General features: G+C 40.3%; 2 protein-coding genes across 3 annotated transcripts; one reads left to right on the top strand and one right to left on the bottom strand.

The window, feature by feature from the left end:
• Nucleotides 1–2765: 2765 nt before the first annotated feature.
• Nucleotides 2766–3221, bottom strand: LOC148017455 (uncharacterized). The gene is made up of 2 exons (XM_087662752.1): nucleotides 3149–3221; nucleotides 2766–3070 (listed from the first exon to the last, which is right to left on the bottom strand). Exons 1-2 carry the CDS (start codon nucleotides 3219–3221, stop codon nucleotides 2766–2768), a joined length of 378 nt encoding a protein of 125 aa, XP_087518878.1.
• A 14426-nt stretch (nucleotides 3222–17647) lies between these two features.
• RUXF (small nuclear ribonucleoprotein F) lies at nucleotides 17648–67791 on the top strand. Of its 2 annotated transcripts, XM_087662810.1 has the most exons (6): nucleotides 17648–17887; nucleotides 17986–18073; nucleotides 64908–65039; nucleotides 67256–67293; nucleotides 67375–67439; nucleotides 67515–67791. In XM_087662810.1, exons 1-6 carry the CDS (start codon nucleotides 17882–17884, stop codon nucleotides 67579–67581), a joined length of 396 nt encoding a protein of 131 aa, XP_087518936.1. In that variant the 5' UTR covers nucleotides 17648–17881; the 3' UTR covers nucleotides 67582–67791. The 2 variants fall into 2 exon arrangements, with proteins under 2 accessions (XP_087518936.1, XP_087518937.1); XM_087662811.1 differs by lacking the exon at nucleotides 64908–65039 and having other exon boundaries at nucleotides 17652–17887.
• The last annotated feature ends 4298 nt before the right edge of the window (nucleotides 67792–72089 follow it).

Raw genomic sequence — 72089 nt, 5'->3', positions numbered from 1 at the left:
CAGTTTCCATTGGTAATCGCATGGGCGATGCAACGGTCCTACCTCTCTCTTCACCACCTGCATTAGAACAAAAATTACAATATAAGTATATGGAACAACTAACAAAGATCATTCCATCCCAACAATAATAATACCTGGTCAAACATTTGTGAACCACTCCGTAGGTACTGACAAACGTTGATGCAGTGTCACAAAACAACCCAAATCTTTGAACCCATACTTAAACCAATGCCTCGGTATCTTATCTGTATGGGAGCATTGAAATCTCTTCTTATGGTCAACCTCGTACATATGCACCCGAAAACATTGCGTGTATCCACAATGTACAACTTCAATAAAAACTGGGAGCTTGATGTCGATATTAACATCATCATATAAATGCTCGATGATCCTTGCAAGTGTCCTTCTTATGATATTATCAGGAGCTATAGTGAGTAATGTGCATTGCAGCTCCTTTTGATAATCAGAAGCTGGGTAATAGTGCCACTCTAGGGTAGGCATCTGCAAAAGTTAAATGAATAGTGAAATATGAAAAAATTATACTTCCAAGAGTATATGCCAACCAAACAGGGCATAGAGAGCAATTCACACATATGTAAAACCAATGTCCCTGCATGGTCATATATATGCAAAACCAATGTCCCTACATGGTCATCAATAACTACATCTCCGCAAAGAAAGTAATGCACATTACTGCACCTTTCGGAGAACATCCTTGTATACAATGTTTGTGATCATACCCCCATCCTCTTCACCCAATAGCACTTTCACACCATGCGAAGATTTTACCCTTGAAAATGCAACATACAGTTGACCATGTGTAAATACTGGTGCCTTTAGATAAAGCCCAACAATGAACAAAGTCTGCCCCTGTGACTTGTTGATTGTCATAGCGAATGCCAACCGGATGGGAAACTGTCTCCGCTTCATAGTAAATGGCAAATGTGTAGCATTCGAAACAAAAGTAATACGGGGAATAAAAACTCGTTCGCCCACATTTGCCCCTGTTATTATCTGAGCATCTATCACTTTCCTATTGAAAGCTCTACATATCAATCGCGTACCATTACACATACCCCTTCTTGGATTTAGGTTTCTAAGAAAAAGAATAGGTGCATTTATCTTCAGTAGCAATAAATGAGGAGGAAATCCACCTCCAAGGTCTAATGTATTTAAATACTCAAGAGAGTACAAAAATGAGTCGTCGGTCTCTCCAATTGAATCTGCACTATAATACTGCCTGACCTCCCCTGGCATTAGTTGCAATGCACGATCATTCAAAGTAGCCACCTCTGTATTCCGTGAGGCAAGTATAGCTCGCTCACTAAAATACGACGTGTAGTCACCCACATTGGACACGTCACTGTAGACACTATCAATCACTGTTTCGATAGAGTGCCCTTTTAATATCATGCCAGGTGGGACACACAACTTATCACAACTTTCGGTAACACCCACTTCATCCCCTATTCCTTGAATCCAATAGATGAACCCATTGTCCACCACACTACCAGCTGTCGACACTCGCATATTGCCAGATAGCCTTAGCATCCTTATGTAACGCCACAAATCAGAGTAACACAATGCAGCATTAACAATATCCTCACGAGTTCCCTTTACCACAACAGGCAAGACTTGTCTAAAATCTCCCCCAAACAAAATAACTTTTCCACCAAATGGCTTATCACAGCTCATAACATCTCTTAGAGTTCTATCAACCGCTTCGAAGGCATGTCGATGGGTCATAGGAGCCTCATCCCACAAAATAAGGCTTGTTTGTCTCAATAACCGAGCAAGGTCACTTTGAACAGGAATATTGCAAGTGGATCGATTATTTAATTCTACTGGGATTTTAAACCACGAGTGAGCTGTACGACCACCTGGCAAAAGCAAGGCAGCAATGCCACATGATGCTATTGCCAATGCTATGCGACCACCACTGCGTACCTTCGCAAGCAAACATTTGTATAGGAAAGTCTTCCCAGACCCACCAGGACCATCCAAAAAGAATACATCCCCAGTATCTATATCAACAGCTTCCATGACTGCACCGAAGGCAATTCTTTGTCCTTCATTCAACATTCCCTCCATGGATTCAGAAACCCTATGTTGTTCTGATATGTTGTATGCATATTCATCTTGCAAAAGAGGGTTAGCATGCAGTTGTGATTTTGGTTGATGAGATTCAGGCAACCCATCAAAATCACAAAGTCTTCGTCCTACATGACATAAAAGGTCTTGTAGATGCAATAAAGCCATGTTAGATGCCTCATGATGTAGAACACCAAGAGAGGCGTGCACGTGCTGTAACTGCAATCTATACATGATATCCTCTACCATTGGCACCATAAATCTTTCCCATAGATGGCCAGGCCGAGCTGGCTCACAAAAGACCAAAATTGCACAGAGGCAGCTTCCTCTAAGCACACAACATATTCATCATCGCTCTCCAACATGCCCCTTGCAATGCAAGCATCCCTAAAAGTATCACAGATCACGCTATCAACAGTACGCAAATCTTCAAAAGAAGTACATCCCCGACACTCTATTAAAAGCATCCGCAAATAGTAGAGCTCACCACAGGTAGGCGCCACAAAATACATCCGACCACATGTATTCCCACGCTTCCTTCTAGTCCACATCTTATGTCGTACATTCCACACCCAATACACTGGAAAGTCTTGATAACGAATAGTCCTAGCCTCTGGATGAATGCGGTTGCACACAAACCATTCAGTAAGAGTAGTTTTCTGGAGGTCTTCATTCTACACAACATCTGGTATACTATCTGTATCCCGAAATACCACATAGTTCTCACCAGGTAAGTGTACCTGCAGACGTTGTATATCAGGCTTTTCATCGTGCAATGCATAATCATAGATCCGCCAACATGCCTCAGAGGCAGAAACATATCGTGCATCCAAATAACTTTGTATCTCATCCACCTCGTGAGCATCGCCACCATTCCGGATTGAATCAACCCCAACAGAAAATTTGACGGTTGCACGATCATGCCCCTTGTACACATACTTATACAAATACTTCACAGCCGCAATTGTTGAGCAAACCTCTACATTTATGTGTGCATTGTATTTTTTACTCAAGAATGGATTATATGGAACAATCCATCGATTATCAATAACATTACCATTTATGATCACAGAGTTTTCATCATCTCGTCTTCGATAAACGGGATAGCCAAAACTATCAACTGTCGTCATGCCCACTAATTTTCGCGGGTAATCTTTAGTACATCTATCCTTGTCCATACAGGGACTCTTGGGGTTCAATCCTCCGCAAAGGCCATGAATGTTACACTTTGAAATTGTCTCAAATAAGGCTGGAAACTTAACTCTATTGGGTAACTCAGCACAAACCAATCTATCATAGTGACATGCTTCTGAAGGTTTGAAAGACGACTCTAAAATTAGCAAAGTATGAGAATGTGGTAGTCCCCCTCTTTTGGAATTCAATCACAGTAACATAGCCAGCAACCTTTCCAAAGAGATCTTTCCGCAACAACGTACACATCAAATCAGCATGCTTTTTATGAAACACGCAAGCAGTCAAATCCGGACGATCATAAGCACTTTGCCCAGGCAATAAAGCATTAGTAATCTCCAACCACTTTGGATTGCATGTCATTGTTATAAAAAGGTCAGGTTTTCCCTTACATCACACTATAGCCATGGCATCCTGATATAATTGATACATGTGCCTTGGTCCACCTGTGAATGACGACGGTAAAACTATCCTCTTGCCAACAGAGGCACCAACAATCGGCATTGTCCCATCATCGTTTGTCCCCACCATGTCTGCCAAGCCTTTATAGGCCTCCGATCGTAACACTGATTGATTCTGGTGACACCAAGTTAACCTGCATTGCTCTATATTACAATAAGCATCAATAATAAATTGCTACAATAGTCGACTAGCAAGCAATATGCACACCTCAGTATCTTCACGCACTTGAAGACAAAATGCATAAAACTGCATCTAGGTAACACAATTTTTATTGGACAATTCATATATGTTAACAGGAACACTAACATTACTGTAGGGAACCTTTACATGCCAACCATCATCCCCCATAGGAAAAAGGAGGACATATAGCATTGGCATATATGCCCTATGCAAGTTTGAAATAGCAACACATCGACCACCCCGAGTGTAAACATGAATATCCCGACGATCAAGAGTACCCTCGTCACCCTGCCGTGGCATGATAGCTGCAGCCTCAGTTATTGCAAGAGCAGAGTATTGTTTACTGGTTCTTTGAATACCAAAAATACTCATTCTTAGTTTTTGCATGGGATTATTTTGCAATTGCAAACCCACTGACCTAAAAGCACGTGCATATATGTTGTGTCGATGCATCATACATTGAAGCTCCCCTAGCAAGTTTGGTAATAAATCATGCATAACCCCCAGTCTATTAAGCAACTCATGCTCGGTATCATAAATATACAGTTGTGCAAATCTTGGCCTTTCTTGACGCTGCACATCAGGAAGCAAAGTACCTATACGGTGATAAATAGAGCCATGCACTCTAAAGGTGTAACCATTCCCGATAACAGGTAGCTCATCAACATTAGCTCCGAGTGATACAAATGCAAGAGCGTTGTTGTATGCTCGTATGCTGTTTTTAAATATCCTACTCTGAGGGTGCATACCATGCAACAAATCATGCAATGGCTGCGGTGGATGTTGCAATGGTGGCAACATTACTTTTCCATTTCGACAACAGTGTCTTCCAAACAAAATCGACCCTTGAACCCAAGTCTCGCATCTCCACAACTTAGCTGAACACCTTTCACACATCATACAAAGACTCCCCATGGAATGCACATCCGGCTCTTGAAATAGTAGTATTGACATTGCTGGGTGAACATCCGTTGTAGGCAAAGCATTTAAAATGGAGCACAATCCACCACTTTGGGGATCAAAAACAGCAATATTATGAACACGTGACTCATTAGCCACACAGAATTTTCCACATTGTGGTGATTTCCAAAATCTAAACCAACATGCTGTTCGACTGGCTCATTATCCCCATTTACAAATTCAACACGGTGAGACACACTCTCACAAACGACTCCACTAAGATTTCCCCCATGTTGGCACATAGACATTGAAGCATTATTAACATGTGACTCAAAAGTCACATGATTAAGACCATTGCAACTACCCATTAATGGCAAAGCATTCGTCAAATCCACACCATGCTGGGCTTGAAATCCCCTAATGGTTCTATTCGATGATGGCAAAACATTAGCCACGTCTATACCAAACTGTGGTTGGCCTAGTTCACAATGACCATTTAGAATCTCCTCATGGAATGAATGGTTTTCAATGTCTCTTTGAATGGATCTACCACGATCTAAAATCCCTTTCCGAGCCCTGAGTCTAGCAACCTGTCGTCGCTCATACCTCGTGGAAGTAAGCATGTCCCTACGAACACGCAACACATAGTCTCTCCCAGTTGCTCGATGCGAACACCCCATATTGATCACTTGGCCACAAAACCTATTATCAACGTATACACACATTTAATATATAAATATGCAAATTTAAGATTAAATATCAAGACACAAAACCACTACAACCCAGTCAATGTATCTGTCCAAAAAGACGCTACACCAGCCCATTAGAGAGAGAGAGAGAGAGAGAGAGAGAGCCTGGTTGCTAAGATAGAAGTAACCTTGGTAATTAACAAAAGAAAGTAAACATGCAACTGCAGAAACGACTATCAATACACTTTATCAAAGGCATGGTTTGATTTCTAAACTAAATGTATTGCGTACATTCGATGTACACAATATATCAAATCTAAATATACCAACCATCATTGGAGTATCAAATCTGCTCCATGTAAATATCAAGAAAGAGACATCACGTCATACACACTCAATACATTTTACTCAAATACGCTTTGTTATATCAAAAGTGTTACACATCTTAGCACTTTTCATGTAGGCTTTACAAAAAAGAAGCAAATATTATCATAAAAAGTGCTAGCCCATGCACTTTAAAATACGCAACACAATCTGAACCTATAAGTTCCACCCTAAGCAATTTTTGCATATACATAGTCTCCTTAGATGCGACCGTTCATCTGACGGCTCAATTGTTGCAACAAAGCATTAAACCTACTAACATTCATTTGAAACTGCAAGAACGGCAATCGACAACCCCTCTAGCAGATCACAGGTTCATGGTCATCTCCAAGCCCCCAAACGGAAGCCCACATATCGTTCACCAGCAGATTCATTAATCTGCTTGTCTCATAAATAATTGCTGAAAGTGCCCTTACTTCACCACCCAGATCAGTCTCGACACTTGCTGCAGAACACCCTGCGTGTGTTTGGTCTCACTGACAACACCATACAGACCTTTAGCATGTTCATGTAACTCCATTGAGTACATGGCAAGCGCACTATCAACATGCGTACATAAACTCGTCTACATTTCCATCAACTCATTCATCTTGGCCTCAAGTTTTTTAAAGTCCGAAGCACCCGAAGTAGCCCTTGTGTTTCTTCGAATCTTTGCAGCTCTTGTACATTTAGCAACATGTATCTCTTGTCCCCTTGCCACCTCTTTCATTTTTCGCACATTCATTCTATTAGAGCTCATACATTGGCTGCAATGAAACATATAAACAATCATCTCCAAAAATATAAATAGTAGCACTTTGACGCAATCACAATTAACAAAACTATCTTCCATACCCATGCGAATGAACCCAAGCTAGCAAGCGCCGAAGAGATGATGTTGTTGCCATTTTGTTTAATTCAACTGAATCCACTACATTCAATGGAGTCGAAAGCACTACGTCGGGAATATCTCCTATGGCTTCGCTTTGTTCCATGGCTACACCAAACGTCAAGACATAAGTGATAGACACATTCACAACCTTCTTGAGAGTAAAGAACATGTTCCTATACATAAAGGTATCCCCAGTCTCGAAATACTGATTGGTGCCAATCCCACACGACACACAATAACTTACCAACTCACATTCACAACCACAAACCCTAAATGCGCGAAAGAATATATGTACGCTACACATGAGTACTATCATGCACACATGGCACTCACCAAGTTCCAACCACGCATTGCCTAAAGGCCCTGCCAATGGATCTTCAATCATGTACATCTTCACTATCTTGAGAGAAAAGAACATGTCCTATACAGAAAGATATCCCCAGTCTCGAAATACTTATTTGGTGTAAATCCCATAGGACACACAATAACTTACCAACTCACATTCGCAACCACGAACCCTAAATGCATGAAAGAATATATGTACGTTACACATGAGTGCTATCATGCACACATGACGCTCACCAAGTACCAACCATACATTGTCTAAAGGCCATGCCATGTCGATCTTCATTCACGTACATCAGCACAATCTTGAGAGAAAAGAACATCTCCTATATAGAAAGGTGTCCCCAATCTTGAAATACTTATTGGTGTCAATCCCATAGGACACACAATACCTTACCAACTCACATTCGCAACCACAAACCCTAAATGCATGAAAGAACACATAAGCCATCTAAGTATGAGACACAGAGAGAGAGGAGCAAGGAAGGCAAACTATACAAAACGTCGCAACATATCAAAGTTACAATCATTCTATGTATCTAGTCCAATCTAAGTTACAAAAGTACATTAGCAAAATTGCTCAGTAATCAAGAGAGAAACATAGAGAAACAGAGAGAAAGAGGAACTATTAAAATGGATTAAAAGTAGTTTTATAATTTGCAAGACACATACGATGTGTTTCAAAATGAAGATTTTCATCAAATAATTCATTTAAGAAGTCTTGCAAGAATTACATATACCAAGCAAACCACGACAAAGAAGCACTGGTTAACATTGCCAAAAACCTATTGTGAACTACTATTCAAAGATGCAACGTTCTCTAGTGCATATCAAGGGCAATGATCTCCAGTGCCAGAAGATGAGCCTGCACGGCGATTCATCTGCATTAACATTGCTGAAAATCTATTCAAATAAACTTTCAAAGAAGTAAGTTGCACATCAAGAGCAATGTTCTCCGGTGCAACTAAGCTCTCGTTCTTGTGTGCAATCAGCTCACATACTCCATCCTCTATACGACCTGTACTATTAAGAATATCTTTCAGCTTCTCTTCTTGATCGTTCGAAGATCCAACACGCGGGCACCAATTTTTCTGAATATGCTCATAAATGTCACCTATATAACCTTTGATCTTTTCTAACTCGCCCTGTATAGTTACTGCATCAGCAAGGTGCCCTTCATATTTCTCATCCAACATTCTCTCAATCATCTGTAGTCGGTCACCAATGTTCTCAGAAATTGAAATCGAAGCTTTTTGACGTCGAAATAGTGTCTTCACTTGCTTTTCAATCCCATCCAGGCGACGAATAAACCTTAAGGAACCAACGGAACTATCATGCCCTGCAACATGCTTAAGTGCATGACGAACAACCTTTTTCCTTGTGGCCTCCTTTATTTTGCGTGCATTCATTTGCACGTTAGAAGTGCACTGTATAATATCTTCTACAGACATATTCTTGTTTGCTGTAGAAGCCTCCATACTGGACAAAAAGACGCGTTAGCCTTGAGGGATATATAAAATATTCTCGAAATTTTAAAACAGCAAAAACTACCATGTCTTATACTACCAAAGTTTAACTAACCCTCTCTCTCTGCTTGTCCCTCTCCCTCTCTATACACCTAACCAACCAACCAATGCACTAAGTAACCAACCTCTAAACTAAAGTAACCTACGAACTAAACAAACTAAACCAAGTAAGGTAAGCAACTAATCAACCAAACTAAAGTAACTAAAGTAAACCAACAAAACTAACAACCTATTTAACTAACTAAGTTTCTAGTTAAAGTAACTAACCCATAACACATATATAAACTAAAACAAAAAAACAAACTAACCCTAAACTAAGACACAATCTTCTAAAGTAACTAAGCAACTAATCTAAGGTAAAACCTACTAAGTAACTAACCCATAACACATATATAAACTAAAATAAAAAAACAAACTAACCCTAAACTATATGTAAAGTAACAAACTAATCCTAAACTAACTAATTAAAAAAACTAACTAAATAAATAAAGTAAGTTATAGTCTAATCAACTAACTAATTCAAATAACCACAAACAACCAAAACTAACTAAATAACTAAATAACTAACTAAAAAAACTAAATAAACTAAATAAACAACCAAAACAAACTAAACTAACTAATCACAAATCTAACCAAAGTAACTAACAACCTATTTAACTAACTAACTTACTCTCTCACTCACTCACTCACTCTCTCTCTCTCTCTCTCTCTCTCTCTCAAGTAACTAACACATACATAAACTAAAACAAAAAAGCAAATTAACTCTAAACTATATCTAAAGTAACTACTACCTTACTAACCCTAAACTATATCTAAAGTAACTAACACTCAATCTAAAGTAACTATTAACTAAATAAACTAACTAACTAAATAAAGTAACTAAGTTATAGTCTAAAACTAACTAATCTAAATAACTAACTAAACAAACTAACAAAACTAAATAAACAACCAAACTAACTAAACTAACTAACCACAAATCTAACCAAACTAACTAACAACCTATTTAACTAACAACCAATAAATATATCAAAACAAATTTACAACCTGAAAGAGAGAGAGAGAGAGAGAGAGAGAGAGATCACCGACCTCAAATAGCAATCCTGACAAACAAACTGCACAAAATAAACCAAAATACCAATAAATTAAACCATACCAAGCAAACCTCCCTCTCTCTCTCTCTCTCTCTCTCTCTCTCTCTCTCTCTCTCTCAAGTAACTAACACATATATAAACAAACAAAAAAGTAAATTAACTCTAAACTATATCTAAAGTAACTTCCTATTTAGTAAATCACCAAAACTAACTAAATAACTAAATACACTAACTAAACCAACTAAACAACCAAAAATAACTAAATAAAATAACTACATAAACCGACTAAACTAACTAACCACAAACAACCAAAACTAAACTCTCTCTCTCTCTCTCTCTCTCTCTCTCTCTCTCTCTCTCTCTCTCTCTCTCTCTCTCTCTCAAGTAACTAACACATATATTAACTAAAACAAAAAAACAAACTCACACAATCTAACGTAACTACTAACTAAAGAACCACAAACAACTAAACTAACTAATTAAATAAACTAACTAACTAAATAAATAAACTAAGTTCATGTAACGTAGGACTAAAAGGTGACATGGGTATGCATGTAACTATTCATCCATGCATTGTCTACCTAACTATTTACATACACATATATTATATCCAAATATATACACAAACACAATAACATGGATATTATCATAACCACACAATGGACTAAATAAACTAACTAACTAAATAAGCTAACTAAAGCAAATAACCACAAACAACCAAAACTAACTAAATAACTAACTAAACAAACCAACCCTAAACTATTAACTAAATAAACTAAATAACTAACTAAATAAAACAACTAAACTAAATAAACAACCAAAACTAACTAAACTAACTAACCACAAATCTAACCAAACTAACTAACAACCTATTTCACTAACTAACTTACTATATATTTAACTAAATAAACTAACCCTAAACTGACACAACTAACCAAGTAAACTAAATAAAACAAACTAACCCTAAACTAAATGTAAAGTAACTAACACACAAAAATAATTCAAACTAACTTATCTAATCAACTAACTAAATAAACCAACTAACCACAAATCTAATCAAACTAACTAACAACCTATTTAACTAACTAACTTACTATATATTTAACTAAATAAACTAACTAAATAAACTAACCCTAAACCAACACAACTAACTAAACTAACTAAATTCGACAACTAACTAAACAGGATTGTTGGTTCAATCAAAGATGACGAACAGAGATGAACTAAATAAACTAAATAACTAACTAAATAAAACAACTAAACTAAATAAACAACCAAAACTAACTAAACTAACTAACCACAAATCTAACCAAACTAACTAATAACCTATTTCACTAACTAACTTACTATATATTTAACTAAATAAACTAACCCTAAACTAACACAACTAACTAAACTAACCAAGTAAACTAAATAAAATAAACTAACCCTAAACTAAATGCAAAGTAACTAACACACAAAAATAATTCAAACTAACTTATCTAATCAACTAACTAAACTAAATAACTAACTAACCACAAATCTAACCGAACTAACTAACTTACTATATTTATTTAACTAACTAACTAAATAAACTAACTAAACCAAATAACCACAAACAACCAAAACTAACAAAACTAACTAACTAACTAAACAAACTAACAAAACTAAATAAACAACCAAAACTAACTAAACTAACTATTTAAACCAATAACCTGATTAACTAACCAACAACCTAATTAACTAACTAACTTACTATTTAAACCAATAAATACATCAAAACACATTTACAACCCGAGAGAGAGAGAGAGAGAGAGAGAGAGAGAGAGAGAGAGAGAGAGAGAGAGAGAGAGAGAGAGAGAGGTTGCTTTGCTTGGTATTGTCTAATTTATTGGTATTTTGGTTTATATTTTGTGCAGTTTGTTTGTGAGGATTGGTATTTCAGGTCTGTGATCTCTCTCTCTCTCTCTCTCTCTCTCTCTCTCTCTCTCTCTCTCTCTCTCTCTCTCTCTCTCTCTCTCTCTCTCTCTCTCTCTCTCTCTCTCTCTCTCTCTCTAAATTAAGACTAAAACAAACAAACTAAACCTAAACTATTAACTAAATAAACTAAATATAAACTAAAACAAAAGAACAAACCAACCCTAAACTATTAACTAAATAAACTAAATAACTAACTAAATAAAACAACTAAACTAAATAAACAATGAAAACTAACTAAACTAACTAACCACAAATCTAACCAAACTAACTAACAACCTATTTCACTAACTAACTTACTATATATTTAACTAAATAAACCAACCCTAAACTAACACAACTAACTAAACTAACTAAGTAAACTAAATAAAACTAACTAACCCTAAACTAAATATAAACTAAAACAAAAAAATAAACTAACCCTAAACTAAATAAATTACCAAATAAATTACCAAACTACTAACTAACTAAATAAATTACCAAAACTAACTAACTAACTAAATAAATTACCAAAACTAACTAAATAACTAAATAAACTAAATGACTAATTAAATAAACAAACTAACTAAATGAACTAAACAATCAAAACTAACTAAATAACTAAATAAATAAACTAACTAATCACATATATAAAGTAACTAACACGTATGTAAAGTAACTACTAAATCTAACGTAACTACTAAATAACTAAATAAATTACCAAAACTAACTAAATGATTAACTAACCCTAAACTAATTACATATCTAAAGTAACTAACACACAATCTAATCTAAAGTAACTACTAACTAACTAAATAAATTATCAAAACTAACTAAATAAACTAAATAAACAAACTAACTAAACGAACTAAACAATCAAAACTAACACACAATCTAATCTAAAGTAACTCAACACGCTTCTCTCTCTCTCTCTCTCTCTCTCTCTCTCTCTCTCTCTCTCTCTCTCTCTCTCTCTCTCTCTCTCTCTCTCTCTCTCTCTCTCTCTGACGGAGCAGCGAGCTTGGATCGAAAAGCAGTGAGCGTGTGATTGCAGGCGCAGCATCAAAAAGCCATGTGACTGCAGGCGCAGCATCTGTGACCGCAGGATGAGAGTCTCTCTCTCTACCACACGTTAGAGAGAGAGAGAAGTAAAGGCACTTCTCTCTCCGCAGGAGTATAAGGGATATGATTGGATGAGAAAGAGAGAGTAGTTCTCTCTCTACCACACGTGAGAGAGAGAGAAGTAAAGGCGCTTCTCTCTCTCTCTGATGTGTCAGACGACACGTCAGAGAGAGAGAGAAGCGCCTTTACTCTCTCTCTATCTAACGTGTTACGACACGTCAAAGAGTCTCTCTCTGACGGACGTCAGAGAGAGAGAGAGAAGCGCGTTTACTCTCTCTCTGTCTGACGTGTCTCTCTCTAATGAACGTCAAAGAGAGAGAGAGAAGCGTGTTTACTCTCTCTGTCTAACGTGTCGTCGTGACACGTCTGACAGAGAGAGAGAGTAAACGTGCTTCTCTCTCTCTCTTTGACGTCCGTCAGAGAGTCGCGCTTCTCTCTCTCTGGGCGACGATTGGCTGCGACCGACTGGCTGTACTACTGGGCGACTGGCTAGACTACTAGGCGACATGTCGACTACCGGGCAACTGGCGCACGTCTACTACCGGGCAACTGGCGACGCTGCGACTGGCAGATCGACGCTGTCTCGACACTGCGATTGGCACACACGTCAGAGAGAGAGAGACTAGGCTGCTATCGAGCTACTGGACTCCAAAGAAGCACGTCAACGTGTGTGTGTGTGTGAGAGAGAGAGAGAGAGAGAGAGAGAGAGAGAGAGAGAGAGAGAGAGAGGACTGACCTCTTGCCTGTTGCTGAGAGTGAGAGTGAGAGTGAAAGTGAGAATGAGAGTGAGAGTGAGAGAAGAAGAGAAGGTGGTGGAAGGAGACCACGTTCCATTCTGCTCCCAATCATGTGACATTAATGGTCACTTAACTTTCATTCTGCTCCCAATCATGTGACATTAATGGTCACTTTGGTTTGGTTTGGGAGCCAGGTTCGGGAGCACTGTGGTGGTTCGACACTTTCTCGAACCTGTAGCTCAAATAATAATGTAGTATAGATTTCTTATAATATTCCTCACAATTCAAAGCATTGTTTACGAAACAACAAAGAAGAAGCAACCTATGCAACAAACAAAAAAAGGGCGTGTATCTAAGTAAGACTTATATTATCCATGATAATTTCAAAAGTAACAATGATATGTAATAAAAAATTGTATCAAAACAAATATTAAACAATGATATCAAACATATGGATGCCAAAATTTATTTGGTTAAAAATTACACACAAATAAATAAATAAATAAATAAATAAATGTGTGTGTGTGTGTGTGTGGAGAGAGAGAGAGAGAGAGAGAGAGAGAGAATGTGTGTGTACATATGCAATCGAGCAAATGAAAATAGCAAGATGAGATTCTTAAAATCTGGAGGCATGATGTCGTGTCTTAGAAGCCCAAGCAAAAAAAAAAGCAATAAAATAGTTCAACAATCTAGCAAAAAGTCTCTAACATTCCCTCCCTTTGCAGTTGTGGCACATGCTCTATCAATTAAAGAAATGGGCCATAACGCTTGCTAGTGCATTGAAGAGGCAACCTCTCAATAGTCTCGATCCAAAGCACACTTTCCACCTCATTGCAAAAGCCATGAAATTTGTTCATTGCACCACCACCAGTGTCTAATATCGAATTGAGTTTTCCAATTGGAAGGAATTCCAATGGCCCATAAAGGTATCTATAAATCTTTTGAGCCAAACCTAGCTCTTTTCCAAAGTATGCCCACCTACTTTGAATCTATAAATGTTAAGCAAGGCTCTTGAGTATCTTTTTTTTACTTGGAAGACCCACTTACTCGTGCACATACTACTGTATATTTTACTATTTTGTGTACAATCGAGCTATGGGAACTTCACACAACTATGCTTACCACATGCATGCTCAAAACCATGCCTTGAAAGATATATCCATACTTCATTGCTATAGTGTCCATGAAATCCATCTCAATAAACTTTCTGAAAAAATGCACCAATACAAACAATAAAATATCCACGACCCAATATAAATAAGACGACACATCTTATGAAATTACCATCACAAACATAAGCAAAAAAGGCATGGATATCAATTGAGAATAGCCAAAAAACCAATATAAGATATCATTCTTGATATAAAAAGGGACAGATCTCAATAAAATATTGCCACAAATAGCAAGGGAGAAAAACACACATGTCAACTAAATAAAGTCTAAGAAGTCTCCATGTTACAAACTCTAAATAGCAATAAAGCTACTTTTAAGAAAATCTATGACTCATCAAAGACTGCAATCTCTTGAACTTTTGCATCTAAATGTTCAAGGATACAACCTCATCATATGAAGTGCTGACATTCTCTCTCAATTGGGAGAAAGGGAGGGTGCATCCACTCTTACACATGCCGAGCCCTTGAGGAGAGTCCTCTCCCTAGAGGACCTTCTATCTATTATCAAATATGATATGTGCAAACCAATTGGTTTATGCTATCATGGCCAACAACCCCTTCACCTCTCAAATGACTTCAGAGGACAAAACATTATATATGGTCTCCACATAGGCATTTAAGTTTCCACGGTGCTTAGCCAAGGACTTGCAAAAATTTTCAAGAGATTTCAAGTGCCTTAGACAATTGAGTTACTCATCATCACCATGCAAAATTTAATTCGACCATGTGCCTTTTTGATAGCTTCTCAATTGCAAACTTTTAGAATTCTACATGTGTTATTGCGTGTCTGCTCAAAGCATGCTAGCTCCATTGAAACCCCATTAACATTCTTAGCATTAGAACATCCAACATTTTTCATTCCTACATGTGCACACACATAAACAATAAGTATATGTGAACATGAGAGAACTTGAAAAGAGAAAAAACACACGTGTGCATATATACACATACACACACACAAAGAGAGATTAAAGCAATCATTTTGGAAAAAAAAGGCAAGGGAAGCAAACAATTCTACACATCCATATAAACATGCAAAATGTGTGTGTGTGAGAGAGAGAGAGAGAGAGAGAGAGAGAGAGAGAGAGAGAGAGAGAGAGAGAGAGAGAGAGAGAGAGAGAGAGAGAGAGAGAGAGAGAGAGAGAGAGAGAGAGAGAGAGAGAGAGAGAGAGAGAGAGAGAGAGTATTGAGAATCATCATACTCCTCCCTCTCTATTTGTGATTAATCACAGACTCCATAACTCTTGATTCATAAGGCTAAAGGTTACCATCTTTGTTGTGTATTGATTCGCAGCTTGCAAGCATATGTCATCAAGCCTTAACAATGTTGAAAAACTAGAAACTTCAGCCAATGTTCAAACGATGTATCATTAGACTTGTCATTATTTGAAGCATTGCAACCAAGCGCCTAGCGCATTGTTGATTCTTGAAGGGCTGAAGGTTGAAGCTAGCACGTATTGAGCTCATTTTTTAAAGAACACCATATTACAAAATTTAGGAATCTTCCAAGTCCCACTTTCAAATAAAGAGGAAAGATTTGGCCATGTGGCTAAATCTTAACCCATGCTTCAAAGTGAGACTTGGAAAGACAACCTATTTAGTAATTAGGGTAAACTCCACTTTCAAGTAAGGGGACAAGATTTGATTATGTGGCCAATATAAACTATATTGGGAATTCCCAAATTCTTTAATATAGTGTTAAAGGTATAGTGCCATTTTTTTCCTAAGAGAACTATTACCAATAAAATATTTTGTGTGTGCCTATGCACAAGCATTTATCACATCTTCACCAAAGTCCAAATGATAGAGTTTTGTTCTCATCTGCCAGCCTTATTGTTCATAGATGCATCTATCTGATCTCTCTCTCAGTCTCTGCTATCATGCTAAATCATGGTCACAAGTCATTATTTGGAAGTAGAACAAAAAGACCGTTCTTATTTGAACATAAGGTCGTCTAGTGTGCAAATGGACTTCATGTAGGTTGCACCTTGAATGAATAGAAGGTGGTTTGCCTTGCCCTTTTGGGCATTTTTGAGTCTTACAACATAGGGGCAGAATTGAAGTTTCAAGCGGCTGCAAGTATTTCTATTGTAGTGTAACGAGGGAGACCACACTAGCCAATTGCAAGGTATCATGTTTTAAAATAGTTTGATTTGAATGCTGCGATTTTTATATCTGTACCATGACATATGTATTGATGTTCATTTTGCTTTCTATACTATGAGAATGGCACCAACTTTGAATCAAAGCTAACAACATGGAAGCAAAATCGAATATGCATGACCTTCACATAGACTCATGTTTTATTTGCAAACACACAAATGATTACTAAAGCATGCATGAAAAGTAATAGATCACAAAAGGATAGACTACAAAGAAAGCATGCCAAACCTCTCTACTAGCTTGCAAAAATCGAGGATAAAGCCTAGAACATAGTTGAGCCTTTATAAGGCCTTGCAAGCTATCATACATGCTTGCAAATCACTGAGAGCTGCAAGTAGAACATTCTAGCCAATGTATCTATCTCTCCTCTCGTTACATGTGCTTGCAAATCAATGTTAGACTCTGCAAAAAAGAACCAAATAGAGTGGTCTCTAAAGTCTTGTAATCTTTTTTTCCAATAATGAAAATGGTCTTAAAAGTATTTATGTAAATGCTATTTTGAGAGAGGGATTTTTCTTAAAATAATTTGGGATTTTTCCAATAATGAAGATGCAATCTTAAGAGTGTTTATATAAAAGCTATTTTTAGAGAGGGATTTTATATAAATAAATTGGGGAGTGTACCACATAGACTTTTGTCAGGTGTGGTAGATCTGAAAATAAAAGGTAGTATAGATTATACATGTAATTATTAATATATTATATATAATTCATCCAATAAAATTTTTATAACTTTTTTAAATGATTTCTCTAGTTAAAATTGTTCCAAAACCCCCCCGCCCCCAAAAAACCACTCTCTCGTCGTCTTTCTTATGCAACTGTTACTTTCCTGATACCTAGGTCAAATGTAATATTAATATTCCTCACGTAGTTCTACGTTTCTGCAGCGGTCTTGTGAATCTGGAGCTTGCAAGCAAGCTCTTAAGGGACGGCGACCCGGCCCTGAAAGCGCACTGATACTTTCCACAGTTCCGCTGCGGTTGTTCTTCTGTCGGCACAGATCATCCTTACGCAGCCGGAGACATGTCGGTGAGTTGCTGATTTGTTTGTTCGGCCAGGGCAAGAATAAACCGAGGGTTTTATAATTTTCTTTCTGGTTTCGTCTGAGCGTTGCTGTGCGTCTGTAGGCCGTTCCAGTGAACCCCAAGCCCTTCTTGAACAACTTGACTGGCAAGCCCGTCATCGTCAAGCTGAAATGGGGAATGGAATACAAAGGTAGAGAGAGAGAGAGAGAGAGAGAGAGAGAGAGAGAGAGAGAGAGAGAGAGAGAGAGAGAGAGAGAGAGAGAGAGAGAGAGAGAGAGAGAGAGAATGGAATACAAAATAGGGACATTTAGCCTGTTTACTTCAACAAGCTAGGACACTGCACTTGTTTTCTTTTCTCCATGGCATAGGCTTTCACGTTTTCTTGTGAGTCACGAACTTGGGAGCAAAGGATTTGGCTGCCAATTATTGTCAATGAGATTGTGAAGGTAGATGACATAGTGTCATGCACAATACTCCCATGCCCATCTCTTGGGAAGTGCGTAGGCGTGGCCCAAGAAAATTTATTGGACTTGACGACGACAACACCAGAATAAAGCAAAGAGAGAAAATTAGTGTGTGCCTAGTTCTCTTGACGCATAAGTATTAAATCAAATAAGTTTGGCCAAGAGAGACGGTGGCAGTTGTAAATGAGTTATAAGAGTTTATTAACTTCTCGATCAAAATTATGCTCGTTGAATGTAGGAGCATGTAAGTCCTTGATTAGCTTCATAGTGTGATCTAGTGGACTGGTGATTGGCTGTGTGCGGTGTGGAAGAAAGTGGTCCATTTATTGAAGGGTGTACTTTGGTTGTGACATAAAAATACCCTCACAATGTTGCATAATTTCCCTATCTAAAAAGTTTGAGAGAAGACCAAGATTGGTCATCTCAAAAGTGAAGTGGAGCTGTGCTTTGATTTGTGTCATTGTTGATGTCTGTCTTTGAGCTCATGATCGGTAGATTATCGATGTATGGAAGCACATAGGTGACCCTCTCTAAAGTAGATTAAGAAAACAAGATTTAGGAGCTTGCTTCAGCTCCTAAAGAGCTTTTAGCAAGTAAAGATCTAGTTTGTGTGACCCGAACTTGAAAAACTCGATTGTTGAGCCATATGGACATTCTGATCCAAGTAGTCGTTGAAGAAGGTAGTCTTGACATTTGTTTGATATATTGGCCAATTCTAATGGTCGGTTGAAGCAAGTAATCAACAAAAGATGTCAAGCATGCGTTGTGAGCAAAGGTTTTATCATAATTGATTCCATGGTTAAGCCCTTGTATCATAAGACATGTCTTGTATTTATCTTGGTTTCCATCAGCTTTGAGCTTAGTATGAAAGAATCCACTTGGTACCAATGACCTTGTTATTACTTGAAAAATCCACTAACATCTAAGTCTTGTCTTGGTTAATGCTTCTAGGCCCCTTTTCCATAGCAATGCGTCATTCGAGATGGTTGAGGCTCTCTTGCCAATTGTACCACTTAGAAGGCACCAATGATGTGGTAGATGCAAGCCTAGCAAAGCATCTAGGATTGTTTGGATAGTTTTGGGTGGAAGGACCCTTCAAATCCAATCCCACAAAGTTTACTACAATAACATAAAAGATCCCTTGGAGATTGTTATGGATATAAAGAAAGACTCGAGTATCAAAGATAACACATGTGTATGACTATACAAAGCAATGATGGAAAAACATAGAGGTGATTTTGAAGGCTCTTTTCACCTTGTTTTGATGATAGGCTGTTATGCCAATTTCCTTGGATCTGTGTAAGCCTAATCACAAAAGAATTGAACTAAGCTATGTAATTGAGATGTGTGCATGCTGACAAGAAAGACCAGCAAGAAGCAATGTATGATGATACAATGAACATCAGACAAAGGGTGCATGTCGGCTCTTGAATGACCAACTAAGACTATAGATGTAATGTCACAGGGATGTGAAATTTTGAGATGATTTAATCTTGCCAATAACATTCAATTAAGTTATTAATTAAATGTGCAAGGTTTTTTAGTATATGTGATGCATATGGCAGTTATTTCATGATAATAAGTTAAGGACCTCGAGGATGCAGTGGATGTCTAAGGCAAAAGTTGTAATAAGTTATGTCTGATAGATACTAGGTGGTGCTCGTTGTCAGATTTAGGTATAGATCAATTTATTGGCCGCTAATGTTGTTAGTAATGACATTAGATACTAGGTATTAATTAATTAATTATTATTGGTCTAAGGATCAATGGTTGCTCAAGGATACTTGGAAGATAAATTGGTCTAGCCAATTTAATTATTGGTTGGTGAAATTGTTTTTTTTAAAATTAGAATAATTATTAAAATAATGTTTAAAGTATAGATTTTAAAAATTAATTTAATAAACTAGATATTGTTGGAAAATCGAACTAGAAGGCTATCACTTGGCAAGACTTGCACATGTAAGTGAAAAACGTTTTTAGGGGTTAGTCGAAGCCTATTCCAATCATTGTGAGAGAGAAGAAGGTTGTTAGAGAGTAAGGAGATACTGCTGATGGACCAATCCTATAGCAAGTGATAGAAATTTGGAGCTCTCCAAGAGTAAGTGATAGTAGCCTAAGGTCCTTCTGGTGTTGTTGACAGTATATAGGAGTAGGCAACAATCTTTCTGATGGTCCTAATGTGTAGGTAATAGCTTCCATGGCTCTTTGAGCAGGGTATCAGTAGTTTTTCAGCATTTCTCGTGATGAAACTCTGAAATTTCTCTCTATATTTACTCTCACCCCCTAGCCATCTCTCAAGTTATCTCAGCATTTTTCAACAATTTGAGCCATCAAAGAAAGTGTTTTCAGTCAATCTCTATCATAAACCCTAATTTATAGTAGAAGTTAGGGTTTTGATAAATGTCTTGAGATGCGTGCTCGGAATTGGGGGCCTAGGACTTGAATTCCAGAACCTGTAATTGAGGAATTTTGGGGAGATTCAAGAGGCTAGCTAGCCAATATTAGGTTTGGGGCTGAATTTGTCTTTTAAGGAGTGGGGTTGAAGGCCAATCCCCAAGCAAACCAAGGAGCAAATTGGTTTGCAGGCTTATTGGTCAGTTTTGACAGCAAGAGGTACTTGGATTAGCGGAGAAGGTTAGAGGATCTCAGTTGTACTTTATCCATTTGTAATAAAAGTTAAAGAAATATCGCAGGGGATGCCAGTTTTGGGGCCATTAGGATGTCCAATGTCCAAGATTAAAGTAATGAAGTGTCTATTCTCAGTTTATGTAAATTTTATGCTTGTTGTAATTAGTGGTTAAATCAGGTTTCACTATCCTTTTTAAGAAGGAAGGCTAGTTTTAGGCAATGGTTGTCTTACCTTTAGAGTCTAAAGGGTTATCTCAGTCAGGTGGAGGCATTGGAAAAAGGGTGCTCGTTGGTTGCTGAAGGGTCTAACAGGATTTGCGAAGGTAATGAAATTGCTTTGAACGTCTTTTTTTGCGGTTTTACAAAAGTATTCATATCCATAGAAAGCTATTTCAACCATCAATGAGTGTTGATGATGAAGAAGATATGGGAATATATGCCATATATTACTAGATGAAAAATTTTGCCATAGAGATTGATATGTAAGCTCTTGCGTAAATGGTGGATCCAAGTTGGCTTCTCTTTGATTAAGAACAAGGGATATATGCACAGATGCATGTTTACAAGAACATAACAAATGGTTGATGATATAAAGGTATGGATGACCAAGATCTTGTAAGCTTCAATAAAAGAATATTGTGCCCTCTTACCCTTGGATGGTGAAAGGAGGAGCATTCAAAGAATAAGAGTGAGATCTATGTCTAGCTGAAAATTTATAATGAATGGTCTCAAAGGTTGGGTTTAGAAGAATTCCTACTACCAAATAGTAGGCATGCTAAAGTTGTAGGAAAGCAAGAATAGGAATATGCAACCGAAGAGAGAATACAGACTAGAGCATGCCTTGGAAGAATCAAATGAGACACAAGCAGAAAGAATGGTAGGGTTGCGACCAGTATCATCGATATTTGTATTGGAGAAAGGCACCAAGATCCATTGGATTGAAGGGTCTCTTGGAAATGTATCAAAAGATTGTCTAAGAGACCAGAGAGAGAATAGGGTTTGCAAGGAGAAACACAGTGTGTACGACAAACATTGAGAGAGAAGGAAAGCTCAGAAACACAAGAAGAATGCGATGTTGATACACTGAATCATCCTATGAGAAGGAAGTTGATACACTGGAGCCGAAGCTTAGAAGATGATTGAACTATCGTGTTTGAATCATGTGGCAACACTTGTAGGGAATTTGTACAGTGAAGATTGAAACTCAGACCTTGGGGCAATGGGCTATTGAAGTAATCACTGGAAGGTAAAGGATAGTTGTCTCTGTTAGCCTGCTCTTCTTCAGTCTCAGTCTGTCATCTCCTGGTTGTGAGCTCCTGTCAGAGTCTGACAGGAGACAGAGGAGCTCTGTCAGTGTGTTTTTATGGCTGCTTTAGTCAGCATGCAGCCTTGGGCATTTTACAGCCCAAACTGGGCTGTTTCTGGGCTGACTGCCCATTATTTTGGGCAGTCGGCCAGATCTGGCCATAGTCGGACCAGATCTGGCTGGTCGGCCAAATCTGGCCAGGTCGGCCAGTTTGGCTGGTCGGCCAGTTTGCTGGCTGGGGGCTATTTATAGCAGCCCCCCCAGTCAGTCCAGTATTCACTCTCTGCAGGTACAGCACTGCTCCCTCCGTCTCCGTCTCCAGCATTGGTGCTGCCTCTGCTTCCAGTCTGTCCTGGTTCCCTCACTGACGCTCCGGGCTGCGTGCAGGGACTGTTCTGTCCATTCCAGTGTATTCAGCATTCATCTCAGTCAGTGCAGACTTTCTTCCTTCATTCTCTGCTTTCTCTCTCCTCTCCTCTGTGTTCCTGTTCTTCTTTCGCTGCGCACTCTCACATGGTATCATCGCCTGATTGAGAGCACGGAGGACGACCTTCAGGAGAGAAATACCTTACTGCTGCTGCCAACAGATCCACAACAGCCAGGCAATTGCTTCAGACGGCTGCCAACAGGTCCATCCCAGCCAGGCGACTGCATCAGGAGGCTGTACAGCCTGCGTTTGCTGTCCACAGGGGCTGCCACGTCATCCAGCGACGCAGCAACCCTGCGTTTGCTGCCAAGCGACCTCTCTTGCTGCAGGGCGACCTCCCTACAGGCTGCGTTTTGCTGCTCTGCAGGTTGCTTCCACCCCAGGCTGCTCTTTTCCTGCTGGCGACCTCTGTCCGAGCTGTTTCCTGGTGCTGGTGATCTCTTTTCTGGTGTTCGACATCAGATCTCTGCGTTTTGCAGATCCAGGTGTTTGTAGGCACTCTCTGCCTGCGTCTTGGTGGTTGGTGACCACATTGCTGGTCCTATTTCGACAGCGGCACAACTTTCTTTGGTATTTTGCAGATTGGAAGATGTCTTACCAGTTTTCAGGCTTTGAAGACTCAGAGGACGAGCTTCTTTCTCATCATTCCTCTGAGCGGAGGCGGGACTATCGTGAAGTACGACATCGGGAAGACCCTCCTCGCACTCGTCCTTCTTCAGTCCATGCATCTCAGAGGGTTCCATCTACTGCGAAGGTTTCTTCAGTGAAGACTGCATCAGATGTGCGGATGCCTTCCTTGATTCCCTCTATCCAGGTGCCGATTCTCCCTTCCTTTCCGAAGGAAGACAAGTTGGATGGTTCCAACTACTCCCTATGGTCATGCAAGGTGGCTTGCATCCTTGATACCTTTGATCTTTGGGAGCTTGTTTCTTCGCCCATCGACCGACCCCCCGTGGATTCGTCCGATGGCACCTCTATGGACCGTGCAGCCTTATGGGATAGGCTCAACTCTCGAGCCCGTTCCTTTGTTTTTATGAGTCTCCATGATTCTGTTCTTGTACATGTTCATAGGTTAAAGACCGCGGCGGAAGTATGGACAAAGCTTGCGTCTTTGTATCAGCACAAGACATTTGCCCACAAGATTTCCCTGGAGAAGAAGTTGCGGATGCTCAGTCTTGATGGTTCTTTTTCCATGAAGGAGCACATCACAAAGATGGAGGATATGCGAGGCGAGCTAGCCTCTCTTGGTCGTCTGATATCGTCTGAGGATATGGCGATGATTCTGTTGACTCAGCTCCCATCACCCCGGTATGATGTCTTCTACACCAGCCTCATCACTTCGAGGACCCGTGAGACTCTCCTATGGGAGGAGCTTTCTCCGCTTGTCTTGGAGCATGACGAGCGACTCAAAGAGGTGGGAGCCAGTGGCTCCACCAAGGCATTTACGGCTGGCACAGGTGGTGGCAAGAAGAAGAAACAAAAGAAGGAGAAGGCCAAGGACAAGAAGGAGGAGGACAAGAAGGATGCGAAGGAGAAGAAGCCCAAGCGTCCCCATTGTGGGAAGGGCACTCATCCCGAGGAGAAGTGTTGGCAGAAGTATCCCCATTTGAAGCCTAAGGAGAAGGACTCGAAGGCGGCCCCAGCCACAACAGAATCTGCGTTTGTGCATCTCTTTGTTGAGGAAGACACTGCCCTAGCTTCTACCACACAGGAGAAGCCTTGGCTTGTCGACAGTGGAGCATCTTCACACATGACCTTCCGTCAGGATTGGGTTCAGGATCTTTGTTCCAGAGGGGGTACCGTCACCATTGGTGACAATTCTACAGTTCCTGTTCGAGGAGTGGGGACTTTACCTATGTTTTCTGACAGGCGGTCTTCCTCCGCCAAAGTTCTCTATGTGCCTGATTTGGGTTTTAACCTCTTATCTGTGCATGGTCTTACTCAGTTAGGTACCCGAGTCATTTTTACACAGGATGCGGTCACAGTGGAGGATGCTTCTACAGGTGATGCTCTTTGGACAGGTACACAGGAGGGTGGGCTTTATACGCTCACAGCCTTGGCTGCGTGGACTTCCCATGAGCTTGGGCTGCTCTGGCATGCTCGGTATGGTCATTTGAACCTCGATTCTCTTCGCCGGGCTTCTAGGAGGAAGATGGTGGAGGGACTTCCTGATTTCCCTCCTCTTCACACTTTGTGCCCTAGCTACTTGAGGGGCAAGCAGCACCGGCAGCCTCACCCGCAGGTTGCTTCTAGGCGGGCTACTTCTCCGCTTGAGTTGGTACATACCGACCTTTGCGGACCTATGGGCACGGCCTCCCTTGGGAAGGCCAAGTATTTGATGCTGATTGTGGACGACTTTCGTCGTTATGTGTGGCCTTATTTCTTGGAGTACAAGAGCGAGGCGTACTCCCGTTTCTGTGAGTGGCAGGTGTTTGTGGAGACCCAAACAACTTCCAAGGTCCGTGGTGTTCGAGCTGATCACGGTGGAGAGTTCACTTCTCACATTTTCTCTCAGTTTTGCAGGGATCATGGTATTTGGGTGGAGTATTCCCATCCGAATACACCATCAGAGAATGGTGTGGTGGAACGTGCGAATCGGACCATGATTGAGATGGCGCGATCTATGCTGGAGCATAGGAGTCTTCCTCATTTCCTTTGGGGTGAGGCGGTGGCTACAATGGTGCATATACGCAACCGCTCTCCGACTTCGGCATTACAGGACATGACTCCATATGAGGCTTTCTTTGGGAAGAAGCCTTCCGTGTCCCATTTTCGCATCTTTGGGTGCGATGCTTTTGTCCATGTGGACAAGAAGAAGAGGAAGACGAAGTTCGACTCTAAGTCGAGAAAGCTTATCTTCGTTGGTTATAGTACGACCACGAAGGGATATTGGCTCTTCGACCCGACGACGCGGCAGGTTGAGGTGAGCAGGGATGTGATCTTTGATGAGGCTTCGGCCTCTGAGGATCCGATTGATGGTTCTATTTCAGATGTTTCTTCATCATTGACGGACCCCCCCCCCCCCCCCCACCTTCTCTCCCTTCACTTTCTCACTTTCTTCCAGGATGCCTCTTAGCAACCCTCCTATTCCTCCTCCTTCGGCTTCCCTTTCCCCTTTGGTGGATGTGCCTTCGTCTTCTACGAGCTCTTCTACCGCTACTTCGGGATCTTCACGGGATATACAGCCTTCTTCAGATGCGGAGGATCTACCTTCCCTTGGTGAGGGGGAGTCCCTCTCCGATTTGGGTGCTTTATAGGTTCCGGAGACCCCCCGGTCTCCCTCACAGTAGCAGGAGTCTCTCAGGATTCCTTTATGGTATCGCCGGCTCATGCAGGATTCAGGTGTTACTCACTTTCCTGCTTCTTCTACAGGTCCACGTCGATCAGCCCGTTTACAGGCCCAGCGGGACAGTTCACCATGTGTGAACTATGCTCTTATGTCACAGATTCTTCCTGGCCATAGTCGGACCAGATCTGGCTGGTCGGCCAAATCTGGCCAGGTCCGCCAGTTTGGCTGGTCGGCCAGTTTGCTGGCTGGGGGCTATTTATAGCAGCCCCCCTAGTCAGTCCAGTATTCACTCTCTGCAGGTACAACACTGCTCCCTCCGTCTCCGTCTCCGGCATTGGTGCTGCCTTTGCTTCCAGTCTGTCCTGGTTCCCTCACTGACGCTCCGGGCTGCGGGCAGGGACTGTTCTGTCCATTCCAGTGTATTCAGCATTCATCTCAGTCAGTGCAGACTTTCTTCCTTCATTCTCTGCTTCCTCTCTCCTCTCCTCTGTGTTCGTGTTCTTCTTTCGCTGCGCACTCTCACAGTCTCGAGGGAGCAAATTGCTGTCCTTTGATGTCGTCAGAGATGAGGAAAATGATCACTACTATCAACAGAGCGAAAGGCAATCATGAAATGCCGGGGAGATGGCCTGGGCAGCAAATGGAAATTCCAGAGTGTGTTGGATTTGTCAAATGCAAGGAGCGTAGCCTAGATGTTGGATGATGACGCTAGATGTTGAGGATGTCCTCAAGCCGCAAAACGCAAATACTTGGAAAATAAGATGTTGATGCTAGGCGCTTGATGATTGACGCTAGGAAGAAAAGTACTAATCCCAAGCTGGATGATAATGCTAGGTACAGGGGAGGGCCTCTAGATAGCCAAATGCAAGACTGATGCCAAAAGGGAGAAAAGTTGTTGCCAGTGTATGAATGCTGACGCCAGATAGGGGGAAGCTCCAAAATGCAAAACCTGATGATGAAACATGGCGCATGAAGCAAAGGATAAAGATAGAGTAGACAGCCACAAACCATGAATTGCAATGTCGGCCAAAAGGGGTGCGAGGGTAGTGGAAAGGTTGGATAGAGAAGGCAAGAGTATTGGAGTGACGAAAGTAGAGGGATGAAAAATGATTGAAGTGGGTAAAGAATGAATGGAGTGATGGTGTAACCGGCCTGTTCACTGGGAAGGGCGGTAGTGTACAACCAAAATACATAAATGCTTTCACCCAATTCACAGTCACCCACTTTACCTGAACTTAAAGACACAGAATCAAGAAGACATATAGGAAGCTAGAATGCTCCTGTTGCAACACATACATTCTGTTGGCCCCTAAGTTAGGCGCTCCTTGCGGTATTTCTTTATTTTTAAAAGGAGAAAGTACAATGGGCTGTCTTTCACCTATTTTGGGTGAAATTTGACGGCATAACAGTACAATTACTGACCCAAATCAAGTTGACCAGGAGGGGAAACTCTACCCAAGTCTAAATCTCCTTCAGCCTGCTGTATTTACTGGTTCAGACATGTTCTGACACCCGTTTTCAGCTCATATTGTTCCCTGCATTGTCCTGCATCATCTGTGCCAAGTGTCCCTTGATTCTCACATCAATTGGGCTTTGAAATACCCTCTGAACAGTCCAGAATCAGTTATGGTTTAGTGCTGTTTCAGGCACTTGCTTGGTGAGGTTACCACCCTCACCTGTCCCTGCTGGGACAGCATACAACTGCTCTTGTTCTTGGAGAAAGGAGGCTCTTGCCTCATGCAAAAACAGCATATTCCACACAGCTATACTTGAATCAGAAGAAAGGCCCTTGATTTTGCAGCATAACCATACTGTCAGGGAGAAAGAGAGAGTAGGGAGCAAGCCCAGCCCTCTGTGCATCATAGACAAGGTAGTCCAGCTCTCAAGAGCTCTCCATCTGCAGCAATCCATCTCTCTTTCACAAAATGAGCCCCCCATGCATTGAAACTCGTTTTTTTGTGCTGCCCTCTCTCTCTCTCTTTTGGGAATTTATGCCCAAATTGTGACACATGGTATACATGTAACAATTTTTCTGTTTAAACCTTTCAGTCTAAAATTCTCCATCCTCGGTTCAAAATTTGACCTCGGCACAGACTAGAGGATTGATCCTTCTGCAAAAACGAAGATAATGACGCGAATAGATTCTGAGGTCCTAAAATAGTAACTCCCTAAATTTTAGGAGTTGCTTCCATTGCATCCCAACTAGTCTTCTGACCATCTTTGCAAACTATGGCTACATCCAAATTTGTAATGTAGCTCAACTGAATGTGAATTTCCACTGATGACCCCACATGGACTAATCTCTTGGAGATTTGTCCATCTTCACTTTGAACTAGTCTCTTCCAGGCTAGTTCTTCAGCACACTTCTCCATATACACTTTCACAAGTCTCTTTCAGGCTTGTCAATGTACAGTGCCATCAGTCTCTTCCAGACTTGTACTGGACCTTAACTGTCTAGTTTTGACTCACTAAACATTCCTGTTTGTTTCACATACTGGCCATGCAACTCAGGCGTTTAGATTTCAAGAGGGATCCTTCCAAAAAGAAAAACCAAATAAAATATGTAATAAAGAAATCAACAAAAAGATAATAGTTGTCACAGTCTTGTGACATATCTCCCTCTCGAAATCGCAAACGTCCTCGTTTGCATGAATGTCATACATGCTTCCAGCTAACCCAGTGAACTTACACTTGGCAGCACATGTACAACACATACATGCTATCAGTCAACATTGTGTACTGAACACACTATTAACACATGTATGTTGTAACTGTGAAACATGGCAAACTATCATCATGTGACTCCACATCATTGTTTCCAGATATAGTGGCCGGTACACCACAATGATATCCCCATAGTGGCAGATTCTCATTTGATGACTCCACATCACCCTGACTAGAGATCTAGTGGCCGGTACATCAAAATGATATCCGCACTGAGTCAATTCACAAAATACATGCCCGATGGAGTAAGCATTGTTACAACATGTATTCAATTCAATAGAAGTAAAAACTGTTTTCTTGCAAGCAATACTTACTTCTTTAGCACTGAGAAAACCATATGGACACAATAAGTGTTAACCTGTACAAAATCTGTTTCTGTACATAATTTCTTTCTTAAGCAATTGTCACTTTGACAATCTATTTCAGCTTAGAGATACAAGGGGTCAAGGTAGGTTGCAAGCGAAATGCTTCAAGGTAAAGTTCCAACACATTAGGTAACTCTGCAAGTCCACCTTCGTCCATCCACTTAGCATCTATAGCTGGATAGTTCTTGAACTTAACCAAATACCTTCTAGCAACTTTGCCTTTCACTTTCCTTTCCTTGTGTGCCAATACCTGTTTTGGAACAAGAATTTCATCAAGTTCCTCAACTTCAGGCTGTTCCTTAGTTGGCATATCTTCTGGCACATCACCCACATAAGGTCTAAGAAGACTTACATGGAAAGCATTATGAATCTTCCAATTGTCAGGCAATTTCAGCCTATAGCTGACATCACTAATCTTCTCTGTTACTTGAAAAGGCCCATAGTATTGCATACTAAGCTTAGTGAAAAGACTTTCCTTGCCTTTCCGCTTCTTTAAGCGTGCCTTTTCAAACCGCAACAATACCCAATCACCAAATGAAAATATCGATTCACGATGGTGATGATCAGCAGCTTTCTTTTGCGTTGCTTGAGTCCTTTCAAGGGCATGCTTAACTTTCTGATACATTTCACCCATACTCTGCACATATTGATCTGCCTGAAAGATCTTATCCTTTGTATGCAAAATGGGAGGAACCTTTTTACTACCTTCAACAATTTCAAAAGGGGCTTTGCCTGTTGAGGAATGCACAATATTATTGTATGCATACTCGACCAAAGGCAAATACTGCTTCCACTTTGACTTGTGCTCTGACACCTAGCACTTAAGCAAATCCAAGACAGTAGAATTTGCCTCTTCTGAGTGTCCATCAGTCTGTGGATGAAATGACGATGAGAACTTAAGCGTTGTGCCCATGTTCTCAAATATACCTCTCCAGAATAGACTTGTCATCTGTGGATCACGGTCACTGACAATAGACAGTGGCATACCATGATACTTGAAGACATTGCACATAAACAAACGTGCCATCTGATCTGGTTTTATCTTCTTCCTGACAGGAATGAAATGAGCCTGTTTGCTAAACCTGCAAATAATAGTCCATATCCCATCATTTCGTGTCTGTGTCCTTGGAAGATCAAAGATAAAATCCATAGCTATGCTTTCCCATGGTTTATCTGGAATAGGCAATGGCTGTAAAAGCCCTGGTGCTTTTTGCCTGTCAAACTTGACCTTCTAGCAAATCAAACACTGCCGCACAAAAGCATCGACATCTCTTCTCAAAGTAGGCCAATAAAAGAATGTCTCTACTGCTTTGACTGTTGCATCAATACCACAATGCCCTGCATACGGTGGAGAATGACACTCTGTCATAACTTTCCGTCTCAATGGCATAGTCACATAGTCTACCATGCATCAACATGAAACCATCCTTGAGAAGATAATGCTCATGATGTTGTCCATTGACAAGCTGATCAAAGATCCTTGCAAAATCTGCATCATCAGGATACTATTCCTTCATATCATCAAGCTCACGATGATAAGGAATTGACACAGCTGAAATTTGTGGCTTCCTTGACAAAGCATCAGCCACAACATTCTTTTTGCCTTCCATGTGCACAATCTGAAAATGGAACATTGACAAAAAGTTTGCCCAACGCATATGCTTTTCTGACAGCTTAGTCTGAGTTAAGAAGTAACGCAATGTCTGATGATCTGTCTGGACAACAAAATCTGCCCCAAGTAGGTAGTGTTTCCAACAAGAAAGCGCATAAATCACAGCCAGCAACTCTTTCTCATAGACCTGCATAGTCTTCTTTGGCCCTCGCAAGATTCTGCTTTCATAAGTCACTACCCGGCCATCTTGCATTAGCACTGCACCAATGCTATTGCCACAGGCATCACATTGGACAACAAATGACTTCCTAAGATCTTGCAGAATGATCACTGGACTAGAAGTCATCTTTTCTTTAAGAAGATTAAAAGCTGAAATCTCTTTGTGTGTCCACTGGAAACAGACTCCTTTCTTCTGTAAAGCATGTAAAGGTGAAGCAATCTCTGCAAAATTGCGAATGAAACTCCTGTAGTAAGAACACAAACCCAAGAAGCTTCTAATATCATGGACAGTCTTCAAATCTGGCCATGTTCTAATTGCTTCAACCTTAGCAGGATCCGTTCGAACACCATCCTTTGACACTATGTGCCCCAAAAACTGGATTTCTTCCAAGAAGAACTCACTCTTCTTGCCATTGATAAGCAACCTATTACTGCGAAGCTCATCAAAGACTGCTTTCAAGTATTCTCTATGCTCCTATTCATTCTTTGAAAAGACAATCATGTCATCAAAGAATGTACCAACAAACTGCTTGTATGGACGAAAAATCTTGTCCATCATTCGATTAAATGTAGCAGGAGCGTTAGTAAGTCCAAATGGCATTACCAAGAACTCATAGAGACCAAACGTGGTCCTAAATGCAGTCTTATGCACATCCTCTTGCTTAATCCTGATCTGGGTATCCACTCTTCAAATCTATCTTGCTGAAAATTGACACTCCTTCCAAACGGTCAAGGATGTCGTCAATTCTTGGAATGGGGAACCTGTTCTTGATGGTACTCTTGTTCAACGCTCGATAGTCTATGCACATGCGCCAAGAGCCATCCTTCTTCTGCACTAGGAGCACTGGTGAGCAAAAAGGGGATGAACTTGGCTGAATCAGCCCTTTTTCTAAGGGCTTATTCACCTGGCTCAATATCTCTTTCTGTTGGGCTGCACTAACCCTATACGGAGGTCTATTTGGTGGGCTACTGCCTAGCACCAAATCTATCGCATGATCCTCAGACCTCTCTGGTGGCAACTGTGATGGTAATGAGTCAGAAAAACAATCACTGAACTGAGACAAGAAAGCAGACGTGTCTCTATCTAACATAGAGAAATTTGACTCATCATTATCCTTGACATCACGTGCAAAAATCAAGTACGCAGAAAGATGATTCTTTATTATAGATGTAATGGCAGAAGCCGATACAACAGGTATAGACTCTCCTTTAAGCTTCACATCAAGCACATGAGTCTTTCCCCTATGTTCCAAAGTCAGTGTCTTGTTAAAGGTATCCATCACACCATGCTTTTTGAACATCCATGGCATTCCCAACAAGACATCACAGCCTTCAAGTCGCATGATATAAAATTCTTCTGCATCAATATAAGACTGTATATGAAGACGCAGCTTTCCAAGAATGGGTGTCACAGACTCTGAGTGGCCAGGACATGCCAACCCTGCCTCTACTGTGTAACCCATCTCATCTGCTCTGATGCCCAAAGTAGAAGCCAACTCTGGTGAGATAAAGATTGCCTTAGCTCCAGGATCAAAGAGAATAAGTACATGTTGATCTCTAACTTTAACCCAAGCTCTGTAGAGCTCATTAGCATCCGAGTATGGCTTGTCTCCCAACATATCTGGCACTAAACCTGCTGAAGGTTTGGGCTTCTTTCCTTTCCTGTCCTCTTTATCATCATCAGTTGATCTCTTATTCTTGTCCGGATAGTTAGACGCAATATGACCAGTCTGCTTACAGATAAAGCATTTCCTCTCAGCCATTAAAGCCTTTCTCTCTTCAAGAGACTTGCACACAAAAGGTTTCTTCTAGTCCTTTGACTGTTGTCCAAAGAACTTGGCTGGCTTCTTCTTGAACTGCCAAGATTTACCTGTGCTTTGAGAAATCTGAGAAACCTGTTTACCAAATGGCTTCTTTGCTGAAAAATTTTCAGATGTCTTGTTTAATGCTGCTCCCAAAACCACTTGATTGTCCCAACAATAATGCATTTCCTGTGGTAGCATTCTCAATTAACTTGAGTCAAAGTGGTGACCTTTGTCTTTGTACAATAATTCCGAAGTTCCTTGGGCAGCCCACAGCAATATTTCTCTATCTGCTCAGTCAATGGCACAACCCTGTAAGAAGTGACTGGAAGTAAAGCCTCCCAAAACTTCTTGTTATAGTCTTCCAGATCCTTGCATTTAGATGCATCCAAATTGTGCCAAGCTGACATAACATCGATCTCAAATTCATTGGTCAACCAAGCAGAAGCAAATACTTGCTTAAAGTAAGTCCAAGTAGCAGGAGCCTGTCCTTGCATCAACAGTGTACTCCACCACTCACTAGCATTGTCCTTAAGAAAAGTGGCAGCTTTCTGGACCTTAGAAGGCTCTGTAAAGTTCCCTCCTGCAAATGCGGCATCAAACTGCTGTAAGAAAGAGAGAGCCGTAGTCCTATCTTCAAATCCTCGAAAGATGTCAAACCGCACGGCTGCACCACCTTCCTTGTATGGCTTTGGCTTCTCATGAGCCATCAAAGGGTCCATAGGATATGCCTGTAACATAGGAACACTAACAGGTGGCATAGGAGTTGCTGGACCACTGACTACAAGGCTTGTAGACACAATACTTGCTTGCTGGTTTTGATAACTAGCCATACCAAAAGTGCCATGTGGCATGCCAAAACTGCCTTGAACTCCCTGAAATCCAGGCTGCATGCCTATATTACCATACATGGGGTTTGGCATAAAACCCTGTGTACCCCCAAACACTGTTCACATGGGGTTTGGCATAAAACCCTGTGTACCCCGAAACACTGTTCCTGGTACATAAATCTGGTTTCCAGGCGCATAACCAGCCATACTCTGAAATACAGATCCACCTCCAAAGTACCGAGGATGTACAGAGGTCGGTGGGAAAACTTGTGGTAAAGCCTGAAAACAGTTTCCCCGTACATTTAGGCCAACATTTGGCTGCTGTAAAGTGGCAGGCTGAACTGGCAATGCTTGTGTAACTAGCGTTTCTGCCACCTGTTCCTGGACAGTCGGAACCAATCTTGGAGTCTCCATTGACTCCGCAAGCTGCCTTGGTGTTTCCACTGAATCTGCAGCATGCTTACCCTTATCCTGGACCTCTACTGGATCCGAAATCTTTGCAGATTGCCCAACTTGCTGTAAAGGAAGGGAGGTTGCAAAAATCCAAAAACCTTGGATTTTGCATCACTTGAGTAAACATACTCACAGCAGCAACTAACTGAGTCTTGAAAATGTCTTCATCCATAGAAGTAGTCGTAAGAACTTGTGGCTTAACCATAACAGGAGTAACAAACTGTGGAGGTCTAGAAGACTCTCCCACCTCATGAACAACAGGGATCTCCTGTGATGAAGACGCTTCCTCTCTGGTGTCTTTCTTTCTATCAGCCATAATGCACAATTTTGTGTCTTACACCCAAACAGACCCTCGCTCACTCTTTAGGGAAAAGGTGATTCGATCCCGGCGATGGAACCATGAAACCGGCCTGTTCATTGGGAAGGGCGGTAGTGTACAACCAAAATACATAAATGCTTTCACCCAATTCACAGTCGCCCACTTTACCTGAACTTAAAGAGACAGAATCAAGAAGACATACAGGAAGCTAGAATGCTCCTGTTGCAACACATACACCCTGTTGGCCCCTAAGTTAGGCGCCCCTTGCGGTATTTCTTTATTTTTAAAAAGAGAAAGTACAATGGGCGGTCTTTCACCTATTCTGGGTGAAATTTGACAGCATAACAGTACAATTACTGACCCAAATCAAGTTGACCAGGAGGGGAAACTCTGCCCAAGTTTGAATCTTCTTTTTGGGGTGCAGAATTGACCATTTCAGCCTGCTGTATTTACTGGTTCAGACCTGTTCTGACACTTGTTTTCAGCTCATATTGTTCCCAGCACTATCCTGCATCATCTGTGCCAAGTGCCCCTTGATTCTCACATCAATTGTGCTCTGAAATACCCTCTGAACAGTCCAGAATCAGTTCTGGTTTAGTGCTGTTTCAGGCACTTGCTTGGTGAGGTTACCACCCTCACCTGTCCCTGCTGGGACAGCATACAACTGCTCCTGTTCCTGGAGAAAGGAGGCTCTTGCCTCTTGCAAAAACAACATATTCCACACAGCTATACCTGAATCAGAAGAAAGGCCCTTGATTTTGCAGCATAACCATACTGTCAGGGAGAGAAAGAGAGAGTAGGGAGCAAGCCCAGCCCTCTGTGCATCATAGACAAGGTAGACCAGCTCTCAAGAGCTCTCCATCTGCAGCAATCCGTCTCCCTTTCACAAAATGAGCCCCCCATGCATTGAAACTCGTTTTCTTGTGCTGCCCTCTCTCTCTCTTTTGGGAATTTATGTCCAAATTGTGACACATGGCATACATGTAACAATTTTCCTGTTTAAACCTTTCAGTCTAAAATTCTCCATCCTCGGTTCAAAATTTGACATCGGCACATACCAGAGGATTGATCCTTCTGCAAAAACGAAGATAATGACGCGAACATATTCTGAGGTCCAAAAATAGTAACTTCCTAAATTTTAGGAGTTGCTTCCATTGCATCCCCACTAGTCTTCTGACCATCTTTGCAGACTATGGCTACATTCAAATTTGTAATGTAGCTCAACTGAAAGTGAATTTCCATTGATGACCCCACATGGACTAATCTCTTGGAGATTTGTCCATCTTCACTTTGAACTAGTCTCTTCCAGGCTAGTTCTTCAGCACACTTGTCCATATACACTTTCACAAGTCTCTTTCAGGCTTGTCAATGTACAGTGCCATCAGTCTCTTCCAGACTTGTACCGGACCTTAACTGTCTAGTTTTGACTCACTAAACATTCCTGTTTGTTTCACATACTGGCCATGCAACTCAGGCGTTTAGATTTCAAGAGGGATCCTTCCAAAAAGAAAAACCAAATAAAATATGTAATAAAGAAATCAACAAAAAGATAATAGTTGTCACAGTCTTGTGACAGATGGGATATTTATAGGCATAACTTGTCTAGGGTGGCGTACCACTAAGTGGAGGTCCATTGACGAAATGACCAAAATGTGGACACGAGTCCTTTTTGGGGCTATCAATGTGAAATCCTAAATGAAGTAGGGAAAGTGAAGATATGGTGTCTCAATACCCCCTCTCATACCCAGAAAGGGAGGAAGAAAGAGAAGCGAAGAGAGATACGAAGAAGATGTGGAGGATCCCGGAGATCCAAGATTTCCACCTAAAAGATAGCATATAGTAAGGAATAGTAGGTGGGATGAATTGTAGAACTTGACTCCACCGTGGGAGAGAAGCCATTATCTTTGTAACTCCATGTTGGAAGGAATTCGAAGGCCTCTTCACCAAGTTATGGCTAAATCACTAAGGCCTTGATAGGTGGTACGTGGAGATCTTGGGTATCAATAGGAGAAATGATTGCTTGAAGATAACCATCCCCAAAGAGTAAATGGTGGGTGAAAAACTTCATGATGAGTAGGTGCCGCCTTAAGGGTGGAGATGTAAGGGCCTCCTCTGAAGCCAAAGAAGTTGTCCCCTTTGAGGGCAAGGAGACTACATCCCCTCTTTGAATCCCTATCTGTGAGAGAGGAAATCTAGAGACTCATGGATCAGAGACTTTTGAATCATTTGATGACGAAGAAAGTGCTGCTGATCATACCGAAGAAGGTATCTAAGGTGTTGAAGATGGCGAAGAACTCCTAGAGGTGGCCTCTTGAACTTGAGTAGTTGAGGGTTGGGAAAGGTGAGGCTCATGTTGAGCCAAGGGTGGGCAACAATTGGTGTCTCTTAGTGGAGTGGACTGCGGAGCCAAAGTAATGGAAGGTGCTGAACAACCATTGCCTCTCGAAGGAATGGACTGTCGAGGGGACAATATCCAACAATCACTATCTCTTGGGAGAGCAGATTGCAGAACCATGGATTGTTGAGGTGGCATTCTTGAAACCCTAGAAGAAGTAGAAGTATTCTCTGCATTGCATTGCAGCGGTCTCGAGGAGGCTAGGGTGTTTGACAATCCTCATTTTGCTTGAGAGGACTTGGCACGCATTGGATGCGTCTTATTGCCTTGAACATAAAAATTTGAAAGCTGATGTAGAATATACTTTGTGGCCCAGAAAAGATAGGTGGCACAACAAGTACTGGGGGGTATAGACGCATATACTCTAGCGGTGTAGGGAGCAAAGATCCATGTCGGCAAGCATTGATGGGAGGTCCAGTGATGCCAAAAGAGGAGCACCTAGTAGTTTGTCTTGCTACCTATGGAGAAGTCATAGCATTGGAGTGTCAAATTGTAAAAGGGAGGGTGGGTGGGAGAGAAAGAAAAGGATATCTCTATCTCTTAGTGATGCAGCGGAAGGGGGAAATCAGTAGATGATGCGGAATCTGCAACTTGTCTTTGCCTTCTCTAATGCAGAGAATCTTTGTGGCTCCTTGAGCGCCTTTGGCTTTGATACCATGCCAAAAAAATGACTAAGAGACTAGAAAGATAGTAGGGCTTTCAAGGAGAAACACAATGTGTACAACAAACATTGAGAGAGAAGAGAAACTCAAAAGCACAAGAACACAGCGACGATGCATTGAATCATGCTATGAGAAGAAGAACTGATTTAGTGGAGCCAAAGCTCAAAAGATGACTGCATTATCTTGTCTAAATCAAGCGGCAGTACTTGTAGGGAATTTGCACAGTAAGGGAGACAAAAGTAGTCCTCCGGGCAGCAGGCTATTGAAGTAATCAATGGAAGGTGAAGGAAAATTGTGGAGGGAGTGAATCGTAGTCATTTGATGCTATTGGAGACGAGGAAGATGATCACTAGTTGTGGACGGAGCGAAAGGTAGTCCTCAAATGTCGAGGAGATGGCGTGGGCAGCAAACATAAATCTTAGAGTGTGTCAGGGCTGTTAAACGCAAGGAGAGTAGACCGAATGTTGATGCCAGATGCTGGACGATGATAATAGATGTGGAGGATTTTCCTAGGCTGCAAAATGCAAATACCTAGGAGACAAGATGTTGATGTCAAGTGCTTGATAAGTGAAGCTAAGAGAGAGAGAGAGTTGATGCCAAGGTGGATGATGATGCTAGGTAGGGGAGAAAGGGCCTTCAGATAGTTAAACTCAAGATTGAATGATATCTAAAGGGAGAAAAAACTGTTGTCAGGGTATGAATGCTAACGCTAGATAGGGAGAAGCTCCAAAAGACAAAGGGTGACAAGGAGTGCTTGAGAATCAAAGTCCAAAGTATTAGTGTTGGTAGACCAATCAAATAACCCCTTGGGTGTAATAAGGGGGATGGTCTAGAAGCCATGTGTCTAGTGGGCCTCCCCTATTGGTGTAGAGGATGGTCTCCCTTCTCATGTAGAGCTAGGGTAGAAGTACTCTCACTTGATGTGCTTGAGTTTCTAGGTGGGGAAGAGGGTTAAGTCTTGGTCAGGGACTACCCTTGGCCTTTGAGCGACACTTGTTGCGACAATGACTGGCTTTTTGGTAATGCTGATAGTACCTATTTTGTTTGGGGATATTTTGCCAATTGTTTCAATCTTGGAGGATAATTACTTTGCTTCTCACTACTCAATCCGGTCATGGTGGTGGTCTTTCCATCACTTGACTTTCATTTTAGAGCATGTCACCAAACTATTAATTTAACATGCTTTACTGGTTATCATAGCACGATCCATACCATGAACTCTTGAAGAGGATCTAGCATGTCCCTTTCTTGAACTTGAGTCAAAATCTTAGACCTATTCACTGCTTCTTTCAAATGCTTCACCTTGCATTTTGATATTTTTTGTGATTGTGAGAGAGGCTAACTCACTAAAATCCAGAAATAGGTTTTGTACATACATAGAAGCAACAAAAAATATACAAGCCTTCTCATTATTACATGTAGTGACAGAAAGCACGAAGATCGAGATACGCAGTGCTTGCTAGCAGTAGAGAGAGTGAGAGAGAGTGTAGAGTAGTTAGAAGAGTGAACACGATTTTTGGATACAATGATGAGTGTATCACTTTAGGTTTTTAGATAGATATATATATATGAAAGTACAAGTGCTAAGGGCGTGTTCACACTCGAGCACATTTAAAAGGCTTGAGGGTCTTTATTTCCAACAACCTCCCACTTAAAGGCAATGTGCCTTAAGAGGAGAAAATAATAAGCTAAGTCTAGGTATGTATAAAGCTTCGTCTTCGCATGAAAGACGGGATTCCGTGCTAGCATGATAGCACTTTGACTATCACAATGGAGAACATGTAACTTTGTAATGCTAAGCTTTCCCACCAGACGTGAAAGCCACAAAGCCTCCTTGCATGCCTCAGTGGCAGCCATATACTTTGCCTCTGTAGTAGACAATGCAACACACTTTTGTAGCCTGGAGATCCAAGAGACTACTCCTCCTGTGAAGGTAAACACATACCCAGAAGTGGATTTTCTACAATCCGCACGACCAGGATAGTCTGTATCTGTAAAGCCAATGACAAATGCCTTCTGCTTTCCAAAGCAGATGCACAACTCCTTTGTGCCTTTGAGGTATCTCATAATATCTTTCACTGCTTCCCAATGCTTTTTACCAGGGTTTGCCATGTATATCTTTCATTGCTTCCCAATGCTTTTTACCAGGGTTTGCCATGTATCTACTAACCACTCCCATTGCAAAGGCAATGTCAGGACGTGTAGCAACCATAGCATATATCAAACTGCCAACAATTGAAGCATATGGTATCTTGGCCATTTTAGCCTTCTCATCATCAGATGTAGGGCTGTCGTCCACACTGAGTTTTACATATGGAGGCAATGGAACCCCAATTGTTTTCACCCCCTCCATATTGAAACACTACAAAATTTTGGAGATATACTCTTGCTCATAGCAGCTAAGAAACACATTTCTTTGAATTTGAAACTTATGAAATGTTTCTTAAAGTACAAAACGTTTCTGAGAGTAAAAAACGTGGGCGTTTTTAACTTTTTTTATTTTTTTGGTTAGTTGGAAGCCAAAACATGGCTTTTTTGACAAAAACTAATGGGCAATGTTAAACATCATGATGATGATGTATAATAACTCGTGAGGGCTCAAGATTTTAGATGAGAGATTGATTTTTTTGTGATTTTGTTTAGTTATTGGACTTTGTTAATCTAGTATCTATTCTTGTCTTGAGATTTGAATATTATACGACCTTAGTCTCATATATGAGTTATTTATGGTATATTACGATTCATTCTTGATTTTGTCATTTTGTCAATGTTTTTTGAAATGAGAATCATGATGTTGCAACTTGACTCAGTTCATATTATAGATAGGCTATTTACATGTTAATTTCAATTTTCTTTGTATGATATGTATAAATCATAATGTTTGAGTTCTAAACCATAGTATAGCTTGTCCAAAGACTAACTTTGATATAAGTGACAAGTCAATAATGGATCATGGATATGTAACGTATAATGTATTATTCTCAATTGACTCTATTATCACTCAAGCTCAATTACCCATTCTTTGTTTAAGAGAGAGTTTCATAGAGGTTTAGAATCTCTTTCCCCAGTCAAAACTATTAAAAATCCCTATATTTAAAAAACTGCGTTTCTTATTTTACTCCCTCTTGAAAGAAACTTCCGAAACATGTTTCTGACGTTTCGTTTCTAAACGTTTCTAACGTTTGGCTGCTATGCTCCTGCTAAGATAGATAGAGTAATCCTTTTGACCTATCTTTGAGTATTCACATGCCAAGAATGTGATTTGCATCACCAAGATTCTTCATGTCAAAGTTGCCATGAAGACTTTGCTTCAGTGAGTCTAATGTATGAGTATCCTTGCCAGCAATCAGCATGTCATCAACATACAGAACTAAGATAATCAGGCTGCCATCTGCTGTCTTCTTGGTGTACAAGCAGTGATCCACTTGACTTCTATGGAAACCTTGAGATTGCATAAATGTATCAAACTTATGATACCATTCTCTTGGTGCTTGTTTCAGCCCATACAAACTCCTTTGAGTTTACATACCATCTTCTCTTTCCCTTTTTCCACAAACCCTTCAGGTTGCTGCATATATATGTTTTCATGCAGATCACCATGTAAGAATGCAGCCTTTACATCCATCTGTATGAGCTCCATATCTTCAGCTACAACCAAGTCCAATATGGTTATCAATGTAGTCATCTTGACTACAGGAGAGAAGATCTCATCAAAGTCAATTCCATGTTCCTGCTTGTACCCCTTCGCAACCAATCTTGCTTTGTACTTTGGTGAGGAACCAGAAGTGGAACTGGTCTATGACTCACATAAAGCGGTAGTTCCTTCAATAAACACTTGGTCTTTTCACAGACACACACACACAAACAAAAACCTCTCTCTCTCGCTCAACTCTAGATTGGCCTCAAAGACCGGTGTCCCTCTTGGTATTTCTTTATCAATTAAAAGATGGAAAGTTATAAAAATGAAATGTTCCAAAATACATAGCCTGAGAACCGTTGGTTTTCATCTTTTTTGAGTAAACCCCAGCTGCATAAGGACAATACAACATGACCAGAATAACATCCCTTTTAAGAAAGCATTTTTTGTAACCATAACTCAATGTGATTTATGTGCAGAATTGCAGTGTGTAGATCTCTGAATTCGCTATTCTTACTGTCCAGGATGTCCAGAACAACATCCTTTTTAGGCAAGAATTTTCTGTGACCAAAACTCAATGATTCATGTGCAGAGTTGCAGTCTTCAGATCTCTAAATTCATTGTTCTTACTGTCCAGCATGTCCAACATTTTTTGTAACGAAAACTCAATGATTCATGTGCAGGATTGCAGTCTGCAGATCTCTGAATTCACTGTTCTTACTGTCCAGCATGTCCAAAACAACACTAAATTAGAGCTGAAAAACCCTTCGATGGAATCAACCCATCATGCAAAGCATTTCCTCTGAGAATAGAGAGAGAGTTGACTAGAGGGAGCAAGCTCTACCTCTGTACATGAGTCAGAGATGAAGTACTCTCCATAGTCGATGAATTTGCAACAATCTACCCTTAGCTCCTCAAAATTTCATTCTCAGATCTGCTCCTTATGCCTATTACGTGTTTTTAAAATGCTCTCTCTCTCTCTCTCTCTCTCTCTTTTGGGAATTTGTGCCACATGGCATACATGTAACAATTTTCATGTTTAAACCTTCCGGTCTAAAATTCTCCATGTTCGGTGCAAAATTTGATCTCGGGCACAGACCAAACAATTAATCCTCTTGTAAAAACGAAGATAATGAGGTGAACAAATTTTGGGGTCCAAAAATAGTAACTTCCTAAATTTTGGGGATGGTGACTCTTGCATTTCTGGAGTTGTTCTGAGCAACTTTTATCATTGCAACCACATCAAAAAGTGTAACGTGGCTCAGTTACAGTGACTTTTATTCTGTGAGCATTCTTACATGTGCATCTTCTGTCTTGGCCAGGCTCGTTGTCCTGTACCATCTCTAGTGGCTAAGCACACAACCCCAAACCACTGGCATTCTATTCTTCAGTGCCCATTCAATATGGAACCAAACTTAAGGCTCAAACAAACCATTAGTTCCATTTGTTCCAATGGTTGCCTCTTCTGGCCATGCAAAGATCTCGGCTTAATCCAAGAGAACTCTGGGGGTAAAAAGCAACAGTAACTAAAGAAAAGAAAAGAAAAATATTTATATAAGTAAATAAGGTAAGCAACTGCAAAAAGTATCACCACCTGGTGACAAGAAGCGATCTTCATCTTGTAAATCCATTTGCATGGAAGTATTTTCTGCCCTTTAGGCAACTGCACCAAGTCCCAAGTGCCATTTTTCTCAAGAGATTCTATTTCTGACAACATGGCTTTATACCATTTCTTGCTGTTCTATGTGTCCATTACTTCCTTGAAGCAAGACGGTTCACACCAGTCTGTCAACATGACATAATCACCCACATTGTTTGCACCAGGAATGAATCTATGAGGTTGTCTAGTAGCCTTGGACAATTTCCTAACCTAATGATCATTGTTTGCTAGTTATTGAGCATTTTCAGCTTATTGTCCTGGCATCTCAGCTTACAAATCAGCATTAGCAACTTGCTGTCCAAGTTGTTCTTGCACATGTAGTGGCTCATTATCATGGGCAATAGCTGGCTGATCATTTTCAACATTATGTTTTGCATTTACAGGTTCATTTACAGCAGGTATTTGCTGCTGTACAGCGGGCACATTTTGCTGTCCAAAAGGTATTTCTTCTCGGAATACAACCCTATGGACCTCCTCAGTCTTTTCAGACTGTTCATGCATGTGATCTTCCCGGAAGATAACATTATTGCTGTGTACTACTTTCCTTTTCTCGGGATCCCATAATCTATAATCCATTTCACCCTCGTCAACATATCCTAGAAAAATGCATTTACAAGACTTTGGCTCAAGTTTGCTGCGCTTTTCTTTACGAATGTGCACAAAAGCCTCCCAGCCAAATACTTTCAGGTGAGCATATGAAGGTGGCTTGTCCGACCACGCTTCTTGGGGAACTCCTCCCCCCCCGGCCCCTCTTCTCAAACCTGTTTGGTGACCGATTAATCAAGTGTACGGCTGTCATAACAATCTCTGCCCAAAAACCATGGGGTAATGCAGCATGAGATAGCATTGTATGGACCTTATCTTGTATGGTCTGATTCACACACTCTGCAACGCCATTTTGGGGTGGATTATGAGGGGCAGTGAGCTTCCTCTTTATCCCTTTGCAGTCACAAAATGCCTGAAAGGCCTTGGATACATATTCCCCACCATTGTCAAAGCAAAGACACTTGAGTGTCTTATCAGTGCGATTTTCAACCAATGCCAATAATTTTTTAAACTTGTCAAGCGCTTCATCCTTGCTACGAATAGGGTAAACCTATACCTTTCGTGTAGCATCATTGACAAAGGTGACAAAATATTTATTCCCCCCTAAAGATAATCCTGGCATCTGACATACATCGGAATGTACTAACTCTAGAGGAGAAGATTTAAGCGAAAGAGACTTTTCATGAGACGTCTGTGCATATTTACCATAAACACGGTCATCACAATGCTCAAAATCAGCATAAGGAAGACAAGGCAAGTAACCCAAACGAGAGAGCACTTTCATTCCATTTTGACTCATGTGTCCCAACCGGCCATGCCACAAAGAAACACTTGGCTACTCAGTCACGGCAACAACATGATCACTCACACTAGATACATGGAGAGGATACAAGGTATCACTTTTACAACCTCTGGCAATCTTTGTAGATCCCTTACAAATCTTCATTTCCCATCACCAAAGGTGATATAAAATCCATCATCATCTAGTTGCCTTGTGCTAATCAAACTCTTTTTGAACTGAGGTATATGCCGTACATGCTGAAGTATAAAGACAAAACCATGGCGAAACTGCAAGTGCACACTGTCAATACTTGCAATGTTACATGCATAGTTGTCCCCAAGATGGACAACACCATGTCGACCCCCTGTATAGGCAGAGAACCACTCATAATGAGGAATGACATGAAAGGAAACACTTGAATCAAGAATCTAGGTATGCATGTCCTCATTTGTATCTGCAAGTAAAGCATGTGTACCAAGTGTGAAGAGACAAAGAGTACGTCATTCCCATTGTCACTGTCGTGAGTGACTACATTCATCTCTTCAATTTTGACACTGCTCTTCTTAGGCCGACTCTCTTTCTTCTCTTCCTTGCTATCGCTTGTCTTCTTGCTCTTTCCTTTCTCTTTCTTCCATTTGTAGCAGTCACATTTGAAGTGACCCTTCTTGCCACAATGATGGCATTCAACATCTTTGCCACGTGATTTACTGCGTCCCTTGCTATCAAATTTGCCTTTCTGCTGTGATCTACCCCTAGTATGCAAAGCACTGGAAGACTTACTGGATGCATTGTTTTGTCGATTCATTTCTTCCATGAGTAGAGCACTCTCTACATCAGCATACAAAAGAATCGCATTAGAATTGCTCATAGCAGTCCTGAATGTATCCCAACTCTCTGGAAGAGTGCAAAGCAAGAACATAGCCTTAAATTCTTCATCAATCAAGAACTTCAAAGCAACCAACTGGCTGAAAATGGAGTTAAACTTACTCAAGTGAGTAGACATTGCTGTATCCTCTTTCATACGCAAATCCATAAGCTTTTTCAGCCAATACACTTTGCTTGTAGCACTCTTCTGTGCATACAGTTCTTCTGGTCAAGTCCAAATAGCATATGTAAAATCCAAACCTTCAATGCTAAACAGCAAAGCATCAGAAATCTATAGCACGATGGTTGAGCGTGCAAGCTCATTTAACTCAACCCAATCTTCTTGTTCCTTGTCTGCGGGCTTTGCCCCTTTAGTCTTAATCGGCTTTGCCTGCTTCTTCTCCAAAAGGATATTGTAGCATTGTTTTTGCCAGACTGCAAAGTTATGTGCTCCTTCAAGCTTCTTAATGTGCATGAGATTACTGTTGTCACTGCTGCCAGCCATGATTTTCAGTCCAAATGTGACGAAACAATTCAGCAAATGCAGGCCCAAACTGTCACACAAGTGACCAAGGTACAAACAAGTACCAACCAGCAATAAATGACCACATAGAAGCAGAAATTTCGGATCTGTAAGTAAATTTTCAGAAGCACCAAACCATGTGCTACAGCATTCCACAACTGATTATAGCTGTTCCAAGGGCAAATACATCACATTACATGAGAAGTCCCAAATTTTAGCTGCAATTTTTGTTGTACATGTACCCAAGGGCATAAAATTTGAACGCACGGTAAAAAAAAACCAAAATTTTTGTGCTCAAAGCATCAACTATACATCTGCATTTTCTCTGACATGCATAGAACATGTCAATTTTGCTAAAATAGAGCAATTTCAGCAAAACCCCCAAATTTCACTGACCGATCTGTCCCGATTGCATTAATACATGTTCTCGAAAGCATAAAACGGGCAAAATTAGCAAAATTTCACAAAATTTTGCAGAAGCCCCAAATTTCTCGGGTCTAAACTTGCACCAATGTTAGCAAATTTGACTCAGCTAAGCAAAATTTCAATGATATGAGAAAACCCCCAAAATTTTCTGAGCTAATGTGCACAATTTCTGCAATTTCTTGGTCAGATTGTCCTTTTCTGGATCACGGTTCCCAATTTTAAGAAAACCCCCAATATTTTCAGCCAAAATGGTGGTATGTGCCTGTGTACGCGAACACCCGATAGAGAAAGGAGAGAAAAATTGCAGATAAAAAAAAAACTTTTCAAATCGTTGACCCCGTCTGCCCAGTCAGTTGCCTTGACTCGTTGCCTGTCAGCCACCTGGCCTGTCACGCACGTCCACCTGGCCTGTCAGGCCTGCTGGTCAGCCCCGTCGACCTAACTTGTCGTGCTGCACATGACCTGCTCTATCGAACTGGCATATCGTCCTTGCACACGACCTGTACTGGTCGTCTTCTCCTTGACTCCGTCTGCTGCACACTGGGATTGTACTGTCTCACTTGTCGACTACTACCTGTCCCGTGACCTGGCACACTATCGCTTGGTTCACGCCGCCTGCCGCCTGCCTACTAGGTCAACACTTGTTGTCGTCTGTCTGTCAGGTCAAAAGCGACATGTCGCCGGTGTAGATTTAGGGTTTCCAGACTGTCGACTGACAGTGAAACACACGTGCCTGAAATCAGTTGCGACCTGATGATTTTGTGTGAGCGAAACACTAGAGATGTCTTGCACGGACTCATAGGAGTGCGAACACCTTAGCCAAAGCTCTGATACTAGTTTGTAGTGACAGAAAGTGCGAAGATCGAGACATGCAGTGCTTGCTAGCAGCAGAGAGAGTGAGAGAGAGTGTAGAGTAGTCAAGAGAGTGAACACGATTTTTGGGTACAATGATGAGTGTGTCACTTTAGGTTTTTAGATAGATATATATGAAAGTACAAGTGCTAAGGGTGTGTTCACACCCGAGTACATTTAAAAGGCACGAGGGCCTTTATTCCCAACATTACAGACACTCAAAGTAGATCTAACTAAATGATCATCATAAAGCATTGCATTAGTAGAGCTGTTAAGGCATTTGCAATGCTTCTTATCTTCAAAAGAGCAAAACTCATCACCGTGGCTAGCTCGTACACCTCGAACCTTGAAACATGTTTATGTTTTAGCAAATACCTTTCACTTGTAGAAGTTGGAGTATGCCTCACTCCTGTACTTCAAGAAGTATGGCCACCTACGATTGCTGAAATCATCAACAATTAGCATCAAATACTTAGCCTTCGCAAGGGAGGCTATGCCCATAGGTCCATGTAAGTTGGTATGGATCAAGTCAAGTGGTGTAGTAGCCTTTTGAGAGGCAATTTGTGGATGAGGCTGCCTATGTTGCTTGCCCCGTAAGCAACTAGGGCACTAGGTATGAATATGAGAAAAATTTGGGAGACCCTTCACCAACTTCTTTTGAGAAGTCTTTCATATGACCTTGAAATTTAGATGCCCATAATGGGCATGCTAAAGTAGCCCAAGCTCATGAGAAGTCTGTGTAGCAAGGGCAGTGAGTTTATAAAGCCCACCCTCTTGAGTACTTGTCTAAAGAATAGAACTTGAATAAGTGTCCTCAACAGTCACAACATCTTGGGTAAAGACCACACAAGCATGTAGCTGTGTCAAACCATGGATAGAAAGAAGGTTAAAGCCCAAATTTGGAACATGAAGGACTCTAATCATTGAGCCTTGACAATCGGGCAAAAGGGGAATGGTTCTTTCTCGGCGCATTGGTGTGGAAGAGTTGTCACCAGTGGTGATTGAAGCCCCTTTGGAATCAAGATCCCAAAGTCAATCTTGACGCTTAGTCATATGGCAAGTGGCCCCACTGTCAAAATGAGCCATGGTTTCTTCTTAGTGAAGGAAGCAAGAGCAGTATTCTCCACCTCAAATAGTTGCACAAAAATAGACGTGGCATTAGCGGGGTTAGTTGTCAAGTCTTCCACTGGTTCCTCTCTCTTTAATACGCTTGTTATGCTCCAAGACTAGCATGGCTAATTCCTCCCAAAGAATAGTCTCACACACTCTCGATGTCAGAAGGTTGGTATGGAAGACATCATGCTTAGGAGATGGCAATTGGGCATGAAGGCCATGGCCATATCCTCTAAAGATATCGTCCGTCCAAGGGATGCAAGCTTATCCCTCATATCCTTCATTTATTGACCTTGTTCTTCATGGAAGGAGGCATCAATTGAGAGCATGTGAAGTTCCAATTCCAAGGTGAAACAGTGGGTAAATGTCTTTTGATGGTAGAAAGAAGAAAGCTTTGGCCACACTTTTGTTACCATCGATAATGTGTGCACATGAACAAGGATAGAGTCTTAAAGGTTCACAAAGACAAAAGACCGAGCTTGAGAATTGACCCTATCCCAAAGGGCTGCATGATCCATATGGCATAGATGAGCCAATAGCGGGACACTCCATAGCTTGAGGAATAGAGTGTTAGCAATCTAGAAAGCTCGTGTGAGTCTAAGGATGTGCTAGGCATTCCTAAGTTATTTAAGTATTTTTAATGGTCATTTTGATGGTGATTTATGCATTTATTGCTGGCCGACCTGATGCAATTATTGCATTATTCTTGGCCTATTATTTAGGCTCCTCCACATTCATTCTTTACGACTTGCAAATCCAATGCATGCCATGTGGAGAGAGGGAACCAGTGCCAGTGCCCTCGCAGCAAGTGACTCACTGTTGTACGTGAGTGTCTTGTGTTTGGTATATGGTTTCCACTTCCCGAGCACATCTCCGAGTTCTCTTTTTGCAGTGTTCTCGTGTTTTCTCTTTCCTCTCTCTTCTGTCTTGTGTTCAGCAATGTATTTCAGCATTCTTTCATACTTCCATTGCTGCATCTACTTCTAACATGGTATCGGATTTCGGGATCGCCCTTCCTAGTGCTGTTTTTTGCTGATTGCAGGTCCTCTACTATTAATCGTTGATTTCCCTCGACTGCTGCCATCTCCTTGCCATCTCCTTACAGCCTGGTGACATGTTTGTTGACAAACTCCTTGTCTCCTACCCTTTGCATGCTGCATTTTTTGTTTATCTCTCTATGTTTATCTTTCCTACTTTTGTATCTTGCTGATTATCTGCATTTCATGCTTGATAGGTCTGTGTTTTGCTGTACAGCTGTTGTGTTTACTGCATTTAATGCTTTTGTAGGTTGGGCGATGATTATCTTGTCTTTGACAGTGTTTGTTGGCTGCAATCCATCTGCTGTCTTTGTTTTTGCAGTCAGTTTTTGTGACCAGCTTGTCCTACATTACATGTGAACTCCCATTAGTGCAGTTTGTGCTGTGGCTGTACTCTCTCCCTCTCTCTCCTCCTCTTTCCTTATTTTTTCTACTCTCTCTATATGGCTACCCCTGTTGCTCTACTGATGAAAAATTACACGGCCTTAATTACCTAACATGGAGTGTTGTTATGAAAGCATGGTTTGTAGAGAAGTGGTTATGGTACGTTGTTTCTAGAGCTTTTGAGTGGCTTGAGTGCCCCATTCCTCTCCCAGCTGATTTCGACGAGGACAACTATGAAGAAGCTATACTCATATGGTATATCGATGATACCTATGTATATTCAAGCTCGAGATGTTGTATGAGGCTCCCTTGACTATGCGTGGAGTTATTCTTAATGGACAGCTCCAGCAGATAAAGCTTGAACCGAAGGATACTATCGAATCATTCTTGCTTTGTGTTACACAAATAGAGGATCAACTTTGACACATGCAGCCTGTCCTTCTCGAGGCTCATCTTGTGGAAACTGTGCTCTTCAAAATCTGAAGGGAGTTTAATGGAGTAGCCAATACTTTGTGGGACCAAACATTATCGATGCCAGTGACCTTTACCCATATGTTCTTCATGTTGCTTGAGCATGAGGCATTTTTGCGGTTATAGGAGAGGCTTCCATCCCAGTATGGTAGCTCTAGTGAGGCCTTTGTAGCTTTAAAGAGGGGGTGATAAGAAGACGTCGAAGGCCCAATGTTATCAATGTGGTAAGAAGAGACATTTGTGCAAGGATTGCAAAGATTTAGCAGCTTCGAGAAAGGAGAAGAAAAAGCAACAACAGCAGGATATGGACAACTTTGGTGAGTCATCCGTCTCTGACTCTGACTCTGATTCAAATCCTCCGGCCAAGGTAAAGGCCAAGGCGGGGAAAATGTCATCTTCTTGAGATTGTGGGAAGGGCTTGACAACCCCTCATTTTTTCTCTTTTTAGTGCAGGCGATGTAGATACCCCTCACGACTCTCCAGTGTCAGAAAGGGAGAGTGGAAGGGTGGTGAGGTGGGGCAAGTGAGCCTTATCTGTATAGGTGCATAGTTCCAAAGAGGGATTTCCTTGATGTATTGATCAAAGTTTGGTAGGTTTTAAAATCTTGGAGTTGGGATTGACTTTTAGGTTCATGATGGATTGCTACTTGACAGAGAGCAAGGTTGGCTCTTATTCTGAGCTCACTTGAGGAGACACTTTGGCGGTCTTGGCCAAAGGCAGAGAGTCCATGTTCACATATGCTTAGAGGCATTTTTGATAGGATGTTCATGTATGCCACTGTGAGGCATTGATGATAGACATAGAGAGGTGCTATGATTCTTCTCTATTTTAAGGTTTTGGTATACTCGGCATGCTGAGTTGAAGCGGAAGCAAATTGAGAAAGAGAGTTGAGAGCAAGCACAATAATCGAGGAGTTTAAGGACTCAGAGCTAAAGAGTGTTTGACAGTAATAGAGTGAGAGCGAGTCGTCGAATGGGTGTGTACCAATGTTGTATACACAAAGAATGAAAGAATATATTTATATTTAGGATATGGTACACTTACACCCGTTAGGATGGGTTCACATGTGTGAAGTAATATATACACGGGAGACTTTCGACCCCAAAGGCTTCAATAGTGGTGAACTCGATGTGAAAGTCGGCAAGAGGTGTGTAAAGATGGGAGATTTTGCAGGTTCAAGTAGTGGTGATGCTTTACAATAGATGATTGCTTTCTTGCAGCAATAATAACATTAGTTGTTGTTACAACAACAGATGCAAACTTCATAGGAAGCAAAAAAAATTGATTCCATAGTTGTGAATGCATTGTAGGCAATGGGACAGGAATTAAAGCAGTTTAAGGGGCAAAATGTTTCAGTCTTCATTCGGTTGTATGAAGAAAAGATGTTGTTTCATGGGGTACCGCAGTATGCATGAAGTCGGTATTTTTTCCGTTTGGCCATGCATGCATTGTATAATCGGATTGATGAGTTACATAGAAGAGACGTTGATTGGGCAGCTTTTAAGAAAGCTTTGAGAGATGAGTTTTTCTTGGAAGATGCAGGATTAGTAACTAAAAAGACATTTACAGATTGGATTGAAAAGCCTAAAGGGTTGGCTACTACAGCTTTGCTTTGTGAATTTGAAAGTTGGTATGTGTAGTTGAATGCCAATAAGTAGCAGTCATTGAAGAGTCAGAAAATTGATTTGTTTCTGAAGGCTGCAGATCCTGTATTGCAGGAGAAGCTGAGTGATTGTTTAGAAAATGCCTCTTTTGAATTTGAAAGTCTGTATGCGCAGTTGAATATCGATGAGCAGTAATAATTGGAGAGTCAGAAAATTGATTTGTTTCTGAAGGCTGTAGATTCTGTCATGCAGGAGAAGCTGACTGATCGTTTAGAAGATGCCTCTTTTGAAACATGGCTGAAATCAAATTGGGCTAATGTAACTGAGGCAGTGCACATGTTGGTAAAGAGAGGGGATGAAATTAAGATGGAGTATAGAACCACACCTACTAGTGCTCAAAAGAGGGTTGAAATTGTAGCCAAGGCGCCTATGGCTATCACAGAACAACTGGCTATACTTGTTGATCTGGCTCTTAAAGATGATGCTATGGATGAATTAATCAAAGGTATGTGTGATTTGAGACTAAATTTAATAGAAATCTATGCAAAGGTCGAAAAGTTGGATGTTAAGGTAGAAGAGAAGGGTCGGGCAACAACCCAAAGACCGTACAAAGAAGGATACAAGAGGAGGTGCATTTGGTGTGATAGTTTACAACATGAAAAGCGAGACTGTACAACCTACCGTGAAGCGGACGCGAAAAGATTAGTCTTTTGGAAAGATAGCAAAATATATGCAACAGAAATTGGTCTTTCAATAGAGCCAAATTTTGGAAATGGTGGTGTGATAGTTTACAACATGAAAAGCAAGACTGTACAGCCTACCATGAAGCGGAAGTGAAAATGTTAGTCTTTTGGAAAGATGGCAAAATACATGCAACAGAAACTGGTCTTCCAATAGAGCCAAATTTTGAAAATGGTGGCATTAGAAGAGGTTGGAAGAGATAGTAGTAAGGACATCATTTGTTGCCATAAATGCAGCCACATATGGGTTGAGAATTGAAAGGACTGAAGAAGCTCGTAAAGGAGGCATGGTTGAAGCAAAATCTCATGTTTAGATACATGCCTTAGATTGCATGGAAAAAGGCAAAACAACAAAGTTTGAATTGACTGATACAAGTTAGAGTATATGAGGGAGAATATGATGGAGTGCATCAATGGATTTATTTTCAGCCTATGCTTATTTGGTTGAGGTTCATAATTGAGAAGCTCTTGTGGAAGAAAAGAGAAGAAGAGATGAGGACATTGCTGGTTCTTCCTCTTCAAGCCTATCTAAACGTATAACACGAAGTAAAATGAAGTAGCAGAAAGAGGTTGAAAAAGCTATACCTGAGCATGTTATGGAGGATGCATCTTAAAAGAAAAAACAAGAAGGGAAGAAAAGGGGCAAGCAGTCGGGTTACAGGTTACAATCGGATCTTGAGGTTGCCATAAACCTTAAAAAGGTCCTAGAAGATCGGATACTTGGCAGTAGAGTGGAATTCACTCTTGGCAAAGTTCTTGGAATTGCGAAGCTTGAATTTCATGATGCAATCATTGATATGTTGAAACGAAAAAGATAGTTTGATGGTGAAGTTTTGCAAGCATTAATGCAGGTTGACAAAGACATAGAGACACAACTTCAGAGGGAATATGATGATGCATATAATGCTGATTTGGAGCAGTCTGGTGTTGAAAATGGGTTAAATGGGAGTATAGATAGCAAGCTTATGGTTGAAATTGGTCTTATAGGCAGCATTAAGCATAGAGAGAAGGCTATGTATAATGGGAATGCCCATCAGTAAGTACATGAAGAAGAAGATGCTCATTTTATTCCAAGTAGTCATTATTTACGAAAGCATTGGGCTTGTGCTACAACAGAGACAATTGTTAAAGTGGAAGAAAGAGAGACGCATTGCATAGCTCTCTTGGATCATGGTTCCAAAATCAATGTTATGGCACACAACTTATATGAGAATAAAGGTTGGCCGATTGATGTAGATTCAGGATGGCGCATGTGGGCAACAAACAATTCATCAGGGGATCTTTATGTGGCTTGTTTGAATGCACCTGTGACTATTGGAGATGTTAGGGATGAATATCATTTTTTTGTGCAGGATTCATATAGTTATCTAGTGATTTTGGGGCAGTCTTATATTTCGGAATTAAGGCTAGAAAACAAAAGCCTTGGATGATGGTTCTTCATATGCTTGGGTTTAGAGTAAAGACAATACAAAGGCAGCACAGTTTCTCACTGTTTGTGTGAATCATTCCCACAATCAGGATAGGATGTAGGATAATCCCATGCCATCTAATGCACAAGACAAGCATAATATGCTTCAAGAGAGTGATGTTGTTACTTTGAAGCTTATCAAGCTGATGCCTTTCCTCCCAACAAGATCTAGTATCTAATCTCATCACGAGTTTCTGATGATTCGTTGCATGTCTCATGACTCCTCCGAGTCCTAATGTCCAGCCAAGATCAAGATTGGTCACATATGTGCATCAAGGAGTGGGGTTGTGACACCTACAAGAAATGTTGAAACCCTAAGTTTGGTACCATAGTTTCTTGTGTTGTGCAACAGACTGAATAATAGATACGTCTGTTTTCACTAAAGCTGCTATGGCTTAGTGACTTGATCGATAGTGAAAAATTAAAACGAATTCTCACGATTTGGGTGGATACCTGATTTGGAAGCCGTTTTAAGGGTTTTTAGATGGCACTATTGTAAGTGGAGGCTTTGACAGTGCCTTTAGGAAGATAATTATGCCTCCAAGAAAGGGGGAAACTATGTTTGTGTCTGGATTGCAGGAATGGACAGCATGTAGTCTTGGTAGTTTTAAGAATATTTCAGCCATGTGCAGGGTTGAAAAAAAAAATGTAGGATGGGTTGAAAAAGAGCTGAAGACATATGGTTTGATGGTTGCAAATGAAGGTATTTCAGGGCTGTTTTTACGGCTAGTTAATGTTGATACAGTGGTTGAAATTTTTGCAACAATTAATGTTGAAAATAGGGCAGAAAAAGAGGTTATTTATGTTGACACTTTAGAGATGTATGAAGTCATTCAAGAGTTTGTTGAGCATGAAAGTTATAGGCTGCAATATGGGCTGCAAAATAGGGCTGAAGCAAAGGTGGATACAAAGTATAAAACAATTGCAAAGAAGGTTAAGCCTGTGACTTTGCCTTTATCACCTGAAAGTGATGGGTTGGTTGAAAAAGTGACTCAATAGCCTAGTTTACAGGATCCACATGGAGTAGGATATAAATTTACAGCTGAAACATTACAAGAGTTGAAAATTGGTGACACAAGCTTTCTTTTGTCTGCAGAAAGAGCTTGTTTCTTGTAGATGTTGGCAGGACATGGGAAAGCCTTTGCGTTTTAGCTAGATGAAATTGGATGTGTTCATCCAACCATAGTTGCACCTATGGTGATCTTTACAGTGCCTCATGTGCCATGGAATTTAAAGGTTATTCCAATGCCTCGGGCATATTTGCCTAAGCTGTTGGAGCTTTTGAACAAAAAGATCAGAATGCAGATTTTGGAGCCTTCTTCAGCTCCATATTCGAATTGGTGGTTTACTGCTCCAAAGAAGAATGGTGCTTTGAGGTTTATATGGGATTTACAACCAGTTAATAAAGTCACCATAAGGAATGTTGGATCAGGCCCGCCAGTTGGATGAATTTGTAGAAGCATTTGCAAGCAAGGCAATTTACTCTATGGGTGATTTATATTCAGGATATGATCAATTCTAGCTTGCATTGGAAAGCCAGGATATCATACCATGAAGACACTGCTTGGATTGGTTAGGATGTGTACACTTCCACAGGGAGCAACCAATTCAGTGGTGCATATGATGAATGCTATGCATAAAGTTTTGAGGAAGTATATTCATCAGTTGATCTTACCCTTCCTTGATGATGTGTTGATTAAAGGATGTGATATCTATGAGAAGAATGAAGAGTTGAATGAGCATGGATGTAGAAAATTTGTGGCTGATCATATTGTTGATTGTGACAGGATTTTGAGCCGTCTTGAAGAAGTGCATTTGACTTTGTTAGGAGAAAAGTTAGTTTTTGGAGTGGAGGGAGTATTAGTTGTTGAGCACATGTGTGGACCATATGGAAGAAAGCCCTCACGAGTAAAGATTGATGCCATAAGCAAGATGCGGGAGACATGTTTGAATGTGTTCGAGGTGAGAGATTTTTGGGTGCATGTGTCTTTTACTTGATATAGATTTCGCATTTTGCTCATGTGACTGAAAGTTGATATCAGCTCTTGAGAAAAGGGCAAAAGTTTTAGTGGGGTAAATAGTATACGAAGGCAATTCAGAAGTTAAAGAGCTTATTGATTTCAGCCCCAACACTAAAGAGAGTAAATTATGAGAATGGGCAGCCTATTATTCTCATCGTGGATACAAGCCCAATTGGCATTGGTTGGGCAATGGATCAGGATGATGCTGATGGGAATAGGTATGCCATTTGGTTTGTAGCAAGGGTCCTCAATGAACGGCAACGATAGTATTCTCAAGTTAAAAGAGAGCTTTGGGGTGTAGTGACACCCCTTAAGTGTGATAGGGAGTATTTTATGGGAGCTTATGTAGTAGTAGAGATTGATGTTCTACTTGTATTGGGCATGATAGTAAATTGTTCAACTCCTGATATTGCCATGTTATGGTGGATTGCATATATAAAGTTACTTAACCTTGATTTTCAGCATATTGTAGGTAGAGAAAACCGCGTGGTCGACATGTTTTCACGAGCAAGGGTTTAAGGATGAAGAGGAGCTGATGGAAGATGAAGAGGATGATGAGATAGGTGCTGAAAACGACTTTATAACATCAGGAAATGAGTATGCAGTCTGTTACTGCATATATAGATATGAAAATAGGAAGTACAACTATCATTAATGTAGGTACAACTGTGATAACAGCAAATACAACAAGACTATTGCTACTTGGAGTGTTCTACCATGGAAAGAGAGTTTGAATAGAGAAGAGTTATTGGTCTTACGCATTAGACAATTAGACAGAAGCCCTAAAGACATTGAGACAGCCATGAGAAAGCTGAAGACTACAAGGATTAAGAATAAGAAGAGGTTGAACAAGCGACACAGACTTCGACCATGAGCTATACAAAAAGGGGACTGGGTGTTGGTTTTTGACAGCAGCTTGGAAAATCAGCATAGTGCCAGTCGGAAGATGACAAAGCGGTGGTTTGGTCCATATGTGGTAAGGTTTGTTTTTGACAATGCTACTTATGCATTAAATGAGATGGATAGGATAGCTCTAAGGATTCCTGTGGTTGGAAAACATATCAAGCTCTTTAAACGTAGGGAGTCCTTAGTATGTGAGTTGAAGGAGTTGGATATTGAGCATGACCATTCGAATATGGAAAAAGAGGTAGAAGATGAAAACATCGACATGACAGAGGATACTTCTTCTGACACTGTAGAACCATAAGACTTTGGCACATACCGGAGAATGTGTAAGCTAAGAAGGGGTGGATGTCGTGTCGCTACGCGGACACAGTGTGAAAAACTCTAGAGTGCATCGTCATTCAGCTTTCTAATTTAACTTTAGAGTCAATTCCATATTAGTCATTAGTGTCAGTGTCCGTAGTATGGATGGTTCAAAAATACTGGATTTTTTGGACAAGTTTCTAATTTAACTTTAGAGTCAATTCCATATTAGTCATTAGTGTCAGTGTCCGTAGTGTGGATGGTTCAAAAATACTAGATTTTTTGGACAAGTTTAGTCTATTTTTAATATTTTGGATATTATTTCTTATAAATATCCGAAAACTGTAGACAACTTTTAGAATAGTATGACATCTTAAAAAAGCAAGTGGTTTTTAGCCATTTTTGGGGAATTTTATGAAAAAAGAAGGATTGGCGAAATCGCGTGACGCGCGATTGCAGTTTACAGGCAGCAAACAACGCTTTGAATTGGGAGGAGGAGTAATCTAGGAGAATTTTGATTAGGTGTCCTGGTATTTTACTCCCCTTTCATAGCCAACGGAAGTATCAGATTGGCCGTTTGGGCAGCAGTGAATAAGCTACTGCTTGATGCACGTTTTTGGTTTACAAGGGATTTATCTTCTCAGGATGAACTATAAATTGACAGGCTTCATCTCTATGAGTATTCTTCTACATCTTCTATTTCTTCGAACCCCTTCTCTTTCATCAATTGCTCTCCTTGAATCTCCCTTCACTCTATTGTCTCTTACCCCTTGTGGTAGACGTTCGACCCCAAACGCTTTGACAACGACCGTCTCGTGTTTGGTATGGATTTCATTTCTAGAGCATATCTCTCAGTTTGCAATGTTTTGGATTTCGTGCTAAGTAGTCCATTTCAATATTCTTTCATTCTTCCACTATTGCATCCACTTTTGACATAGAGGTAGTGACAAAAGCCCAACGATCAAAGGTATCATGTATACACTCCACTTTGTAAGACCAAAGGGAGTAGTTTGATTCTTCCAAATGGTCTTCTTTGGGTAGAGAAGGAAGAATATGCATTGTATAGAATATGCCATCATAGGCATCCTAGGGCAAGAAGGATGGGTCCTATGGGAGACATGAAGAGAGGGAGGGAGGAGATGGTTGCTCTAATTAGTGTGATTGGTCAAGAGAGGGTTCCCGTTCAGAACAAGGCTCGGACCTTTGATCTTCACAATGATCACATTGCCTCTCGGAGGGAGTAGGGAGTAGACTCCTCATCTGAATCATCCAAGCCTTGAAAGTAGTGATATTCCATGTCTCTAGACTTGGAAACGCACTAAATCTGCCATGTTTGGTTGTAGAAGAGCTCGAATGGAGAGAATAATCAGCTACACTTGCAAGAAAATAGTTGCAGATATCCAGCCTTTGTTGAAAGAACTTGTAAAATGTAAGTCTATGGTTTCTGCAGCAAACAATATGCTGTAAGTTTGCGTTTTCAGCAGTAGGGTGGTCTTCTTTGAAGGAAACCTCCTTCTACTCACTTATGCAATGATACCATGTGAGTGTGCAACTGAAGAAGAACATGAACATAGAGAGAAAAAGAGAAGAGAGAAGATAGCAGGAATGAAAGAGAAAATTGCACTGGATTTGGAAAGAATGCTGAATACATCGATTGATCAATCTGTGAGTGTAGCCCAAAGTGTCAGTGAGGGCACTAGATTGGGTTGGAAATTCATGACAGCACCAAAGATGATGACAGAGATGGAGACGGATTGTGCAGCTAGCAGCCCTTGCGAATGACAGAGAAGAATGCTGCAATCTAATTGTGTGCCGACAGAAGATAGAAAGGAATGATCTGCCCAAACCAGTGGGCTGGATATAAATAGCCACAAAACACCAAATCTGGCCGATCTGCAGTGTGGGGCCATAAATGTGCAGTCGACCAGTCAAAAGTTGGCAGACCAGTCCTAATTAGAGATGAAAAATGCTGCTGCCCTTTGATAATCAAGTTGCCTTGCAGAAATCACAAATGAATGGCTCTTGACTACTAGAAACTTTGGCGTGCATCATTGAACACTCTTTGCACTCACTGAAAAAGAAATGCATACAAACTAAGTGCTCTAGAGTAGTCAGAGATCCAATGTTCCTATGTGACTTTGACAGGGCTCACAACGAGGAGATGACATATCAACAAAATATGGCAGGCTAACAAAAATGCCTCAGAGGGGCTCTATGAAACTGGAATTTGGAAATAATCTAAAGGATAGTGAACATAAACTAGATTGCAAATATTATGTAAGTCAACAAATAAACTAAACGACTATTAAATAAGAAAGTGAGAATGACCTTGCACATTAGATGACACATGATAGGCCCCAAAGGTTGGTGCCCCTTATGGTATTTCTTTATCATTATTCAAAGCTTGTCTAAATCACAAGTGATTTGCTATCATAAATCAACACTTTCTCCATGCTAACCATTCTCGGGTGCCTTGCTCTTGAATCAACCTAGACTTACCTCCAATACAATGTTTAAGTTGCATATTGTTCATGCATCAATCCTAATGCTTTGCCCTAACCTTTTCACACCCAATTCACAGTCAACTTGAGTAAAGTCAGACTGTGTTGTTATCATAGCAAGCCAACATTCAATCATGCTCGAAAGCAATGAGCAATTGCTCTGATCCTTACGATATGCATGACATTAAGCCTTACTTTGCATTGCCCTGAATTTCCCATACATTTTTCAAATATAAGAGTTGTGATGTTATTTTTGTAGGTTCCAAATTAGTATAAATGGTTGTATGTAAGCCATTTCACGCAATGCAATTGATTTTCAAGTCCTTGTCACCTTTGATGTTGATCTCCAATCAACTTTAAAGTATTGAGAATTGCAAAAGAAGAGTTCAGCTTGCCGAACCCAAAAAATGACAATCAACATTTGAGTTCAATTTCATAGAGCTTTTTTTGCTTGAAATTTGTAATTTCTATAGCCAAGAAGAGAAGAATGACCAATTCCAAACTTTGGTTGCGAGAGAGAGAGAGAGAGAGAGAGAGAGAGAGAGAGAGAGAGAGAGAGACTCCAAATGGCCAAATTAACTTTCTAAGTTTGTCAGGATCTACTCAATAATTTAAAATTGATTTTGATTAAGGGCTAATTAATAAATGATTGATTAATCATAAGTGAGTTGCTTACTAGATGAAACTTAATCATTGGGCTTGCTTTATAACTTAATTGGTTTGCTTATTGGACAAAACTTTCGAGTAATTACTAAACTTTAGAAAAATTGCATAATTTCTAGGCTCCTTTCGAGATTGCACATTTCCCAATTTTCAAGTTTCTTTTGCCTTGTCCTTAGCAGTGGTGTGTCACGTTTGGCTATCTTGAGCATGTGAACCTTAGACTTAATTAGATGAGGATATTTGAAGCTCTAACAGAATGTTTGTTTATCGTTTTTTGTAGTCCTAGATGTTGTAGGTGGACACAATACTGGTGCATTTCGTTTTTGGAATGGTGGCCATTTTGTCAATGGGGGGTTGACTTGGGCGCGCATATTTTGGGTCTATCTAGTTAGTATGCCAAGTGTTGCATGAGTTTGCCTATTTATAAGCAAACCCCCTCACTCCACTCATCCATTGTTCTTTTGGTTTGTACTCATTTTTTTTGTCTCATCCCCTTGGCTTTGTTTGGTGACCACATTGACTTTTGGAGCTGCATGTTGGGGCTATACAGCCTTGTATCACTTAGCCTTTTTCAGTCTGTTTCTTCTCTCTCTCTCTCTCTCTCTCTCTCTCTCTTTCTCTTTGCTTTTTCAGTCTCCTTGTCTATTTGCTCAATGCTCACTTTCCTTTTTGTTGTGCACTGCTATATGGTGTCATTTGCTTCAGTGGGACAGCTGAAGAAGAGCATCTATCTACGCATCATCTAGCTAGGCATCTTCATCAACTGTTGTGACTTGCGTTGTCTGTGTTTGTTTGTGCAAGGCGGCTTGTCTTCAATGCTAGATCAGTTGCATTTTCAGCTGGACACCTCTCAATTGGTGCATTTTTCTACTAGTGACTCCTACAACTGCTGTTTAATGCTGGTGGCTGTTTCATCCAGCCAGGCGACCTACCCAGCTGCTGATGGCGACATCATCCCAAGCTGTGTATTTGTAGTAGGTTGTTTCACATTACTGATATCATAATTTTGGTGCTTGAGGTTGTGTTTTCAGGTCTGGGAGAGTTTCCCAAGCTATATTGACAGTTTGGAGCGTGTAGACTAGGCTATTGTGTTTTTGCTCCAGTTACCTGTCTACCTTTCGTTTTGCAAGCCAACACCTTTGTTCACTTGTATTTCGACATTCTTGTCTTGGATACTCTTGTTCTTCATTGCTGACATCATTGGATCAACTGTACAACAAATAGATGGGCCTGGAGTGTTCGAGATGGAGAAAGTGAGTGTGTGAACGCAAGACAATGAGCAAGAGTGGGCAGTAGTTCCACACTCAAAAGGTGCAAGTGCTAGAATGATAGAATGAAACTACAATAGATCTTAAGTAAGTTAGACCTATCCCTAACTCAATTAGAGATAATTTAACTCTACAACTTATTGATGTAGTTGTATTTACACTAGAAACCAACTTGCTAAAACATTGGGCGTTACCCATAGAATTGGCAAATTCTAACACCCCCCTCCAATCTAATGTGGTAGAAGTACAAGAAGGTCAATCACAAAAGGGTAGCAAGTTCAAGGACTTTCGAAAAGCCTCAGACTTGTCACAAGGAAGTGCTTTTGTAAAAATGTGTGCAACATTCTTGGACGTATGTTGCAAAGGTAAATAAGGAAACCAACATGGCTGTAAATTGCAATATCATGCATCTCTTCACCATCATGCATAGATAGCTTTTAAGTCTGGCTCCATAAGAGTGCTCGTAGGTTTGCAATCTTGCATAGTAAACCTATGTAACAACTTATCCACATACTGTGATAGTGACATGATGATACCTTGTTGATTTTGGGTGAATTGAATCCCCAAATAATGGTGTAGATAGCCCATATCTGACATAGCAAATGCATGTTTTAATTCAGCCTTACAATCTACAATTTTTTCCTTTGTAGGTCCAATGAGCAGAATGTCATCTACATAAAGAATGATAATCAACAAGTTTCCCCCTTTTATTCTTAATGTATAGAGTGGGAGCAGTACGACTATTTTTGAACCCTTTGTTAGCCAAATAAGTATTAATTTTCTCATCGCATAGTCATCTACTTCCATTATATTAGCCAAATGTGCCTCCCTTGCATCATGTCAACTTTGGGTTTCTTTCTATGCTAAGCCTCAAATGAAGTGATTGTTTTCAAAGCCTTTGTAGGTGTCCTGTTCAATACATAATTGGCAAATTGAAGTCTCAAACCAAAATTTATGTTGCAATCCCTTGCTTTTTAATATACAGCGAGTCATTTCTATGGGAGTGTGATTGTTCCTTTCAGCAACTGCATTTTGTTGAGGAGTTATTCTAACAGTGGCTTGATGTGTAGTGCCATGATTCAAGTTGTAATTAATAAATGTAACAAAATAAAGGTGATCCTCAAGTGTACGTGTCCTCATGGGACCACAAACATCAGAGTGAATAAGTTGTATTTTTTGGATAGCATACATTGCACCATCCTTTTTGAAGGCAAACTTGTGTATCTTGCCCAAAATACATCCCTCGCATATACGAGGTTGCCAGAAGTGGATGCAGTGATGGAAGCATGGAAAATTACTGTAATAGATTGCTGAACACAAGAGGCAAAGGAAAGAGAAATAAAAACACTGCAAAAGAAAAGAACATTGCAGAAAGAACTTAGAAGCAAGAAGATACTTGAGAAATGGAATCTATATACCAAGATATGAGACAATATATAACCAATGTGAGTCGCCGACTATGAAGGCATTGGCACTTGCTCCTCTCTCTTTACTAGAGCTTGTAAGATGATGAATGGTAGATGATGCATAATAATAATTGTGGAGGAGTGTGATAAATAGGTTGAAATAATGCCATAAATGATGCCAGGTTGGTTAATATTAAATGCTAATTAGCCAACAATAAATGCCATAAACACCATTAAATAACAAATAAAAAATGCCTAAAATATCTATAATGTGCCTAGTCCTCTTTGGCATGCATAGACTTAGCCATGAATTGACGTATTTGCTAACAAAGGTGGAGCCTCCATTGGAGGCAATGCATCTACCATATGACACCTATGAAGGGTCATCAAACTCCCAAAGCTCATATGTTCATAATAAGCATGCCAAAGCTTTGCATTTTGCATAGTGGACGTAAGATTAGTGGATGTAAGAAATTTGCATTTTCTCGTTTTTTTAGTCTTATCTGAGTCTTGAACAACCTTGTTTGATGGCTGTCCAACATCACCCTTTTACTGATTTTGTGCATTTTGGATAGCTTTACCCTTGCCTTTAAACTCGAAAAGCATAGTCATTACTTGAACGCAATGCAACATTTTTTCGAGTTTGCTTCTCTTGTAACAAGAGGTCTTTCAACTCCACAAAAGTAAGGGGATGTTGTTTCCCTCATTGTTTTTACACTTGTAGTTATGATTCTTCTTGGGCAGATAGAGCATTCAAATCTAAAGAGGATGTAGCACTTGGTTCTTCGACAATGGTGCTTCTAAGCACACATCTTGTAGGGATTTGTTTCTCTCTGTTGTTGCAGCTCTTGTTGGCAAATCAATGCAATGTGCAATGCATCTTATCTTGTTAGAGATGTTGGAGAGATTGTCTTGAAAGCCTTTGATGGCTCTGCTCTCCGATTGCAGGATGCATTATATGTGCCAAGGATAAATAATAATTTGTTGTCCATTTTTTCTTTAGCAAAGTGTGGAATACAAGGCACTTTTGATGGTGATATATGCATGGTCAAGGATAATGAATTCTTGACTTTGGTACTTCTTGGCACATTACGTCATGGACTTTGAGTTAGATGCTCATTCGATTGACCGGCCAGTTTACTTGGTATCTACAATTACTCCTGCTATGTCGCAGATAGAGTTGTGGCATATGCTTGTATGGAACATGTGAACTATGGCAACTTGATGCTTATGCAGCGTACTCAGATGTTGCAAGGCTTATCTCTCTTGGAGAGACCTCTTGAGCACATTTGTGAGGGATGCATTTTGGAAAAGATGCATAGATTTTTCTTTCCTTGTGATGTTCTTTAGATCGATGGCCAAGTTGTAGATTGTGCATTCGGATGTGTATGGACCCTTGTAGACAAAGTCATTGGATGGATGTTATTATCTCCTCACCTTCATAAATGACTTTACTTGTTTTTGTTGGGTCCATTTATTGGTGAATTCAGAAGTGTATGATGCATGTTGGGCTTTTACCGCACTTGTGGAAAATCAATTTGACTGTTGGATTAAAACTCTCCATTCTGTTTGAGGGGGGGAACACGTCTTCCTTGCTAAATAAAATTTTGAAGCAAAAAGGTATTGCACATTAGTACACTATTGCATATACTCCATAGCAGAATGGGGTTGCAGAAAGGAAGATTTGGTCTTTCACGGAGATGGCGAGATGTATGCTGAGAGCTAAAAAATTGCCACATGGATTTTGAATGGAAGTAGTTATATATGCTTGTCATGTTTTGAATAGGTGTCTTACTAAGGCATTGAAAATATAATGCCTTTTGAGGCTTGGAACAGCCATAAATCTTCAGTTGGCCACTTTTGTACTTTTGGATGTCTTGTATATGCTCATATTTCCAAAGTATTGAGAAAAAAATTGGACAATAAGGTTGTCAAGTTCATATTTGTGGGGTATAATAGTGAAAGCAAAGGGCACAGATTGTAAGATCTTGTTTCCAAGAAAGTTTTTGTTAGTAGAGGTGTGATTTTTGATGAAAAATCAGAATTATGTCTTGCTGGTTATGACACATGTCAGGCTGAAAATGATGTGTTTGAAGGGCTGTTGCTTATTTCTTTTGGTGACACAGTTGGAGCTTCATTAAATGAACAAAATGTTTAACTAGTTGCTCCATTAAATAATCAAGATGTTGAACTTGAGGCTCATTAAGAGCATGCACATAATTAGAAGGCTAGACAAATTCCTAGATGGTACTTGCAGACTTTACAAGATGGTCATTTGGATGTTCGTCTTGCTGGTCATACTTGTAGACAAGCACATCTGCATGATAATGCTAATGCTATGGAGTTTGTTATGGCAGGAAACACACTTGATGATGAGCTTGATTCTTTTGAGGATACACAACAAAGTGTGCATTGGATGGCAGCAATGCAAGCTGAATTTGATTCTATCATGAAAAATCAAACATGGGATTTAGTTATATTGCTTGTTGGTAAGAAAGCCATTGGTACTAAATGGATCTATAAGCTGAAATGAAAAGCGGATGGATCCATTGATAAGTACAAGGCCAGGCTAGTGGCAAAAGTCTATGTGCAAAAGAAATGCATTGATTATGAGGAGATATTTGCTCCTACATCCCATATGACTATTATCAGGTGTACGGTTGCATTGGCTGCCCATTATGGTTGGATTGTGCACTAGCTTGATATTAAACTTGCATTTTTACATGGGGAACTTCAAGAAGAAGTGTATGTTCAGTAGGCCATGGGTTTTGCAGTTGAAGGATTCAAACACTTCGTATGCAAGCTGAAAAGACTTTGTATGGTTTGGAGCAAGCTCCACAAGCTTGGTATTCCAAAATTGATGCCTTTTTAACTCAGCCAAAGGTTAATTAATAGCCCATTAGAGTCTACTCTTTATGTATGCAAAGAGGAGGGATCCTTGCTGGTCATTTGTGTTTATGTGGATAATCTTTTACTCACAGGGACGCATACTGATTAGATTTCAGCGTTTAAGAAAAAATTGTAGCAGACTTTTGAAATGTCGGATTTGGGGCCTTTGCAGTACTATTTGGGCATTTAGTTTATTCATGATACTAGAGGCATTGGATTGTCACTGTCTAGATATATTGGTAAACTCCTTGAGAGATTTGGCTTTTAGGATTGCAAGCAAGTGTAAGTATACCAATGGAGACTGGATTGAAGCTATCTTTGCATGATGACAGTGACATGTTTGACATTCATACATATGCTCCATTAGTTGGATGTCTCATTTATTTCTACAACACAAGGCAAGATATGTAGTTTGCAGCTTCGGCCTTGAGCAAATATATGCACAACCCACGCATGTCACATTTGCAAGCTATGAAGTGTGTTTTTCATTACTTGCAGGTTCTAGGACTCTTGGATTGCTTTATGCCAAGGGGAGGTCACTGTAGTTACATGCTTACAGTGGTTTTGATTGGGTTGGAGATTTTGATTCTCATCAGTCTACAAGTGGAAATTGTTTCTTTCTTGGCTCTTCTTGTATTTCTTGGCTTAGCAAGAAACAATCCACTGTTGCCACACTGTCTTGTGAGGCTGAATACAAGGCAACTTTCACTACTGCAGTTGAATGTATATGGCTGAGACACTCGTTGGCTGATCTTGATGTATCTATCACGGAGCCTACTCCTTTGTTTACTGACAATCGGAGTGCCATTGCAGTGGCACAGAACCGAGTGTTTCATGCATGCACGAAATACATGGAGATACATTATCCTTTGTTAGAGAGGCTACATGCAGGGAATATCAGCCTTGCCTATTGACCTACCAACACCAATGTGGCGTACATCTTCACCCAAGCTCTTTCTCGTGACAAATTTGAAGCATTTCGCACTGCTTTAAATTTAATCTCCTTTGGTGGATGATCCTTGTATGCTGATCGCTTGTCACTCCAGGGGGACTTGTTAGGTTTGACTCACGCCTACGCTCACATAGGAGTGTTGGTGATCCACAGTAGGACATTGGGGCACTTTTTACTCTCCGTAAGAGAGGTTTTTTCCCCCCCAATCATATTGCTCTCTATTTGTGTATTTATGTTACATAGTTCGGGCACTTATTACACATCACACACTTTCGTGTGTAAACGCACCTTAAGGCACTTACACAACCCTAAAGTCTAAGAGTTGTACTTTGTACTTTGTCTTACACACTTTAAATCTAATCAAGTCGTACAGTGACCACATAGACACTCTCTCTACTGTCTACACCAAGTGTGCTGAGCTGATAGCTGCCATCTCTGATTCAACAAAACTAAAGTACAAACACTACACTGCCAAAACTAAACTGCAAACACTGCATATTATCTTTAAGCAAAGTGCAAGTTTGTGTTGGACACCTGTTTAGGGATTGTAGGTGTTTTTCCAGAATTGTGGCCCTACAAAAGTGGTGAATTTGGCAATGCTTATGGGTTTAAACACAGCAGAATAAATCTTCAGCCTGTGTGGTGTGCATTGACATCCCTGCAGTCTTGCGTATAGTGGAGATAATCTTCAGCCTGTGTTAGCATCCCTCAATCTCTGAACCATTATAACAGCAAATTATAAATAGGACCACATGTTGCTACATTTCAGTTACAATCAATCAATCAGCATTTAGAAGATAAGAGAGGGAAGGAAAAAGATGGGCTAAGGGAGATGCAGAGGCCTAATTTATTTTTTGTTGGCAGGTTACCTGGCATCTGTGGATTCTTACATGAACTTACAAGTATGTGATTGTCTGGCTTTGCAGTTGATTTTATCTCTTGTTAGTTGTGATTCTACTTTGCTAATTGTTGCCTACATGCAGTTGGGTAGCACAGAAGAATATATCGATGGGCAATTCACAGGAAATCTTGGTGAAGTACTGATAAGGTGAATTTCCTAACTGGGTTTGTCATGCTTCCATCTAGTTGCACCACTGTTTACAAAGCTTCTGTATCTCTGCAGATGTAACAATGTACTTTACTTGCGTGGTGTTCCTGAAGACGAGGATGTTGAAGATGCCGAAGATTGATTGTTTAACTTGCCATTCAGATCCTTTGTTCCTTTGTGGGTTCCGTGTAGGGGTATTAGGTGTCAGGTTTTCATTTCCAGAAAGTCAGGTTACTGGCTCCCGAGTATTGTGTGAGTTAACACAACACCCCTAAATGTATTTTTGACACATTATCCTTCATGCTAACTGGATCAAGTACTCCTGTTTCCTTAATTTATGACTTTTTGACGATATTCTAGGCACCTTATGAGAGAGACAGAGTGCTGAGGTGCCCATAAGTTTTTAGGGATTTTCTAGCGGTCTAATTTGCGACTTGTAAAGGAATATAATGGCAAAACCCAGTTCTTGTAATATTGCTTTCAGTTGGATCTATTTGTAGCTATGTGTTTCTGTGTTCTGTTGGGTCGTTGAGCAAACTCTGCCTTTTGCCCTGAATATGGTGTAGAGAAATGAAGTATTGGCTTGACACTCAAAAAAATAAACTGTATAGTCACCGGCAATAGATCTTTGATATCATGTCTTTGTAAATGGCTAGAAACATAGATTTGTTCTTGGCAAAGCTAGGTCCAGATTTCATGTTCGCACACCGTCCTAGAGGGTGCTTAGTGTGCATGTGAAACCAGTGAAGGTAAGCTTGCCTATCGTGTAGTATCATAATATTGCCCATTGCCTAAGTAGCAGATGAAAGAGACGTGCATTACCCAAATATGCATGCCCACAAAAAATGCGTACTTTGTGGTATGTACATTTCATGAAGAGTTCTAAAATAGTTCGAAGGTTTTTCAAATCAGTGCTAGTTGGTTGCTTAAAAGCACAATATGTTTTTTGGGGGGGATCATGTGTAATGGGCCTTTTCTCACATTAAGAATACATGATAGAGGATGTGGTGATTTTTGAGCAATATTCAATAGAATTGAATATATGTTTTTGCCATCATGTTAATGTTAGTCATTTTTAATATTTCTCTATTACTTACGCTTTACTGCCAAAAAGATGATCCTATACATTATGCTTGAATATATTATTGAAGACCTCGAGATAAATGTACAAATTTTGGAGTTGAAGAATTCTCTAGCGATTATCAAAGTTGCATGTGAACATTGGCCTTGTTATACAATTGGCCCTTCTCAAGTCACAAGAAGTTAATGTGCTATGTGATGTGATTGGTGGTATGCTACATGGAGTTATGTATTAAAGGGCATCTACTTGTGATGTCTATAAATTGATCTTCATTTGGTGACATGCATTCTTATTGAATGTGAAGTTTGTAGTTGCATGTCATGAATTGCAAAGTTACCAAGTATTAAAATACAATTAAAGAGGTGTTGGTTGCTCAAAGGTGATGCACCTACACATTCCATCTTCAAAGGCTTACAAATTAAGTAGAGGAGAGAACTCATCACCATGATAGAAGGTGTGGAAGAGATTGAGCATTATCATGATTTGTCATTTGCCAAAGTCTGTTTGGTGCCTCTTTTCAATTGTAGGTGACAAAGTTGTTATAGACTTGGATCATCACAATGCGTTGCAAGAAAATTTCTCATTTTCTATCCGATTAGAGATTTCTCTCCTCTCTAGATCATTCTCCATTGAAGAATTAGGGTTTGTAGTCAAAAGGATGAAGAAGGGCAAATCCTCCAATCCACAAAGTAGTCTTAACTTAGGTGCGTGGTGCCTTGTGGGAGGTGTGTGGTAGAGACGTGTGAATTTGCTCAAAGAGTGACTTGTATTCCATTTGAATGTGATAAAATAAGAGTTTTCATGAATACTTTTGTTGATTTTTCATAATCCCCAACTCTCTTGCATGCAATTCATTGTTGATCTTCTTTAGAGTTGCTAGTGTTGTTTGTTAGCATTTTAGCTTTTACATGCAAAAGATTAAGCATTGTCCCTTGGGACAAATAAGGATATGGTCCACCACCCCTCCTTTGTCCATGTGTGCACATGCACCAAAGAAGTAATCATTGAGGTTGTGAGTCTAGTCTCTTAGTACATTGGGCAAATGTTCAATGCACATAAATATCATCATCTTTTTGACCCAAAAAGTTGCCAAGGCTTGAAAAGAAAACTCGACCCACATATTCAAAATGATAACAAGGATAAAGCTTGTATGGAGCTCACATGTTTGGGTCTAGTGATATTTGTCAAATGAATGATCCTACTAGTTGTAAAATTGCAAAGAAAAAAGGCTATTTTAGTTAATATTTTTGCATGTCAATTGATAGGATTTTTTGAAATGAAGCGGAGGTTAATATGTATTTCTAAAAATATACACCATTGCTAAAGGTTGTTTCGAATGAGATTCCCCACACTCAACAAACAATTTTCTATAAATCTAGTGATGTACTACTTATGATCTATGAGGAGTGGTGGCTGAGGAGGGTCTCACATCCAACAAAAATTGCTAACCCTTACTCTTCCCCTCGATGCTAAGATGTTTTTTGTTGTTTGGTATTGTACGGTTGTAAGGCAAGCCAACTCAAGATAAGCTTATTAGAAATTTGAATGAAGTTCTAGGTTGATTGATTCACTTTTGAGGATGCTAGTGTGGCATTATGGAAGTTCTTATTTTATATGCAAAAGGAAGATTGGAATGTGCAGTAGTTTCTCAAGGATTCAATGTTGTGGAATTGAGGGACAAAGGCTTTGGGAGAAGAGAGGCCACCCTCGTTGCTAAAGAAGGCACACCCTAATAAGGTGAAGGCTTTGATGTTGCTCCCTTCTCTCAACCATACAAAACAACTAATTGCTTCCATTCAGAAGGTGAAGTGTCTATCTTGATTTATTCCATTTGAATCTCAACTTTTGTTCTCTCTTCATGTTGGAGGTGTTTGTTAGGGACAAAGAGGCATTGGGAAGCGCAGATAGTCTGAAACCTCTGGTCTAGGAGAAAAACATTGATGCGAATCCTTTTGTCGACATAGAGGCTATTGGGGCCATTTTATTATAGACAAGGAAGGTTTCTTAATAAATGAGGCCAGCTTATTATGCAAGCAGAGTGATGAGTAAGGTAGAAAAGAATTTCTTAAAAACAAAGTAGATCGTGATTGGTATGGTGTTTGCTTGTTGAATATTATTTCTCCTAGCCAAACCTTTTGTTGTTTTGACAAGTTATATCGTGTTACCTTTGATGAATAATACCAAGTTGTTAAGGAGACTAATAAAATGGGTAGTGGAGTTGGAAGAGTCCAAGTCTCTTTTGTTGTGGAGGAAAGTACTAAGGAAACTTTGGTGGACTTGATCAATTATTGGGAGAACCCGAAAATGATTCATGAAAAAGAGATCCTCACTAGAACTACTTGACATTGAGAATACTTATACTTTGTTTTTTGATGGGTCTCATAAAATAATAGACAAGGAGTTTGAGGTCTTGCATTATGTATCATGGATGGGAAGTTGATGAGGAAATAGGGATGTAAGTTAGAGGCACAAAGTAACAATGAGGTGGAGTATGTAATGCTAGAGAAAACATTGTAAGTGGTTCATGGCTTGAAAATCAAGAGGTTGAAGATCAAGGGGGAGGCTTTAATAGTGGTGAAACAAGTTCTAGGGGTGTGCCAAGTGGAGAATTCTAGCTTGAAGCAGAGATGCAATATGATAAGAAAACTCTTGTAGAGAGTTGAAGCATGGAGCCTAAGGCATAGTGATAGGAAGGAGGAGAACACCATTGCTCATGAAGTGGCACATGAAGCTATCACACTAAAGTTGGTGGCTATTGTTGAAGTTTCTTTGTATCCAAAGAGTCTTTGGCACTTGAGGAATAATTTTTCTTAGTAGCAAGTATTGTTCCTAAGAATATGGAGTAGAGAAAGAAGTATTCTTTTAACATGAGAGTGGGGAAATATATAATGGTAAGTGACAACTTGTTCATAAAGGGGTTGATATAGTTTTATGAAGAGTACCATGGAAATAATACATCTATAAAATATAGGGGAAAATAATGAAGGGGCTTGTGGAGGTCCATGTTCCTTTAAGTTCCACCTTCAAAAGATTTTACAAGAAGGATACTTGTGGCATAGCTTGCAAAGGGATGTTAATCACTACTACATGTCATGCTTACAATGCTAGAAGATGGGTAAAAGGATTTTGAAGTATGAACTTTGAAGCTCTATTTTGACTCATAATATCTTTATGAAGTGGGGAATTGATCCTATTGGACCCTTGCTTATAATAGCTAGAAAGAAAGGATACATACTCAATGATTGGATTGATTTTCTAGATGGGTAGATTTTAGGACCACTACCAGAGTTATAAAGAGTTATGAAGTGAATTTCATCTATATTAGGGAGAATATGGACTAAAAAAGGGCATCATAAGAAATTGATTAGGAATCCTTAATCTTAGATCAGTCCCTCTTTAATGGTCATCATGGCATGCCTTTTTGTCCCCTGGTCCCCCTGCATTCCTAAGCTCCACCCACTTTTGTGGTGGACCCTGCCTAGAAAGGAGAGGGGTCTCCCTTTCTTTTCACCTTGGTAACTAGCATTTTTCATCCTCCAAGATGGCATCACCACTCTTCCAAAAGTGTC

The sequence above is a fragment of the Lygodium microphyllum genome, chromosome 22 (assembly GCF_053477565.2).
Source record: "Lygodium microphyllum isolate KBCC chromosome 22, Lygodium_microphyllum_v1.1.10, whole genome shotgun sequence".
In the NCBI taxonomy this organism is placed as follows: domain Eukaryota; kingdom Viridiplantae; phylum Streptophyta; class Polypodiopsida; order Schizaeales; family Lygodiaceae; genus Lygodium; species Lygodium microphyllum.
Note: the sequence above shows the minus strand (reverse complement) of the source record. Positions and strands in the feature narration are given on the sequence as shown.

Bases quoted from the DNA above. Each gene is read 5' to 3' on its own strand.
- LOC148017455 (XM_087662752.1), bottom strand. From the start codon at position 3,221: ATGACGACAGTTGATAGTTTTGGCTATCCCGTTTATCGAAGACGAGAT. The intron at 3,071-3,148 runs GTAATGTTATTG...ACATAAATGTAG, and splicing joins AAACTCTGTGATCATAAATG to AGGTTTGCTCAACAATTGCG.
- RUXF (XM_087662810.1), top strand. The intron at 18,074-64,907 runs GTAGAGAGAGAG...TTGTTATGGCAG, and splicing joins ATGGGGAATGGAATACAAAG to GAAACACACTTGATGATGAG. The intron at 67,294-67,374 runs GTATGTGATTGT...GCCTACATGCAG, and splicing joins ATTCTTACATGAACTTACAA to TTGGGTAGCACAGAAGAATA.